General features: G+C 34.3%; 3 protein-coding genes across 3 annotated transcripts; all 3 read left to right on the top strand.

Annotated features, from left to right (window-relative positions):
* The first annotated feature begins 25,407 nt into the window (after window positions 1-25,407).
* Window positions 25,408-31,414, top strand: LOC142231147 (uncharacterized). Its single transcript, XM_075301766.1, has 2 exons — window positions 25,408-30,489; window positions 30,557-31,414. The coding sequence occupies exons 1-2, from the start codon at window positions 25,408-25,410 to the stop codon at window positions 30,581-30,583; spliced, it is 5,109 nt and encodes a 1,702-aa protein (XP_075157881.1). The 3' UTR covers window positions 30,584-31,414.
* Window positions 31,415-32,088: 674 nt separating this feature from the next.
* LOC142228295 (uncharacterized) lies at window positions 32,089-37,766 on the top strand. Its single transcript, XM_075298690.1, has 2 exons — window positions 32,089-36,841; window positions 36,909-37,766. The coding sequence occupies exons 1-2, from the start codon at window positions 32,186-32,188 to the stop codon at window positions 36,933-36,935; spliced, it is 4,683 nt and encodes a 1,560-aa protein (XP_075154805.1). The 5' UTR covers window positions 32,089-32,185; the 3' UTR covers window positions 36,936-37,766.
* A 345-nt stretch (window positions 37,767-38,111) lies between these two features.
* Window positions 38,112-44,118, top strand: LOC142231148 (uncharacterized). The gene is made up of 2 exons (XM_075301767.1): window positions 38,112-43,193; window positions 43,261-44,118. The coding sequence occupies exons 1-2, from the start codon at window positions 38,112-38,114 to the stop codon at window positions 43,285-43,287; spliced, it is 5,109 nt and encodes a 1,702-aa protein (XP_075157882.1). The 3' UTR covers window positions 43,288-44,118.
* Window positions 44,119-71,542: the final 27,424 nt, after the last annotated feature.

Below are 71,542 nucleotides of genomic sequence, written 5' to 3' on the forward strand. Positions count from 1 at the left end.
GCATGTGCTCTAGGTCTAGCCGGTATGTCTTTCTTCTCGACTAACTCTAGAGCAGCTCCTTCCCAAACTTCACCAATTAGTATCAGAGCAGCTTTAAAACATTCTATAGACCTCTGGTCCTCAAATGCGACTAGCTTAAATCGTCCTTGATACCAACCAGCCTCTTGGTGTCGAGGATCTGGGCCGGGAAACTTTTCCAGCACCTGTGAGTAGACGACAGACAGAGCATTCTCAATTTCCCCCCATTTTTGCTTTGGAACCATACCGTCCAATGCTCCTTTATTAATGATAGCCATCACAAGGCTATCTTTAGCAACTGAGGCAAACGATCTTTGATCCCTTTTGGAGGATGGCAGCTCATCCGGCGATCGTTCCCTTTTTCCAGTCTCAAGAATTCCTTGAGCCCATTTTAAGGAATCGCTTTGTTTAGCCGACAGCGTACTTGGGTCGACTGATCCTAACTTCTTTAGGATAAACAAAGCATTTCTGCGTTCCTTGAATCTCTTTCGTGAGGGATTACCTCCTTTTGATGTTGTTACCTTAGAAAAAGTTCGACTTGTCAGAGTGTCGCCACCTGTCGACCCGTCTACAGGTCGACTAATTGGGCCTAACTCTTGGTCATTGCCCAGATTTATAACTCCAGTCGATACCCGTCCACTGGGTCCTGAAGTTAGCAACCCAGTGGATGACTTGGAATTTCGCTGCATGGTGGCTTAATATCCCACCACACTTGAAATTCGTAGTAGGTACCTATTACGATGAGTTTATCCGCTATTGAAAAACACGTCCGTTCCGTTCGACGGTTGAATAGAGAATGTTTTTCGCTCTAGGACGCATATTTAAGGAGATATGGGCAAAAGAAGTTTTTCATATAAAAATTTCAATTGTTTTAGGTTTTGGGTGGATTTTTCAATTTTTTGGGGGTGGTCACGAATTAAAGTCCTTTTCGCTCTAGGACGCATATTTAAGGAGATATGGGCAAAAGAAGTTTTTCGTATAAAAATTTAAATTTTTTTTAGGTTTTGGGTGGATTTTTCAATTTTTTGGGTGTGGTCACGACTTAAAGTCCTTTTCGCTCTAGGACGCATATTTAACCCTGGACAGTCATCCTTCGTCAAAATGACGACGCGTAATTTCTTTTTCAATTTAAAGTGCTTTTTGGTCGATTGGGAAATGTTAAATTTGAGTTATACCATTACATCCATTTTATGAATTTTTGTGTTATACTAATTAAAAACACATTGAATAAGGAAATAAACTCAATTTTGGTTCTCATTTTTGCTCACGATGCAAATTATAGCGTCATCAAATAAGCCGTAGTCAAAATGACGAAGGATGACGTTTGTGTACAAAAAATAAGGATGACTTTCCAGGGTTAAGGAGATATGGGCAAAAGAAGTTTTTCAATTAAAAATTTCAATTTTTTTAGGTTTTGGGTGGATTTTTCAATTTTTTGGGGTGGTCACGAATTATAGTCTTTTTCGCTCTAGGACGCTTAGTTTAGGAGATATGGGCAAAAGAAGTTTTTCATATAAAAATTTAAATTTTTTTAGGTTTTGGGTGGATTTTTCAATTTTTTGGGGGTGGTCACGAATTAAAGTCCTTTTCGCTCTAGGACGCTTAGTTTAGGAGATATGGGCAAAAGAAGTTTTTCATATAAAAACTTCAATTTTTTTAGGTTTTGGGTGGATTTTTCAATTTTTTGGGGTGGTCACGAATTATAGTCCTTTTCGCTCTAGGACGCTTAGTTTAGGAGATATGGGCAAAAGAAGTTTTTCATATAAAAATTTCAATTTTGTTAGGTTTTGGGTGGATTTTTCAATTTTTTGGGGGTGGTCACGAATTAAAGTCCTTTTCGCTATAAGACGCATATTTAAGGAGATATGGGCAAAAGAAGGTTTTCATATAAAAATTTCAATTTTTTTAAGTTTTTGGTGGATTTTTCAATTTTTTGGGGGTGGTCACGAATTAAAGTCCTTTTCGCTCTAGGACGCATATTTAAGGAGATATGGGCAAAAGAAGTTTTTCATATAAAAATTTCAATTTTTTTAGGTTTTGGGTGGATTTTTCAATTTTTTGGGGGTGGTCACGAATTAAAGTCCTTTTCGCTCTAGGACGCATATTTAAGGAGATATGGGCAAAAGAAGTTTTTCATATAAAAATTTAAATTTTTTTCGGTTTTGGGTGGATTTTTCAATTTTTTGAGGGTGGTCACGAATTAAAGTCCTTTTCGCTCTAGGACGCATATTTAAGGAGATATGGGCAAAAAAAATTTTTCATATAAAAAATTTCAATTTTTTTAGGTTTTGGGTGGATTTTTCAATTGTTTGAGGGTGGTCACGAATTAAAGTCCTTTTCGCTCTAGGACGCATATTTAAGGAGATATGGGCAAAAGAAGTTTTTCATATAAAAATTTCAATTTTTTTAGGTTTTGGGTGGATTTTTCAATTTTTTGGGGGTGGTCACGAATTAAAGTCCTTTTCGCTCTAGGACGCATATTTAAGGAGATATGGGCAAAAGAAGTTTTTCATATAAAAATTTCAATTTTTTTAGGTTTTGGGTGGATTTTTCAATTTTTTGGGGGTGGTCACGAATTAAAGTCCTTTTCGCTCTGGGACGCATATTTAAGGAGATATGGGCAAAAGAAGTTTTTCATATAAAAATTTCAATTTTTTTAGGTTTTGGGTGGATTTTTCAATTTTTTGGGGGTGGTCACGAATTAAAGTCCTTTTCGCTCTGGGACGCATATTTAAGGAGATATGGGCAAAAGAAGTTTTCCATATAAAAATTTCAATTTTTTTAGGTTTTGGGTGGATTTTTCAATTTTTTGGGGGTGGTCACGAATTAAAGTCCTTTTCGCTCTAGGACGCATATTTAAGGAGATATGGGCAAAAGAAGTTTTTCATATAAAAATTTCAATTTTTTTAGGTTTTGGGTGGATTTTTCAATTTTTTGGGGGTGGTCACGAATTAAAGTCCTTTTCGCTCTAGGACGCATATTTAAGGAGATATGGGCAAAAGAAGTTTTTCATATAAAAATTTCAATTTTTTTAGGTGTTGGGTGGATTTTTCAATTTTTTGGGAGTGGTCACGAATTAAAGTCCTTTTCGCTCTAGGACGCATATTTAAGGAGATATGGGCAAAAGAAGTTTTTCATATAAAAATTTCAATTTTTTTTAGGTTTTGGGTGGATTTTTCAATTGTTTGAAGGTGGTCACGAATTAAAGTCCTTTTCGCTCTAGGACGCTTAGTTTAGGAGATATGGGCAAAAGAAGTTTTTCATATAAAAATTTCAATTTTTTTAGGTTTTGGGTGGATTTTTCAAATTTTTGGGGGTGGTCACGAATTAAAGTCCTTTTCGCTATAAGACGCATATTTAAGGAGATATAGGCAAAAGAAGTTTTTCATATAAAAATTTCAATTTTTTTAGGTTTTGGGTGGATTTTTCAATTTTTTGGGGGTGGTAACGACTTAAAGTCCTTTTCGCTCTAGGACGCATATTTAAGGAGATATGGGCAAAAGAAGTTTTTCATATAAAAATTTCAATTTTTTTAGGTTTTGGGTGGATTTTTCAATTTTTTGGGGGTGGTCACGAATTAAAGTCCTTTTCGCACTAGGACGCATATTTAAGGAGATATGGGCAAAAGAAGTTTTTCATATAAAAATTTCAATTTTTTTAGGTTTTGGGTGGATTTTTCAATTTTTTGGGGGTGGTCACGAATTAAAGTCCTTTTCGCTCTAGGACGCATATTTAAGGAGATATGGGCAAAAGAAGGTTCTCATATAAAAATTTCAATTTTTTTAGGTTTTGGGTGGATTTTTCAATTTTTTGGGGGTGGTCACGAATTAAAGTCCTTTTCGCTCAAGGACGCATATTTAAGGAGATATGGGCAAAAGAAGTTTTTCATATAAAAATTTCAATTTTTTTAGGTTTTGGGTGGATTTTTCAATTTTTTGGGGGTGGTCACGAATTAAAGTCCTTTTCGCTCTAGGACGCATATTTAAGGAGATATGGGCAAAAGAAGGTGTTCATATAAAAATTTCAATTTTTTTAGGTTTTGGGTGGATTTTTCAATTTTTTGGGGGTGGTCACGAATTAAAGTCCTTTTCGCTCTAGGACGCATATTTAAGGAGATATGGACAAAAGAAGTTTTTCATATAAAAATTTCAATTTTTTTAGGTTTTGGGTGGATTTTTCAATTTTTTGGGGTGGTCGCGAATTAAAGTCCTTTTCGCTCTAGGACGCATATTTAAGGAGATATGGGCAAAAGAAGTTTTTCATATAAAAATTTCAATTTTTTTTAGGTTTTGGGTGGATTTTTCAATTTTTTGGGGGGTGGTCACGAATTAAAGTCCTTTTCGCTCTAGGACGCATATTTAAGGAGGTATGGGCAAAAGAAGTTTTTCATATAAAAATTTCAATTTTTTTAGGTTTTGGGTGGATTTTTCAATTTTTTGGGGGTGGTCACGAATTAAAGTCCTTTTCGCTCTAGGACGCATATTTAAGGAGATATGGGCAAAAGAAGGTTTTCATATAAAAATTTCAATTTTTTTAGGTTTTGGGTGGATTTTTCAATTTTTTGGGGGTGGTCACGATTTAAAGTCCTTTTCGCTCTAGGACGCATATTTAAGGAGATATGGGCAAAAGAAGTTTTTCATATAAAAATTTCAATTTTTTTAGGTTTTGGGTGGATTTTTCAGTTGTTTGAGGGTGGTCACGAATTAAAGTCCTTTTCGCTCTAGGACGCATATTTAAGGAGATATGGGCAAAAGAAGTTTTTCATATAAAAAAGAAGGGTTTCATATAAAAATTTCAATTTTTTTAGGTTTTGGGTGGATTTTTCAATTTTTTGGGGGTGGTCACGAATTAAAGTCCTTTTCGCTCTAGGACGCATATTTAGGGAGATATGGGCAAAAGAAGTTTTTCATATAAAAATTTCAATTTTTTTAGGTTTTGGGTGGATTTTTCAATTGTTTGAGGGTGGTCACGAATTAAAGTCCTTTTCGCTCTAGGACGCATATTTAAGGAGATATGGGCAAAAGAAGTTTTTCATTTTGGGTGGATTTTTAAATTGTTTGAGGGTGGTCACGAATTAAAGTCCTTTTCGCTCTAGGACGCATATTTAAGGAGATATGGGCAAAAGAAGGTTCTCATATAAAAATTTCAATTTTATTAGGTTTTGGGTGGATTTTTCAATTTTTTGGGGGTGGTCACGAATTAAAGTCCTTTTCGCTCTAGGACGCATATTTAAGGAGATATGGGCAAAAGAAGTTTTTCATATAAAAATTTCAATTTTTTTAGGTTTTGGGTGGATTTTTCAATTTTTTGGGGTGGTCACGAATTAAAGTCCTTTTCGCTCTAGGACGCATATTTAAGGAGATATGGGCAAACGAAGTTTTTCATATACAAATTTCAATTTTTTTAGGTTTTGGGTGGATTTTTCAATTTTTTGGGGGTGGTCACGAATTAAAGTCCTTTTCGCTCTAGGACGCATATTTAAGGAGATATGGGCAAAAGAAGTTTTTCATATAAAAATTTAAATTTTTTTAGGTTTTGGGTGGATTTTTAAATTTTTTGGGTGTGGTCACGAATTATAGTCCTTTTCGCTCTAGGACGCATATTTAAGGAGATATGGGCAAAAGAAGTTTTTCATATAAAAATTTCAATTTTTTTAGGTTTTGGGTGGATTTTTCAATTTTTTGGGGGTGGTCACGAATTAAAGTCCTTTTCGCTCTAGGACGCATATTTAAGGAGATATGGGCAAAAGAAGTTTTTCATATAAAAATTTCAATTTTTTTAGGTTTTGGGTGGATTTTTCAATTTTTTGGGGGTGGTCACGAATTAAAGTCCTTTTCGCTCTAGGACGCATATTTAAGGAGATATGGGCAAAAGAAGTTTTTCATATAAAAATTTCAATTTTTTTAGGTTTTGGGTGGATTTTTCAATTTTTTGGGGGTGGTCACGACTTAAAGTCCTTTTCGCTATAAGACGCATATTTAAGGAGATATGGGCAAAAGAAATTTTTCATATAAAAGTTTCAATTTTTTTAGGTTTTGGGTGGATTTTTCAATTTTTTGGGGGTGGTCACGACTTAAAGTCCTTTTCGCTCTAGGACGCATATTTAAGGAGATATGGGCAAAAGAAGTTTTTCATATAAAAATTTCAATTTTTTTAGGTTTTGGGTGGATTTTTCAATTTTTTGGGGGTGGTCACGAATTAAAGTCCTTTTCGCTCTAGGACGCATATTTAAGGAGATATGGGCAAAAGAAGTTTTTCATATAAAAATTTCAATTTTTTTAGGTTTTGGGTGGATTTTTCAATTGTTTGAGGGTGGTCACGAATTAAAGTCCTTTTCGCTCTAGGACGCATATTTAAGGAGATATGGGCAAAAGAAGGTTCTCATATAAAAATTTCAATTTTATTAGGTTTTGGGTGGATTTTTCAATTTTTTGGGGGTGGTCACGAATTAAAGTCCTTTTCGCTCTAGGACGCATATTTAAGGAGATATGGGCAAAAGAAGTTTTTCATATAAAAATTTCAATTTTTTTAGGTTTTGGGTGGATTTTTCAATTTTTTGGGGTGGTCACGAATTAAAGTCCTTTTCGCTCTAGGACGCATATTTAAGGAGATATGGGCAAAAGAAGGTTTTCATATAAAAATTTCAATTTTTTTAGGTTTTGGGTGGATTTTTCAATTTTTTGGGGTGGTCACGAATTAAAGTCCTTTTCGCTCTAGGACGCATATTTAAGGAGATATGGGCAAAAGAAGTTTTTCATATAAAAATTTCAATTTTTTTAGGTTTTGGGTGGATTTTTCAATTTTTTGGGGGTGGTCACGAATTAAAGTCCTTTTCGCTCTAGGACGCATATTTAAGGAGATATGGGCAAAAGAAGTTTTTCATATAAAAATTTCAATTTTTTTAGGTTTTGGGTGGATTTTTCAATTTTTTGGGGGTGGTCACGAATTAAAGTCCTTTTCGCTCTAGGACGCATATTTAAGGAGATATGGGCAAAAGAAGTTTTTCATATAAAAATTTCAATTTTTTTTAGGTTTTGGGTGGATTTTTCAATTTTTTGGGGGTGGTCACGAATTAAAGTCCTTTTCGCTCTAGGACGCATATTTAAGGAGATATGGGCAAAAGAAGTTTTCCATATAAAAATTTCAATTTTTTTAGGTTTTGGGTGGATTTTTCAATTTTTTGGGGGTGGTCACGAATTAAAGTCCTTTTCGCTCTAGGACGCTTAGGTTAGGAGATATGGGCAAAAGATGTTTTTCATATAAAAATTTCAATTTTTTAGGTTTTGGGTGGATTTTTCAATTTTTTGGGGTGGTCACGAATTATAGTCCTTTTCGCTCTAGGACGCTTAGTTTAGGAGATATGGGCAAAAGAAGTTTTTCATATAAAAATTTCAATTTTTTTAGGTTTTGGGTGGATTTTTCAATTTTTTGGGGGTGGTCACGAATTAAAGTCCTTTTCGCTCTAGGACGCATATTTAAGGAGATATGGGCAAAAGACGGTTCTCATATAAAAATTTCAATTTTTTTTGGTTTTGGGTGGATTTTTCAATTGTTTGAGGGTGGTCACGAATTAAAGTCCTTTTCGCTCTAGGACGCATATTTAAGGAGATATGGGCAAAAGAAGTTTTTCATATAAAAATTTCAATTTTTTTAGGTTTTGGGTGGATTTTTCAATTTTTTGGGGGTGGTCACGAATTAAAGTCCTTTTCGCTCTAGGACGCATATTTAAGGAGATATGGGCAAAAGAAGTTTTCCATATAAAAATTTCAATTTTTTTAGGTTTTGGGTGGATTTTCCAATTTTTTGGGGGTGGTCACGAATTAAAGTCCTTTTCGCTCTAGGACGCATATTTAATGAGATATGGGCAAAAGAAGTTTTTCATATAAAAATTTCAATTTTTTTTAGGTTTTGGGTGGATTTTTCAATTTTTTGGGGGTGGTCACGAATTAAAGTCCTTTTCGCTCTAGGACGCTTAGTTTAGGAGATATGGGCAAAAGAAGTTTTTCGTATAAAAATTTCAATTTTTTTCGGTTTTGGGTGGATTTTTCAATTGTTTGAGGGTGGTCACGAATTAAAGTCCTTTTCGCTCTAGGACGCATATTTAAGGAGATATGGGCAAAAGAAGTTTTTCATATAAAAATTTAATTTTTTTTCGGTTTTGGGTGGATTTTTCAATTTTTTGGGGGTGGTCACGAATTAAAGTCCTTTTCGCTCTAGGACGCATATTTAAGGAGATATGGGCAAAAGAAGGTGTTCATATAAAAATTTCAATTTTTTTAGGTTTTGGGTGGATTTTTCAATTTTTTGGGGGTGGTCACGAATTAAAGTCCTTTTCGCTCTAGGACGCATATTTAAGGAGATATGGGCAAAAGAAGTTTTTCATATAAAAATTTCAATTTTTTTAGGTTTTGGGTGTATTTTTCAATTTTTTGGGGGTGGTCACGAATTAAAGTCCTTTTCGCTCTAGGACGCATATTTAAGGAGATATGGGCAAAAGAAGTTTTTCATATAAAAATTTCAATTTTTTTAGGTTTTGGGTGGATTTTTCAATTTTTTGGGGGTGGTCACGAATTAAAGTCCTTTTCGCTCTAGGACGCATATTTAAGGAGATATGGGCAAAAGAAGTTTTCCATATAAAAATTTCAATTTTTTTAGGTTTTGGGTGGAGTTTCCAATTTTTTGGGGGTGGTCACGAATTAAAGTCCTTTTCGCTCTAGGACGCATATTTAATGAGATATGGGCAAAAGAAGTTTTTCATATAAAAATTTCAATTTTTTTAGGTTTTGGGTGGATTTTTCAATTTTTTGGGGGTGGTCACGAATTAAAGTCCTTTTCGCTCTAGGACGCTTAGTTTAGGAGATATGGGCAAAAGAAGTTTTTCGTATAAAAATTTCAATTTTTTTCGGTTTTGGGTGGATTTTTCAATTGTTTGAGGGTGGTCACGAATTAAAGTCCTTTTCGCTCTAGGACGCATATTTAAGGAGATATGGGCAAAAGAAGTTTTTCATATAAAAATTTAATTTTTTTTCGGTTTTGGGTGGATTTTTCAATTTTTTGGGGGTGGTCACGAATTAAAGTCCTTTTCGCTCTAGGACGCATATTTAAGGAGATATGGGCAAAAGAAGTTTTTCATATAAAAATTTCAATTTTTTTAGGTTTTGGGTGTATTTTTCAATTTTTTGGGGGTGGTCACGAATTAAAGTCCTTTTCGCTCTAGGACGCATATTTAAGGAGATATGGGCAAAAGAAGTTTTTCATATAAAAATTTAAATTTTTTTCGGTTTTGGGTGGATTTTTCAATTTTTTGGGGGTGGTCACGAATTAAAGTCCTTTTCGCTCTAGGACGCATATTTAAGGAGATATGGGCAAAAGAAGTTTTTCATATAAAAATTTCAATTTTTTTAGGTTTTGGGTGGATTTTTCAATTTTTTGGGGGTGGTCACGAATTAAAGTCCTTTTCGCTCTAGGACGCATATTTAAGGAGATATGGGCAAAAGAAGGTTTTCATATAAAAATTTCAATTTTTTTAGATTTTGGGTGGATTTTTCAATTTTTTGGGGGTGGTCACGAATTAAAGTCCTTTTCGCTATAAGACGCATATTTAAGGAGATATGGGCAAAAGAAGGTTTTCATATAAAAATTTCAATTTTTTTAAGTTTTTGGTGGATTTTTCAATTTTTTGGGGGTGGTCACGAATTAAAGTCCTTTTCGCTCTAGGACGCATATTTAAGGAGATATGGGCAAAAGAAGTTTTTCATATAAAAATTTCAATTTTTTTAGGTTTTGGGTGGATTTTTCAATTTTTTGGGGGTGGTCACGAATTAAAGTCCTTTTCGCTCTAGGACGCATATTTAAGGAGATATGGGCAAAAGAAGTTTTTCATATAAAAATTTAAATTTTTTTCGGTTTTGGGTGGATTTTTCAATTTTTTGAGGGTGGTCACGAATTAAAGTCCTTTTCGCTCTAGGACGCATATTTAAGGAGATATGGGCAAAAAAAATTTTTCATATAAAAAATTTCAATTTTTTTAGGTTTTGGGTGGATTTTTCAATTGTTTGAGGGTGGTCACGAATTAAAGTCCTTTTCGCTCTAGGACGCATATTTAAGGAGATATGGGCAAAAGAAGTTTTTCATATAAAAATTTCAATTTTTTTAGGTTTTGGGTGGATTTTTCAATTTTTTGGGGGTGGTCACGAATTAAAGTCCTTTTCGCTCTAGGACGCATATTTAAGGAGATATGGGCAAAAGAAGTTTTTCATATAAAAATTTCAATTTTTTTAGGTTTTGGGTGGATTTTTCAATTTTTTGGGGGTGGTCACGAATTAAAGTCCTTTTCGCTCTGGGACGCATATTTAAGGAGATATGGGCAAAAGAAGTTTTTCATATAAAAATTTCAATTTTTTTAGGTTTTGGGTGGATTTTTCAATTTTTTGGGGGTGGTCACGAATTAAAGTCCTTTTCGCTCTGGGACGCATATTTAAGGAGATATGGGCAAAAGAAGTTTTCCATATAAAAATTTCAATTTTTTTAGGTTTTGGGTGGATTTTTCAATTTTTTGGGGGTGGTCACGAATTAAAGTCCTTTTCGCTCTAGGACGCATATTTAAGGAGATATGGGCAAAAGAAGTTTTTCATATAAAAATTTCAATTTTTTTAGGTTTTGGGTGGATTTTTCAATTTTTTGGGGGTGGTCACGAATTAAAGTCCTTTTCGCTCTAGGACGCATATTTAAGGAGATATGGGCAAAAGAAGTTTTTCATATAAAAATTTCAATTTTTTTAGGTGTTGGGTGGATTTTTCAATTTTTTGGGAGTGGTCACGAATTAAAGTCCTTTTCGCTCTAGGACGCATATTTAAGGAGATATGGGCAAAAGAAGTTTTTCATATAAAAATTTCAATTTTTTTTAGGTTTTGGGTGGATTTTTCAATTGTTTGAAGGTGGTCACGAATTAAAGTCCTTTTCGCTCTAGGACGCTTAGTTTAGGAGATATGGGCAAAAGAAGTTTTTCATATAAAAATTTCAATTTTTTTAGGTTTTGGGTGGATTTTTCAAATTTTTGGGGGTGGTCACGAATTAAAGTCCTTTTCGCTATAAGACGCATATTTAAGGAGATATAGGCAAAAGAAGTTTTTCATATAAAAATTTCAATTTTTTTAGGTTTTGGGTGGATTTTTCAATTTTTTGGGGGTGGTAACGACTTAAAGTCCTTTTCGCTCTAGGACGCATATTTAAGGAGATATGGGCAAAAGAAGTTTTTCATATAAAAATTTCAATTTTTTTAGGTTTTGGGTGGATTTTTCAATTTTTTGGGGGTGGTCACGAATTAAAGTCCTTTTCGCACTAGGACGCATATTTAAGGAGATATGGGCAAAAGAAGTTTTTCATATAAAAATTTCAATTTTTTTAGGTTTTGGGTGGATTTTTCAATTTTTTGGGGGTGGTCACGAATTAAAGTCCTTTTCGCTCTAGGACGCATATTTAAGGAGATATGGGCAAAAGAAGGTTCTCATATAAAAATTTCAATTTTTTTAGGTTTTGGGTGGATTTTTCAATTTTTTGGGGGTGGTCACGAATTAAAGTCCTTTTCGCTCAAGGACGCATATTTAAGGAGATATGGGCAAAAGAAGTTTTTCATATAAAAATTTCAATTTTTTTAGGTTTTGGGTGGATTTTTCAATTTTTTGGGGGTGGTCACGAATTAAAGTCCTTTTCGCTCTAGGACGCATATTTAAGGAGATATGGGCAAAAGAAGGTGTTCATATAAAAATTTCAATTTTTTTAGGTTTTGGGTGGATTTTTCAATTTTTTGGGGGTGGTCACGAATTAAAGTCCTTTTCGCTCTAGGACGCATATTTAAGGAGATATGGACAAAAGAAGTTTTTCATATAAAAATTTCAATTTTTTTAGGTTTTGGGTGGATTTTTCAATTTTTTGGGGTGGTCGCGAATTAAAGTCCTTTTCGCTCTAGGACGCATATTTAAGGAGATATGGGCAAAAGAAGTTTTTCATATAAAAATTTCAATTTTTTTTAGGTTTTGGGTGGATTTTTCAATTTTTTGGGGGGTGGTCACGAATTAAAGTCCTTTTCGCTCTAGGACGCATATTTAAGGAGGTATGGGCAAAAGAAGTTTTTCATATAAAAATTTCAATTTTTTTAGGTTTTGGGTGGATTTTTCAATTTTTTGGGGGTGGTCACGAATTAAAGTCCTTTTCGCTCTAGGACGCATATTTAAGGAGATATGGGCAAAAGAAGGTTTTCATATAAAAATTTCAATTTTTTTAGGTTTTGGGTGGATTTTTCAATTTTTTGGGGGTGGTCACGATTTAAAGTCCTTTTCGCTCTAGGACGCATATTTAAGGAGATATGGGCAAAAGAAGTTTTTCATATAAAAATTTCAATTTTTTTAGGTTTTGGGTGGATTTTTCAGTTGTTTGAGGGTGGTCACGAATTAAAGTCCTTTTCGCTCTAGGACGCATATTTAAGGAGATATGGGCAAAAGAAGTTTTTCATATAAAAAAGAAGGGTTTCATATAAAAATTTCAATTTTTTTAGGTTTTGGGTGGATTTTTCAATTTTTTGGGGGTGGTCACGAATTAAAGTCCTTTTCGCTCTAGGACGCATATTTAGGGAGATATGGGCAAAAGAAGTTTTTCATATAAAAATTTCAATTTTTTTAGGTTTTGGGTGGATTTTTCAATTGTTTGAGGGTGGTCACGAATTAAAGTCCTTTTCGCTCTAGGACGCATATTTAAGGAGATATGGGCAAAAGAAGTTTTTCATTTTGGGTGGATTTTTAAATTGTTTGAGGGTGGTCACGAATTAAAGTCCTTTTCGCTCTAGGACGCATATTTAAGGAGATATGGGCAAAAGAAGGTTCTCATATAAAAATTTCAATTTTATTAGGTTTTGGGTGGATTTTTCAATTTTTTGGGGGTGGTCACGAATTAAAGTCCTTTTCGCTCTAGGACGCATATTTAAGGAGATATGGGCAAAAGAAGTTTTTCATATAAAAATTTCAATTTTTTTAGGTTTTGGGTGGATTTTTCAATTTTTTGGGGTGGTCACGAATTAAAGTCCTTTTCGCTCTAGGACGCATATTTAAGGAGATATGGGCAAACGAAGTTTTTCATATACAAATTTCAATTTTTTTAGGTTTTGGGTGGATTTTTCAATTTTTTGGGGGTGGTCACGAATTAAAGTCCTTTTCGCTCTAGGACGCATATTTAAGGAGATATGGGCAAAAGAAGTTTTTCATATAAAAATTTAAATTTTTTTAGGTTTTGGGTGGATTTTTAAATTTTTTGGGTGTGGTCACGAATTATAGTCCTTTTCGCTCTAGGACGCATATTTAAGGAGATATGGGCAAAAGAAGTTTTTCATATAAAAATTTCAATTTTTTTAGGTTTTGGGTGGATTTTTCAATTTTTTGGGGGTGGTCACGAATTAAAGTCCTTTTCGCTCTAGGACGCATATTTAAGGAGATATGGGCAAAAGAAGTTTTTCATATAAAAATTTCAATTTTTTTAGGTTTTGGGTGGATTTTTCAATTTTTTGGGGGTGGTCACGAATTAAAGTCCTTTTCGCTCTAGGACGCATATTTAAGGAGATATGGGCAAAAGAAGTTTTTCATATAAAAATTTCAATTTTTTTAGGTTTTGGGTGGATTTTTCAATTTTTTGGGGGTGGTCACGACTTAAAGTCCTTTTCGCTATAAGACGCATATTTAAGGAGATATGGGCAAAAGAAATTTTTCATATAAAAGTTTCAATTTTTTTAGGTTTTGGGTGGATTTTTCAATTTTTTGGGGGTGGTCACGACTTAAAGTCCTTTTCGCTCTAGGACGCATATTTAAGGAGATATGGGCAAAAGAAGTTTTTCATATAAAAATTTCAATTTTTTTAGGTTTTGGGTGGATTTTTCAATTTTTTGGGGGTGGTCACGAATTAAAGTCCTTTTCGCTCTAGGACGCATATTTAAGGAGATATGGGCAAAAGAAGTTTTTCATATAAAAATTTCAATTTTTTTAGGTTTTGGGTGGATTTTTCAATTGTTTGAGGGTGGTCACGAATTAAAGTCCTTTTCGCTCTAGGACGCATATTTAAGGAGATATGGGCAAAAGAAGGTTCTCATATAAAAATTTCAATTTTATTAGGTTTTGGGTGGATTTTTCAATTTTTTGGGGGTGGTCACGAATTAAAGTCCTTTTCGCTCTAGGACGCATATTTAAGGAGATATGGGCAAAAGAAGTTTTTCATATAAAAATTTCAATTTTTTTAGGTTTTGGGTGGATTTTTCAATTTTTTGGGGTGGTCACGAATTAAAGTCCTTTTCGCTCTAGGACGCATATTTAAGGAGATATGGGCAAAAGAAGGTTTTCATATAAAAATTTCAATTTTTTTAGGTTTTGGGTGGATTTTTCAATTTTTTGGGGTGGTCACGAATTAAAGTCCTTTTCGCTCTAGGACGCATATTTAAGGAGATATGGGCAAAAGAAGTTTTTCATATAAAAATTTCAATTTTTTTAGGTTTTGGGTGGATTTTTCAATTTTTTGGGGGTGGTCACGAATTAAAGTCCTTTTCGCTCTAGGACGCATATTTAAGGAGATATGGGCAAAAGAAGTTTTTCATATAAAAATTTCAATTTTTTTAGGTTTTGGGTGGATTTTTCAATTTTTTGGGGGTGGTCACGAATTAAAGTCCTTTTCGCTCTAGGACGCATATTTAAGGAGATATGGGCAAAAGAAGTTTTTCATATAAAAATTTCAATTTTTTTTAGGTTTTGGGTGGATTTTTCAATTTTTTGGGGGTGGTCACGAATTAAAGTCCTTTTCGCTCTAGGACGCATATTTAAGGAGATATGGGCAAAAGAAGTTTTCCATATAAAAATTTCAATTTTTTTAGGTTTTGGGTGGATTTTTCAATTTTTTGGGGGTGGTCACGAATTAAAGTCCTTTTCGCTCTAGGACGCTTAGGTTAGGAGATATGGGCAAAAGATGTTTTTCATATAAAAATTTCAATTTTTTAGGTTTTGGGTGGATTTTTCAATTTTTTGGGGTGGTCACGAATTATAGTCCTTTTCGCTCTAGGACGCTTAGTTTAGGAGATATGGGCAAAAGAAGTTTTTCATATAAAAATTTCAATTTTTTTAGGTTTTGGGTGGATTTTTCAATTTTTTGGGGGTGGTCACGAATTAAAGTCCTTTTCGCTCTAGGACGCATATTTAAGGAGATATGGGCAAAAGACGGTTCTCATATAAAAATTTCAATTTTTTTTGGTTTTGGGTGGATTTTTCAATTGTTTGAGGGTGGTCACGAATTAAAGTCCTTTTCGCTCTAGGACGCATATTTAAGGAGATATGGGCAAAAGAAGTTTTTCATATAAAAATTTCAATTTTTTTAGGTTTTGGGTGGATTTTTCAATTTTTTGGGGGTGGTCACGAATTAAAGTCCTTTTCGCTCTAGGACGCATATTTAAGGAGATATGGGCAAAAGAAGTTTTCCATATAAAAATTTCAATTTTTTTAGGTTTTGGGTGGATTTTCCAATTTTTTGGGGGTGGTCACGAATTAAAGTCCTTTTCGCTCTAGGACGCATATTTAATGAGATATGGGCAAAAGAAGTTTTTCATATAAAAATTTCAATTTTTTTTAGGTTTTGGGTGGATTTTTCAATTTTTTGGGGGTGGTCACGAATTAAAGTCCTTTTCGCTCTAGGACGCTTAGTTTAGGAGATATGGGCAAAAGAAGTTTTTCGTATAAAAATTTCAATTTTTTTCGGTTTTGGGTGGATTTTTCAATTGTTTGAGGGTGGTCACGAATTAAAGTCCTTTTCGCTCTAGGACGCATATTTAAGGAGATATGGGCAAAAGAAGTTTTTCATATAAAAATTTAATTTTTTTTCGGTTTTGGGTGGATTTTTCAATTTTTTGGGGGTGGTCACGAATTAAAGTCCTTTTCGCTCTAGGACGCATATTTAAGGAGATATGGGCAAAAGAAGGTGTTCATATAAAAATTTCAATTTTTTTAGGTTTTGGGTGGATTTTTCAATTTTTTGGGGGTGGTCACGAATTAAAGTCCTTTTCGCTCTAGGACGCATATTTAAGGAGATATGGGCAAAAGAAGTTTTTCATATAAAAATTTCAATTTTTTTAGGTTTTGGGTGTATTTTTCAATTTTTTGGGGGTGGTCACGAATTAAAGTCCTTTTCGCTCTAGGACGCATATTTAAGGAGATATGGGCAAAAGAAGTTTTTCATATAAAAATTTCAATTTTTTTAGGTTTTGGGTGGATTTTTCAATTTTTTGGGGGTGGTCACGAATTAAAGTCCTTTTCGCTCTAGGACGCATATTTAAGGAGATATGGGCAAAAGAAGTTTTCCATATAAAAATTTCAATTTTTTTAGGTTTTGGGTGGATTTTCCAATTTTTTGGGGGTGGTCACGAATTAAAGTCCTTTTCGCTCTAGGACGCATATTTAATGAGATATGGGCAAAAGAAGTTTTTCATATAAAAATTTCAATTTTTTTAGGTTTTGGGTGGATTTTTCAATTTTTTGGGGGTGGTCACGAATTAAAGTCCTTTTCGCTCTAGGACGCTTAGTTTAGGAGATATGGGCAAAAGAAGTTTTTCGTATAAAAATTTCAATTTTTTTCGGTTTTGGGTGGATTTTTCAATTGTTTGAGGGTGGTCACGAATTAAAGTCCTTTTCGCTCTAGGACGCATATTTAAGGAGATATGGGCAAAAGAAGTTTTTCATATAAAAATTTAATTTTTTTTCGGTTTTGGGTGGATTTTTCAATTTTTTGGGGGTGGTCACGAATTAAAGTCCTTTTCGCTCTAGGACGCATATTTAAGGAGATATGGGCAAAAGAAGTTTTTCATATAAAAATTTCAATTTTTTTAGGTTTTGGGTGTATTTTTCAATTTTTTGGGGGTGGTCACGAATTAAAGTCCTTTTCGCTCTAGGACGCATATTTAAGGAGATATGGGCAAAAGAAGTTTTTCATATAAAAATTTAAATTTTTTTCGGTTTTGGGTGGATTTTTCAATTTTTTGGGGGTGGTCACGAATTAAAGTCCTTTTCGCTCTAGGACGCATATTTAAGGAGATATGGGCAAAAGAAGTTTTTCATATAAAAATTTCAATTTTTTTAGGTTTTGGGTGGATTTTTCAATTTTTTGGGGGTGGTCACGAATTAAAGTCCTTTTCGCTCTAGGACGCATATTTAAGGAGATATGGGCAAAAGAAGTTTTTCATATAAAAATTTCAATTTTTTTAGGTTTTGGGTGGATTTTTCAATTTTTTGGGGGTGGTCACGAATTAAAGTCCTTTTCGCTATAAGACACATATTTAAGGAGATATGGGCAAAAGAAGTTTTTCGTATGTCACGAATTAAAGTCCTTTTCGCTCTAGGACGCATATTTAAGGAGATATGGGCAAAAGAAGTTTTTCATATAAAAATTTAAATTTTTTTAGGTTTTGGGTGGATTTTTCAATTTTTTGGGGGTGGTCACGAATTAAAGTCCTTTTCGCTCTAGGACGCATATTTAAGGAGATATGGGCAAAAGGAGTTTTTCATATAAAAACTTCAATTTTTTTAGGTTTTGGGTGGATTTTTCAATTTTTTGGGGTGGTCACGAATTATAGTCCTTTTCGCTCTAGGACGCTTAATTTAGGAGATATGGGCAAAAGAAGTTTTTCATATAAAAATTTCAATTTTTTTAGGTTTTGGGTGGATTTTTCAATTTTTTGGGGGTGGTCACGAATTAAAGTCCTTTTCGCTCTAGGACGCATATTTAAGGAGATATGGGCAAAAGAAGGTGTTCATATAAAAATTTCAATTTTTTTTAGGTTTTGGGTGGATTTTTCAATTTTTTGAGGGTGGTCACGAATTAAAGTCCTTTTCGCTCTAGGACGCATATTTAAGGAGATATGGGCAAAAGAAGTTTTTCATATAAAAATTTCAATTTTTTTAGGTTTTGGGTGGATTTTTCAATTTTTTGGGGTGGTCACGAATTAAAGTCCTTTTCGCTCTAGGACGCATATTTAAGGAGATATGGGCAAAAGAAGTTTTTCATATAAAAATTTCAATTTTTTTAGGTTTTGGGTGGATTTTTCAATTTTTTTGGGGGTGGTCACGAATTAAAGTCCTTTTCGCTCTAGGACGCATATTTAAGGAGATATGGGCAAAAGAAGTTTTTCATATAAAAACTTCAATTTTTTTAGGTTTTGGGTGGATTTTTCAATTTTTTGGGGTGGTCACGAATTATAGTCCTTTTCGCTCTAGGACGCTTAGTTTAGGAGATATGGGCAAAAGAAGTTTTTCATATAAAAATTTCAATTTTTTTAGGTTTTGGGTGGATTTTTCAATTTTTTGGGGGTGGTCACGAATTAAAGTCCTTTTCGCTCTAGGACGCATATTTAAGGAGATATGGGCAAAAGAAGTTTTTCATATAAAAATTTCAATTTTTTTAGGTTTTGGGTGGATCTTTCAACTTTTTGGGGTGGTCACGAATTATAGTCCTTTTCGCTCTAGGACGCTTAGTTTAGGAGATATGGGCAAAAGAAGTTTTTCATATAAAAATTTCAATTTTTTTAGGTTTTGGGTGGATTTTTCAATTTTTTGGGGGTGGTCACGAATTAAAGTCCTTTTCGCTCTAGGACGCATATTTAAGGAGATATGGGCAAAAGAAGGTTTTCATATAAAAATTTCAATTTTTTTAGGTTTTGGGTGGATTTTTCAATTTTTTGGGGTGGTCACGAATTAAAGTCCTTTTCGCTCTAGGACGCATATTTAAGGAGATATGGGCAAAAGAAGTTTTTCATATAAAAATTTAAATTTTTTTAGGTTTTGGGTGGATTTTTCAATTTTTTGGGGGTGGTCACGAATTAAAGTCCTTTTCGCTATAAGACGCATATTTAAGGAGATATGGGCAAAAGAAGTTTTTCGTATAAAAATTTCAATTTTTTTAGGTTTTGGGTGGATTTTTCAATTTTTTGGGGGTGGTCACGAATTAAAGTCCTTTTCGCTCTAGGACGCTTAGTTTAGGAGATATGGGCAAAAGAAGTTTTTCATATAAAAATTTCAATTTTTTTAGGTTTTGGGTGGATTTTTCAATTTTTTGGGGGTGGTCACGAATTAAAGTCCTTTTCGCTCTAGGACGCATATTTAAGGAGATATGGGCAAAAGAAGTTTTTCATATAAAAATTTAAATTTTTTTAGGTTTTGGGTGGATTTTTCAATTTTTTGGGGTGGTCACGAATTAAAGTCCTTTTCGCTCTAGGACGCATATTTAAGGAGATATGGGCAAAAGAAGTTTTTCATATAAAAATTTCAATTTTTTTAGGTTTTGGGTGGATTTTTCAATTTTTTGGGGGTGGTCACGAATTAAAGTCCTTTTCGCTCTAGGACGCATATTTAAGGAGATATGGGCAAAAGAAGTTTTTCGTATAAAAATTTAAATTTTTTTAGGTTTTGGGTGGATTTTTCAATTGTTTGAGGGTGGTCACGAATTAAAGTCCTTTTCGCTCTAGGACGCATATTTAAGGAGATATGGGCAAAAGAAGGTTCTCATATAAAAATTTCATTTTTTTTAGGTTTTGGGTGGATTTTTCAATTTTTTGGGGTGGTCACGAATTAAAGTCCTTTTCGCTCTAGGACGCATATTTAAGGAGATATGGGCAAAAGAAGTTTTTCATATAAAAATTTCAATTTTTTTAGGTTTTGGGTGGATTTTTCAATTTTTTGGGGGTGGTCACGAATTAAAGTCCTTTTCGCTCTAGGACGCATATTTAAGGAGATATGGGCAAAAGAAGTTTTTCATATAAAAACTTCAATTTTTTTAGGTTTTGGGTGGATTTTTAAATTTTTTGGGGTGGTCACGAATTATAGTCCTTTTCGCTCTAGGACGCTTAGTTTAGGAGATATGGGCAAAAGAAGTTTTTCATATAAAAATTTCAATTTTTTTAGGTTTTGGGTGGATTTTTCAATTTTTTGGGGGTGGTCACGAATTAAAGTCCTTTTCGCTCTAGGACGCATATTTAAGGAGATATGGGCAAAATAAGTTTTTCATATAAAAATTTCAATTTTTTTAGGTTTTGGGTGGATTTTTCAATTTTTTGGGGGTGGTCACGAATTAAAGTCCTTTTCGCTCTAGGACGCATATTTAAGGAGATATGGGCAAAAGAAGGTTCTCATATAAAAATTTCAATTTTTTTAGGTTTTGGGTGGATTTTTCAATTTTTTGGGGTGGTCACGAATTAAAGTCCTTTTCGCTCTAGGACGCATATTTAAGGAGATATGGGCAAAAGAAGTTTTTCATATAAAAACTTCAATTTTTTTAGGTTTTGGGTGGATTTTTCAATTTTTTGGTGGTGGTCTCGAATAAAAGTCCTTTTCGCTCTAGGACGCATATTTAAGGAGATATGGGCAAAAGAAGTTTTTCATATAAAAATTTCAATTTTTTTAGGTTTTGGGTGGATTTTTCAATTTTTTGGGGGTGGTCACGAATTAAAGTCCTTTTCGCTCTAGGACGCATATTTAAGGAGATATGGGCAAAAGAAGTTTTTCATATAAAAATTTCAATTTTTTTAAGTTTTGGGTGGATTTTTCAATTTTTTGGGGGTGGTCACGAATTAAAGTCCTTTTCGCTCTAGGACGCTTAGTTTAGGAGATATGGGCAAAAGAAGTTTTTCATATAAAAATTTCAATTTTTTTAGGTTTTGGGTGGATTTTTCAATTTTTTGGGGGTGGTCACGAATTAAAGTCCTTTTCGCTCTAGGACGCATATTTAAAGAGATATGGGCAAAAGAAGTTTTTCATATAAAAATTTCAATTTTTTTAGGTTTTGGGTGGATTTTTCAAATTTTTGGGGGTGGTCACGAATTAAAGTCCTTTTCGCTCTAGGACGCATATTTAAGGAGATATGGGCAAAAGAAGTTTTTCATATAAAAATTTCAATTTTTTTAGGTTTTGGGTGGATTTTTCAATTTTTTGGGGGTGGTCACGAATTAAAGTCCTTTTCGCTCTAGGACGCATATTTAAGGAGATATGGGCAAAAGAAGTTTTTCATATAAAAACTTCAATTTTTTTAGGTTTTGGGTGGATTTTTCAATTTTTTGGGGGTGGTCACGAATTATAGTCCTTTTCGCTCTAGGACGCATATTTAAGGAGATATGGGCAAAAGAAGTTTTTCATATAAAAATTTCAATTTTTTTAGGTTTTGGGTGGATTTTTCAATTGTTTGAGGGTGGTCACGAATTAAAGTCCTTTTCGCTCTAGGACGCATATTTAAGGAGATATGGGCAAAAGAAGGTTTTCATATAAAAATTTCAATTTTTTAGGATTTGGGTGGATTTTTCATATAAAAACTTCAATTTTTTTAGGTTTTGGGTGGATTTTTCAATTTTTTGGGGTGGTCACGAATTATAGTCCTTTTCGCTCTAGGACGCTTAGTTTAGGAGATATGGGCAAAAGAAGTTTTTCATATAAAAATTTCAATTTTTTTAGGTTTTGGGTGGATTTTTCAATTGTTTGAGGGTGGTCACGAATTAAAGTCCTTTTCGCTCTAGGACGCATATTTAAGGAGATATGGGCAAAAGAAGGTTTTCATATAAAAATTTCAATTTTTTTAGGTTTTGGGTGGATTTTTCAATTTTTTGGGGTGGTCACGAATTATAGTCCTTTTCGCTCTAGGACGCTTAGTTTAGGAGATATGGGCAAACGAAGTTTTTCATATAAAAATTTCAATTTTTTTAGGTTTTGGGTGGATTTTTCAATTTTTTGGGGGTGGTCACGACTTAAAGTCCTTTTCGCTCTAGGACGCATATTTAAGGAGATATGGGCAAAAGAAGTTTTTCATATAAAAATTTCAATTTTTTTAGGTTTTGGGTGGAATTTTCAATTTTTTGGGGTGGTCACGAATTAAAGTCCTTTTCGCTCTAGGACGCATATTTAAGGAGATATGGGCAAAAGAAGTTTTTCATATAAAAATTTCAATTTTTTTAGGTTTTGGGTGGATTTTTCAATTTTTTGGGGGTGGTCACGAATTAAAGTCCTTTTCGCTCGAGGACGCATATTTTAGGAGATATGGGCAAAAGAAGTTTTTCATATAAAAATTTCAATTTTTTTAGGTTTTGGGTGGATTTTTCAATTTTTTGGGGGTGGTCACGAATTAAAGTCCTTTTCGCTCTAGGACGCGTATTTAAGGAGATATGGGCAAAAGAAGTTTTTCATATAAAAATTTCAATTTTTTTAGGTTTTGGGTGGATTTTTCAATTTTTTGGGGTGGTCACGAATTAAAGTCCTTTTCGCTCTAGGACGCATATTTAAGGAGATATGGGCAAAAGAAGTTTTTCATATAAAAATTTCAATTTTTTTAGGTTTTGGGTGGATTTTTCAATTTTTAGTTTAGGAGATATGGGCAAAAGAAGTTTTTCATATAAAAATTTCAATTTTTTTAGGTTTTGGGTGGATTTTTCAATTTTTTGGGGGTGGTCACGAATTAAAGTCCTTTTCGCTCTAGGACGCATATTTAAGGAGATATGGGCAAAAGAAGGTTCTCATATAAAAATTTCAATTTTTTTAGGTTTTGGGTGGATTTTTCAAATTTTTGGTGGTGGTCACGAATTAAAGTCCTTTTCGCTCTAGGACGCATATTTAAGGAGATATGGGCAAAAGAAGGTTTTCATATAAAAATTTCAATTTTTTTAGGTTTTGGGAGGATTTTTCAATTTTTTGGTGGTGGTCTCGAATTAAAGTCCTTTTCGCTCTAGGACGCATATTTAAGGAGATATGGGCAAAAGAAGTTTTTCATATAAAAATTTCAATTTTTTTTTAGGTTTTGGGTGGATTTTTCAATTGTTTGAGGGTGGTCACGAATTAAAGTCCTTTTCGCTCTAGGACGCATATTTAAGGAGATATGGGCAAAAGAAGGTTTTCATATAAAAATTTCAATTTTTTTAGGTTTTGGGTGGATTTTTAAATTTTTTGGGGTGGTCACGAATTATAGTCCTTTTCGCTCTAGGACGCTTAGTTTAGGAGATATGGGCAAACGAAGTTTTTCATATAAAAATTTCAATTTTTTTAGGTTTTGGGTGGATTTTTCAATTTTTTGGGGGTGGTCACGACTTAAAGTCCTTTTCGCTCTAGGACGCATATTTAAGGAGATATGGGCAAAAGAAGTTTTTCATATAAAAATTTCAATTTTTTTAGGTTTTGGGTGGATTTTTCAATTTTTTGGGGTGGTCACGAATTAAAGTCCTTTTCGCTCTAGGACGCATATTTAAGGAGATATGGGCAAAAGAAGTTTTTCATATAAAAATTTCAATTTTTTTAGGTTTTGGGTGGATTTTTCAATTTTTTCAATTTTTAGTTTAGGAGATATGGGCAAAAGAAGTTTTTCATATAAAAATTTCAATTTTTTTAGGTTTTGGGTGGATTTTTCAATTTTTTGGGGGTGGTCACGAATTAAAGTCCTTTTCGCTCTAGGACGCATATTTAAGGAGATATGGGCAAAAGAAGGTTCTCATATAAAAATTTCAATTTTTTTAGGTTTTGGGTGGATTTTTCAATTTTTTGGTGGTGGTCACGAATTAAAGTCCTTTTCGCTCTAGGACGCATATTTAAGGAGATATGGGCAAAAGAAGGTTTTCATATAAAAATTTCAATTTTTTTAGGTTTTGGGAGGATTTTTCAATTTTTTGGTGGTGGTCTCGAATTAAAGTCCTTTTCGCTCTAGGACGCATATTTAAGGAGATATGGGCAAAAGAAGTTTTTCATATAAAAATTTCAATTTTTTTTTAGGTTTTGGGTGGATTTTTCAATTGTTTGAGGGTGGTCACGAATTAAAGTCCTTTTCGCTCTAGGACGCATATTTAAGGAGATATGGGCAAAAGAAGGTTTTCATATAAAAATTTCAATTTTTTTAGGTTTTGGGTGGATTTTTAAATTTTTTGGGGTGGTCACGAATTATAGTCCTTTTCGCTCTAGGACGCTTAGTTTAGGAGATATGGGCAAACGAAGTTTTTCATATAAAAATTTCAATTTTTTTAGGTTTTGGGTGGATTTTTCAATTTTTTGGGGGTGGTCAGACTTAAAGTCCTTTTCGCTCTAGGACGCATATTTAAGGAGATATGGGCAAAAGAAGTTTTTCATATAAAAATTTCAATTTTTTTAGGTTTTGGGTGGATTTTTCAATTTTTTGGGGTGGTCACGAATTAAAGTCCTTTTCGCTCTAGGACGCATATTTAAGGAGATATGGGCAAAAGAAGTTTTTCATATAAAAACTTCAATTTTTTTAGGTTTTGGGTGGATTTTTCAATTTTTTGAGGTGGTCACGAATTATAGTCCTTTTCGCTCTAGGACGCTTAGTTTAGGAGATATGGGCAAAAGAAGTTTTTCATATAAAAATTTCAATTTTTTTAGGTTTTGGGTGGTGTTGGCAAAACCGCCAACACACCATATACTTTTATTTAATGTTTTTAAAATTGTGTTAAAATTAAAATTATTTTTATGATAAGTGTACATATCCAACATACATTTATTTTTTATTTATATTCATATTAAATTACCATTTTCCCCTTTACATTGTGTTAAATACATTTTAACATATTTAATATGATTTAGATAAATATTTAAACTTATTTGCATTATGTTGAATATGTACTTATGCTATACATCAATAGTGTAGTTATCATCAATGAATTTACATTTAACATTGCTCGTTGCTCATTTCATTCATATCAATCGTTTCATTGATAAAATATTCTCATTGATAAAAAGTTTCTCATTCTCTTTCTCTCAGTATGTTTATGCTTTGATTGAGTGATATGCAACAAATAACTGATCTTTAGCTTATTGTTGTTGTTCACTGATCAATGCATTACAACAGCACATCATTATCAATGAATGAGTGGTTTTTATCAATGAAAGCTTTATATTGAATGAAATTGAAGCATCAGCACTTTTGAATTAACAATTTATGGAGAGAAGTCACTCAATTCAAATTTTAAATCGAATTATAGTAACTCAAGTGGATTTTAAAATCAATTGATTCTTTCTTTTCCATTTGGACCACTGAGCAGACAACATTATAAGTATCTCTACTAATTACATTAACTTGTAAAATTTTCTATTTTTTTTTTCAGCAAATAAATTGAATTTGATTTTGTACATTTTTTCTATTGAAAATAATTCGGTCTCCTTTTTTTTGGGTTTAATTAAATTTGGAAAATTTGTAAACGATCTTTAACGTAACATTTTTGGTGCCGAAACCCGGGAATATTTCGCGTATTTTTTCGGTTTTTTTATTGATTTTATTTTTGTGGAAATACTAAGTGAATCACGTGTTGATTATTTGGTTTAAGGCAAATCACGTGTATTTGATATCGGAATGGCGGATTTAGATGGAATAATACAAATGCAAAGAGATTCATTAGAATTGCTGAGGAAATATGAGCAGAGGTTTGATTCTAAACCAAATTCTCAAAAAACTTCGGGTTTTTTGTCCTCATTGGGACAACGAATTGATGATGTTTTCAACGTTTTTGAGAGCCAACATCAGGAGATTTTACAAAGGGTCCACGATGAAGCCTTGAATGCCTCTGATGTTCCCTATTTAGCGGACGATCTATATTTTGATTTCTCTGATTTGTACTTTACATTTAGGGGTAAAATTATTGATTCTTTGCCTCAGCAATCGGCATCTCATTATCCATTTGCTAGCACATTCGCAGTTCCAAATAATCGTTCTGATACGACTATAGGGGTTGACGCAAGGCTTCCTAAAATTTCATTGCCATCATTTTCAGGTGAGTATATGGAATGGATTTCTTTCCGTGACATATATTCATCCCTTGTTCACAATAACGAGTCACTTACTAAAATACAGAAATTTTACTATTTGAGGGGTACTCTTAGTGGTGAGGCCGCGAGTTTAATTAGGAGTATTTCTGCTACTGAAGCTAACTATGATTCCGCGTGGAAAATTCTGGAATCAAGGTACCACAACAAAAGAATAATAGTTAGCAATTTAGTTGGCAGACTTTATGGTTTAGATAAGTCTGATGGTGGATTTCAGTCCATCAAAAGGCTTCTTGATTCTGCCAGAGAATGTTTGTCTTCTCTAGATAATTTGGGAGTAGACACCGGAAGCTGGGATCCGTTATTGATTCATTTGCTATCCCAAAAACTTGATCTTCTAACCAGGAAAGATTGGGAGCAATCGTTAAGGTCTTCCACTGAAATTCCATCTCGCAGGGAGATGTTTGATTTCCTTGAGCGGACATTCAGAACCCTTGAATCTTTAAATAACGATTTTCACACTTCGGGGAATAATTCTAAGATAAAAAAGACTTCCTGCCATTCGGGCAAATTATTGAAGGCAAAGGTGAATTCGTGCGCACATTGTGGTAGACCCCATTTGATATCGAAATGTTTTAAGTTTTTGGCATTACCTTTGGCTATGAGATATGAATTTATATCACAGAGGAAACTTTGCCGTAATTGTCTTAGTACGGGACATAGTCATGATAACTGCCCCTCGCCTTTCCGTTGCATTTCATGCAAAGAATTGCATCACTCTATATTGCATTCGGATGGAGTGGAGAACTTGAATCAAGCTTTGACACAGTCTCCATCTTCATCGAATGATAATAGCATTGTTCCGAATCCGGTCACATCTCATACGACCAGCGCTTTTCGAGCAGTTTTGCTATATACGATACGTCTTGTTGTCAATGCTAACAGTGGTCGCTTTCAATTGAGAGCACTCTTGGACCCTGGTTCACAGGGCAGCCTTATATCTGAATCTGCGGTACAGTTAATAGGACTTAGAAAGGTTAGATCTCATCATCGAGTAATTGGCATTGGAGAAGGTAATTCGACTTTGTCCAAGTTTTTTGTGAACGTCGAATTGTTTTCCCGTACGAACAAGCCAGTCATGAATTGTAGGGCTTTAGTTTTGTCTAATCTCTCATCATACACCCCAGATCCATCGTCAAGACACATAACGATGCCCAATATCGAAATGGACAGTCTTGCCGATCCTCTTTTTTATAATTCCGATAGAATTGACATGATTTTAGGTTCTGATGTTATTTCCAGGATTCAGATACCCACTGAATCATTTGTCCATGGAAATTTATTTTTCCAAAATACGCATTTTGGATGGGTTTTTACGGGTTCTGACGAATCTGTGTCAATTAATGGTATTCATATACACAATTTGGGTCTTGAGACTATACTCCGATCCTTTTGGGAGCAGGAGGAGGTAACCATGAATCGGCATTTAACGGAAGAAGAGACTTCTTGCGATGCATACTTTCGAGCCACTACAAAACGAAGTTCGTCCGGTCGATACATGGTTTATTTACCATTTAAATCATTATGTCATGGCAATATATTTCCTGTTGTTGATAACAATCATTTCAATGCGCTGAAGCGTTTTAGGCAGTTGGAAATTTCTTTTTCGAAGCGTCCTCAGTATAGTGTAGGTTATAAGGAGTTTATGAAGGAATATGAGTTATTGGGACATATGTCCAAAGTGGGAGTTTACCCCAAAGATATTCGTCATAACTCCTATTTTTTACCCCATCATGGTGTGTTCAAAGAGGATAGCACTACCACAAAATTGCGAGTAGTTTTTGATGGCAGCAGTCATCATAACAATAAGGAATCTCTCAATGATTTGTTATCTCCAGGTCCTGCTCTACAAAATGACCTCCCCACAGTTTTGACGCATTGGAGAGGGCATAAGATAGCATTCTGTGCGGATATCGAGAAAATGTTCCGGCAGATAGATGTCTATCCGGAACATCGCAGATTCCAACAGATACTTTGGCGTTATGACCCTCTCGATGATATTAGTATTTACGAACTCAACACGGTTACATATGGAACCACTTCAGCTCCATATTTGGCCATAAGGGTGTTGAAAAAACTGGCGGAGGATTTTGAATCTGAATTTCCTGAGGCATCTCGAATATTGGTAGAAGATTCATATGTCGATGACATTTTGTCTGGTGCTGATTCATTTGAAAATGCCACCAGATTGCAAAGGGATTTGTGCTCCCTATTGAGAAATGGGGGATGCAATCTGAGAAAATGGATTACAAATTCAAAGGATCTTTTGGAGACTATTCCTGTGGAGCACAGGGATCCGTCTCTAACATTGGATTTTGATCAAAGTCATATTGTCAAGACCCTTGGTATTCAGTGGAATACGTGCGACGACTGTTTTTTCTTTAAATCCCAATTGACTGAGCCTGTGCTAGCCACGAAACGATCGATTCTTTCGGAGGCTGCACGACTTTATGACCCACTTGGTTGGCTAACCCCGACAACTGTTATCGCTAAGTCCATTTTTAAGAGCTTATGGGAGCATGGGATCGACTGGGATTCTGAAATCCCAGATATAATCCAGTCCCAGTGGTGTTCATATAGAGAATCGCTACCAAAACTTGCCAATCTAAAAATTCCTAGATGGATTGGGCTGTGTCCTGGAACGAAAATTGAATTTCATTGCTTTTGTGACGCCTCGTCTATTGCATATGCAGCTGTTGTATATGCTAGAGTGGTGGCAGCGGATGGCACTCACGTCAATATTATTCAGGCTAAGTCGAAAATTTCACCAATAAAGACCATTACAATTCCTCGTTTGGAATTGTGTGCGGCCTCATTATTGGTTAAACTGACACGAAAAGTTATGGGCTCTTTCAGGAGCACAGATGTTTCCAGTATTTATTATTGGAGTGACAGTTCGACTGTTCTTAGTTGGCTAAGGAAATCTCCATCGAACTGGAACGTTTTTGTGGCTAATAGAGTCGCTGATATTCAACGGTTTACAAATCCACTTGATTGGAGATATGTACCATCCACATTAAATCCAGCAGATATAGCCTCTCGTGGGATTTTACCAGGGGACTTAGTTGAAAACAAGACGTGGTGGAATGGTCCACAATTTCTTTATGATCCACCTGCTTTCTGGCCTGAAAATCTTTCCAATTTATACACTTCCGATGAAGAAAGAAAGAAAAAAATTGTCGCTCACACATCGGAGACATCAACGTACCCGGAGCTCCTTTTGAAATTTTCTAGTCTCCCGAAGTTACTTCGGGTGACTTCATTATGTCTACGTTTTGCACATAATTGCATATACAAGGAGAAGAGAAAATATGGTATTCTATCATTTTCTGAAACTTGGCACTCATTGCTTGTTTTAGTGAAGATTTCTCAAAAGACTGATTTCCCTTCTGAAATCAAACTTTTATCTTCAAAGCGACAAATTGGCCATGGCCCAATTCTGAAACTTATGCCATTTCTTGATAATGAAGGTATTTTGAGAGTTGGAGGACGACTCCAAAACTCGAACTTTTCATTTGATAGGAAACATCCCATTTTATTATCGAAATCGAATCCACTATCCACATTAATTATTTCGGACGCTCATGAGCGAACACTTCATGGTGGCTTATCCTTAACTATGTCTTATGTGTCTAGAAAATTTTGGATTATATCTGGGAATCAACTTTGTAAAACAATCATTCACAAATGTATTGTTTGTTTTAGACACTCAGCAAAGTCGGCGCAACAAATAATGGGCAATTTGCCAAGTGTACGATTGAAACCAGTTCGTCCATTTAAGCACAGCGGTGTTGATTATGCTGGCCCTATAACGATAAAAGCTTCGTCGGTAAGATCTTCCGCCACTTCGAAAGGTTATATTTGTTTATTTGTGTGTATGGTCACAAAAGCCATACATTTGGAAGCAGTGTCAGACCTTACCACGAATGCCTTTCTAGCGGCTTTTAGGCGTTTCATTTCACGTAGAGGCGCTTGTACTGACCTATATTCTGATTGTGGCACAAATTTCATAGGTGCCTCAAAAGAACTTAAGGTAATTTATAATAAGAATGAAAAAGCTATGCCAAAGGATTTGTTGCAAGCCCTTAGCCAAAACGAGACGAACTGGCATTTCAATCCTCCAGCATCACCAAACTTTGGCGGCCTCTGGGAAGCAGGCGTAAAATCTGCCAAATTTCACTTAAAACGTATCATGGGTGATAGAGTTTTGAATTTTGAAGAGTTAACGACTTTGCTTTGTCAGATTGAAAGTTGTCTTAACTCTCGGCCACTGGCACCTCTATCAGCTGATCCATCTGATTTTGATTTCCTTACTCCAGCTCATTTTTTAATCGGAGAACCGACCAACTGTATACAAGAACCATCTTTGTTGGACACCAATATCAATCATCTTTCTAGATGGAAATGCGTGGAAAAACTCAAACAACATTTTTGGAAGAGGTGGCACGGTGACTACCTAAATCGACTTCAAGCTCGACCCAAATGGTTAAAACCCAGAGCGGAAGCCAAAGTTGGTGATCTGGTTCTCGTATCCGACGAAAAAAGTGGTCCTGGGCAATGGAATGTTGGCCGTATTCAAGAGATTTTTCCTGGTCAAGACGGACATACAAGGGTAGTATCAATCCTTTCAAAAAATAAAGTTTATAAAAGGCCTATTTCTAAAATTTGTTTTTTTCCAGAAATTTCACACAACTGGTCAACATTAGCATCACCAAAAGAGTAAACCTATTCATGATCACAACAACAATCTCTAAACCATCACTCAACATCATCTTCATCCATTCTCAATCAAAAAGGATAAACCAGTTCTCAATCGCTGTGAGTCGGAGCATAGCGGAGCTTAAGGCTCGACTAAAATACTCCCAACGACTGGTAATCCTGTACAACCTCATCTGGAAAAACTTTCGTTCTTCAGGGGGGAGAATGTTGGCAAAACCGCCAACACACCATATACTTTTATTTAATGTTTTTAAAATTGTGTTAAAATTAAAATTATTTTTATGATAAGTGTACATATCCAACATACATTTATTTTTTATTTATATTCATATTAAATTACCATTTTCCCCTTTACATTGTGTTAAATACATTTTAACATATTTAATATGATTTAGATAAATATTTAAACTTATTTGCATTATGTTGAATATGTACTTATGCTATACATCAATAGTGTAGTTATCATCAATGAATTTACATTTAACATTGCTCGTTGCTCATTTCATTCATATCAATCGTTTCATTGATAAAATATTCTCATTGATAAAAAGTTTCTCATTCTCTTTCTCTCAGTATGTTTATGCTTTGATTGAGTGATATGCAACAAATAACTGATCTTTAGCTTATTGTTGTTGTTCACTGATCAATGCATTACAACAGCACATCATTATCAATGAATGAGTGGTTTTTATCAATGAAAGCTTTATATTGAATGAAATTGAAGCATCAGCACTTTTGAATTAACAATTTATGGAGAGAAGTCACTCAATTCAAATTTTAAATCGAATTATAGTAACTCAAGTGGATTTTAAAATCAATTGATTCTTTCTTTTCCATTTGGACCACTGAGCAGACAACATTATAAGTATCTCTACTAATTACATTAACTTGTAAAATTTTCTATTTTTTTTTTTCAGCAAATAAATTGAATTTGATTTTGTACATTTTTTCTATTGAAAATAATTCGGTCTCCTTTTTTTTTGGGTTTAATTAAATTTGGAAAATTTGTAAACGATCTTTAACGTAACATTTTTGGTGCCGAAACCCGGGAATATTTCGCGTATTTTTTCGGTTTTTTTATTGATTTTATTTTTGTGGAAATACTAAGTGAATCACGTGTTGATTATTTGGTTTAAGGCAAATCACGTGTATTTGATATCGGAATGGCGGATTTAGATGGAATAATACAAATGCAAAGAGATTCATTAGAATTGCTGAGGAAATATGAGCAGAGGTTTGATTCTAAACCAAATTCTCAAAAAACTTCGGGTTTTTTGTCCTCATTGGGACAACGAATTGATGATGTTTTCAACGTTTTTGAGAGCCAACATCAGGAGATTTTACAAAGGGTCCACGATGAAGCCTTGAATGCCTCTGATGTTCCCTATTTAGCGGACGATCTATATTTTGATTTCTCTGATTTGTACTTTACATTTAGGGGTAAAATTATTGATTCTTTGCCTCAGCAATCGGCATCTCATTATCCATTTGCTAGCACATTCGCAGTTCCAAATAATCGTTCTGATACGACTATAGGGGTTGACGCAAGGCTTCCTAAAATTTCATTGCCATCATTTTCAGGTGAGTATATGGAATGGATTTCTTTCCGTGACATATATTCATCCCTTGTTCACAATAACGAGTCACTTACTAAAATACAGAAATTTTACTATTTGAGGGGTACTCTTAGTGGTGAGGCCGCGAGTTTAATTAGGAGTATTTCTGCTACTGAAGCTAACTATGATTCCGCGTGGAAAATTCTGGAATCAAGGTACCACAACAAAAGAATAATAGTTAGCAATTTAGTTGGCAGACTTTATGGTTTAGATAAGTCTGATGGTGGATTTCAGTCCATCAAAAGGCTTCTTGATTCTGCCAGAGAATGTTTGTCTTCTCTAGATAATTTGGGAGTAGACACCGGAAGCTGGGATCCGTTATTGATTCATTTGCTATCCCAAAAACTTGATCTTCTAACCAGGAAAGATTGGGAGCAATCGTTAAGGTCTTCCACTGAAATTCCATCTCGCAGGGAGATGTTTGATTTCCTTGAGCGGACATTCAGAACCCTTGAATCTTTAAATAACGATTTTCACACTTCGGGGAATAATTCTAAGATAAAAAAGACTTCCTGCCATTCGGGCAAATTATTGAAGGCAAAGGTGAATTCGTGCGCACATTGTGGTAAACCCCATTTGATATCGAAATGTTTTAAGTTTTTGGCATTACCTTTGGCTATGAGATATGAATTTATATCACAGAGGAAACTTTGCCGTAATTGTCTTAGTACGGGACATAGTCATGATAACTGCCCCTCGCCTTTCCGTTGCATTTCATGCAAAGAATTGCATCACTCTATATTGCATTCGGATGGAGTGGAGAACTTGAATCAAGCTTTGACACAGTCTCCATCTTCATCGAATGATAATAGCATTGTTCCGAATCCGGTCACATCTCATACGACCAGCGCTTTTCGAGCAGTTTTGCTATATACGATACGTCTTGTTGTCAATGCTAACAGTGGTCGCTTTCAATTGAGAGCACTCTTGGACCCTGGTTCACAGGGCAGCCTTATATCTGAATCTGCGGTACAGTTAATAGGACTTAGAAAGGTTAGATCTCATCATCGAGTAATTGGCATTGGAGAAGGTAATTCGACTTTGTCCAAGTTTTTTGTGAACGTCGAATTGTTTTCCCGTACGAACAAGCCAGTCATGAATTGTAGGGCTTTAGTTTTGTCTAATCTCTCATCATACACCCCAGATCCATCGTCAAGACACATAACGATGCCCAATATCGAAATGGACAGTCTTGCCGATCCTCTTTTTTATAATTCCGATAGAATTGACATGATTTTAGGTTCTGATGTTATTTCCAGGATTCAGATACCCACTGAATCATTTGTCCATGGAAATTTATTTTTCCAAAATACGCATTTTGGATGGGTTTTTACGGGTTCTGACGAATCTGTGTCAATTAATGGTATTCATATACACAATTTGGGTCTTGAGACTATACTCCGATCCTTTTGGGAGCAGGAGGAGGTAACCATGAATCGGCATTTAACGGAAGAAGAGACTTCTTGCGATGCATACTTTCGAGCCACTACAAAACGAAGTTCGTCCGGTCGATACATGGTTTATTTACCATTTAAATCATTATGTCATGGCAATATATTTCCTGTTGTTGATAACAATCATTTCAATGCGCTGAAGCGTTTTAGGCAGTTGGAAATTTCTTTTTCGAAGCGTCCTCAGTATAGTGTAGGTTATAAGGAGTTTATGAAGGAATATGAGTTATTGGGACATATGTCCAAAGTGGGAGTTTACCCCAAAGATATTCGTCATAACTCCTATTTTTTACCCCATCATGGTGTGTTCAAAGAGGATAGCACTACCACAAAATTGCGAGTAGTTTTTGATGGCAGCAGTCATCATAACAATAAGGAATCTCTCAATGATTTGTTATCTCCAGGTCCTGCTCTACAAAATGACCTCCCCACAGTTTTGACGCATTGGAGAGGGCATAAGATAGCATTCTGTGCGGATATCGAGAAAATGTTCCGGCAGATAGATGTCTATCCGGAACATCGCAGATTCCAACAGATACTTTGGCGTTATGACCCTCTCGATGATATTAGTATTTACGAACTCAACACGGTTACATATGGAACCACTTCAGCTCCATATTTGGCCATAAGGGTGTTGAAAAAACTGGCGGAGGATTTTGAATCTGAATTTCCTGAGGCATCTCGAATATTGGTAGAAGATTCATATGTCGATGACATTTTGTCTGGTGCTGATTCATTTGAAAATGCCACCAGATTGCAAAGGGATTTGTGCTCCCTATTGAGAAATGGGGGATGCAATCTGAGAAAATGGATTACAAATTCAAAGGATCTTTTGGAGACTATTCCTGTGGAGCACAGGGATCCGTCTCTAACATTGGATTTTGATCAAAGTCATATTGTCAAGACCCTTGGTATTCAGTGGAATACGTGCGACGACTGTTTTTTCTTTAAATCCCAATTGACTGAGCCTGTGCTAGCCACGAAACGATCGATTCTTTCGGAGGCTGCACGACTTTATGACCCACTTGGTTGGCTAACCCCGACAACTGTTATCGCTAAGTCCATTTTTAAGAGCTTATGGGAGCATGGGATCGACTGGGATTCTGAAATCCCAGATATAATCCAGTCCCAGTGGTGTTCATATAGAGAATCGCTACCAAAACTTGCCAATCTAAAAATTCCTAGATGGATTGGGCTGTGTCCTGGAACGAAAATTGAATTTCATTGCTTTTGTGACGCCTCGTCTATTGCATATGCAGCTGTTGTATATGCTAGAGTGGTGGCAGCGGATGGCACTCACGTCAATATTATTCAGGCTAAGTCGAAAATTTCACCAATAAAGACCATTACAATTCCTCGTTTGGAATTGTGTGCGGCCTCATTATTGGTTAAACTGACACGAAAAGTTATGGGCTCTTTCAGGAGCACAGATGTTTCCAGTATTTATTATTGGAGTGACAGTTCGACTGTTCTTAGTTGGCTAAGGAAATCTCCATCGAACTGGAACGTTTTTGTGGCTAATAGAGTCGCTGATATTCAACGGTTTACAAATCCACTTGATTGGAGATATGTACCATCCACATTAAATCCAGCAGATATAGCCTCTCGTGGGATTTTACCAGGGGACTTAGTTGAAAACAAGACGTGGTGGAATGGTCCACAATTTCTTTATGATCCACCTGCTTTCTGGCCTGAAAATCTTTCCAATTTATACACTTCCGATGAAGAAAGAAAGAAAAAAATTGTCGCTCACACATCGGAGACATCAACGTACCCGGAGCTCCTTTTGAAATTTTCTAGTCTCCCGAAGTTACTTCGGGTGACTTCATTATGTCTACGTTTTGCACATAATTGCATATACAAGGAGAAGAGAAAATATGGTATTCTATCATTTTCTGAAACTTGGCACTCATTGCTTGTTTTAGTGAAGATTTCTCAAAAGACTGATTTCCCTTCTGAAATCAAACTTTTATCTTCAAAGCGACAAATTGGCCATGGCCCAATTCTGAAACTTATGCCATTTCTTGATAATGAAGGTATTTTGAGAGTTGGAGGACGACTCCAAAACTCGAACTTTTCATTTGATAGGAAACATCCCATTTTATTATCGAAATCGAATCCACTATCCACATTAATTATTTCGGACGCTCATGAGCGAACACTTCATGGTGGCTTATCCTTAACTATGTCTTATGTGTCTAGAAAATTTTGGATTATATCTGGGAATCAACTTTGTAAAACAATCATTCACAAATGTATTGTTTGTTTTAGACACTCAGCAAAGTCGGCGCAACAAATAATGGGCAATTTGCCAAGTGTACGATTGAAACCAGTTCGTCCATTTAAGCACAGCGGTGTTGATTATGCTGGCCCTATAACGATAAAAGCTTCGTCGGTAAGATCTTCCGCCACTTCGAAAGGTTATATTTGTTTATTTGTGTGTATGGTCACAAAAGCCATACATTTGGAAGCAGTGTCAGACCTTACCACGAATGCCTTTCTAGCGGCTTTTAGGCGTTTCATTTCACGTAGAGGCGCTTGTACTGACCTATATTCTGATTGTGGCACAAATTTCATAGGTGCCTCAAAAGAACTTAAGGTAATTTATAATAAGAATGAAAAAGCTATGCCAAAGGATTTGTTGCAAGCCCTTAGCCAAAACGAGACGAACTGGCATTTCAATCCTCCAGCATCACCAAACTTTGGCGGCCTCTGGGAAGCAGGCGTAAAATCTGCCAAATTTCACTTAAAACGTATCATGGGTGATAGAGTTTTGAATTTTGAAGAGTTAACGACTTTGCTTTGTCAGATTGAAAGTTGTCTTAACTCTCGGCCACTGGCACCTCTATCAGCTGATCCATCTGATTTTGATTTCCTTACTCCAGCTCATTTTTTAATCGGAGAACCGACCAACTGTATACAAGAACCATCTTTGTTGGACACCAATATCAATCATCTTTCTAGATGGAAATGCGTGGAAAAACTCAAACAACATTTTTGGAAGAGGTGGCACGGTGACTACCTAAATCGACTTCAAGCTCGACCCAAATGGTTAAAACCCAGAGCGGAAGCCAAAGTTGGTGATCTGGTTCTCGTATCCGACGAAAAAAGTGGTCCTGGGCAATGGAATGTTGGCCGTATTCAAGAGATTTTTCCTGGTCAAGACGGACATACAAGGGTAGTATCAATCCTTTCAAAAAATAAAGTTTATAAAAGGCCTATTTCTAAAATTTGTTTTTTTCCAGAAATTTCACACAACTGGTCAACATTAGCATCACCAAAAGAGTAAACCTATTCATGATCACAACAACAATCTCTAAACCATCACTCAACATCATCTTCATCCATTCTCAATCAAAAAGGATAAACCAGTTCTCAATCGCTGTGAGTCGGAGCATAGCGGAGCTTAAGGCTCGACTAAAATACTCCCAACGACTGGTAATCCTGTACAACCTCATCTGGAAAAACTTTCGTTCTTCAGGGGGGAGAATGTTGGCAAAACCGCCAACACACCATATACTTTTATTTAATGTTTTTAAAATTGTGTTAAAATTAAAATTATTTTTATGATAAGTGTACATATCCAACATACATTTATTTTTTATTTATATTCATATTAAATTACCATTTTCCCCTTTACATTGTGTTAAATACATTTTAACATATTTAATATGATTTAGATAAATATTTAAACTTATTTGCATTATGTTGAATATGTACTTATGCTATACATCAATAGTGTAGTTATCATCAATGAATTTACATTTAACATTGCTCGTTGCTCATTTCATTCATATCAATCGTTTCATTGATAAAATATTCTCATTGATAAAAAGTTTCTCATTCTCTTTCTCTCAGTATGTTTATGCTTTGATTGAGTGATATGCAACAAATAACTGATCTTTAGCTTATTGTTGTTGTTCACTGATCAATGCATTACAACAGCACATCATTATCAATGAATGAGTGGTTTTTATCAATGAAAGCTTTATATTGAATGAAATTGAAGCATCAGCACTTTTGAATTAACAATTTATGGAGAGAAGTCACTCAATTCAAATTTTAAATCGAATTATAGTAACTCAAGTGGATTTTAAAATCAATTGATTCTTTCTTTTCCATTTGGACCACTGAGCAGACAACATTATAAGTATCTCTACTAATTACATTAACTTGTAAAATTTTCTATTTTTTTTTTTCAGCAAATAAATTGAATTTGATTTTGTACATTTTTTCTATTGAAAATAATTCGGTCTCCTTTTTTTTTGGGTTTAATTAAATTTGGAAAATTTGTAAACGATCTTTAACGTAACATTTTTGGTGCCGAAACCCGGGAATATTTCGCGTATTTTTTCGGTTTTTTTATTGATTTTATTTTTGTGGAAATACTAAGTGAATCACGTGTTGATTATTTGGTTTAAGGCAAATCACGTGTATTTGATATCGGAATGGCGGATTTAGATGGAATAATACAAATGCAAAGAGATTCATTAGAATTGCTGAGGAAATATGAGCAGAGGTTTGATTCTAAACCAAATTCTCAAAAAACTTCGGGTTTTTTGTCCTCATTGGGACAACGAATTGATGATGTTTTCAACGTTTTTGAGAGCCAACATCAGGAGATTTTACAAAGGGTCCACGATGAAGCCTTGAATGCCTCTGATGTTCCCTATTTAGCGGACGATCTATATTTTGATTTCTCTGATTTGTACTTTACATTTAGGGGTAAAATTATTGATTCTTTGCCTCAGCAATCGGCATCTCATTATCCATTTGCTAGCACATTCGCAGTTCCAAATAATCGTTCTGATACGACTATAGGGGTTGACGCAAGGCTTCCTAAAATTTCATTGCCATCATTTTCAGGTGAGTATATGGAATGGATTTCTTTCCGTGACATATATTCATCCCTTGTTCACAATAACGAGTCACTTACTAAAATACAGAAATTTTACTATTTGAGGGGTACTCTTAGTGGTGAGGCCGCGAGTTTAATTAGGAGTATTTCTGCTACTGAAGCTAACTATGATTCCGCGTGGAAAATTCTGGAATCAAGGTACCACAACAAAAGAATAATAGTTAGCAATTTAGTTGGCAGACTTTATGGTTTAGATAAGTCTGATGGTGGATTTCAGTCCATCAAAAGGCTTCTTGATTCTGCCAGAGAATGTTTGTCTTCTCTAGATAATTTGGGAGTAGACACCGGAAGCTGGGATCCGTTATTGATTCATTTGCTATCCCAAAAACTTGATCTTCTAACCAGGAAAGATTGGGAGCAATCGTTAAGGTCTTCCACTGAAATTCCATCTCGCAGGGAGATGTTTGATTTCCTTGAGCGGACATTCAGAACCCTTGAATCTTTAAATAACGATTTTCACACTTCGGGGAATAATTCTAAGATAAAAAAGACTTCCTGCCATTCGGGCAAATTATTGAAGGCAAAGGTGAATTCGTGCGCACATTGTGGTAAACCCCATTTGATATCGAAATGTTTTAAGTTTTTGGCATTACCTTTGGCTATGAGATATGAATTTATATCACAGAGGAAACTTTGCCGTAATTGTCTTAGTACGGGACATAGTCATGATAACTGCCCCTCGCCTTTCCGTTGCATTTCATGCAAAGAATTGCATCACTCTATATTGCATTCGGATGGAGTGGAGAACTTGAATCAAGCTTTGACACAGTCTCCATCTTCATCGAATGATAATAGCATTGTTCCGAATCCGGTCACATCTCATACGACCAGCGCTTTTCGAGCAGTTTTGCTATATACGATACGTCTTGTTGTCAATGCTAACAGTGGTCGCTTTCAATTGAGAGCACTCTTGGACCCTGGTTCACAGGGCAGCCTTATATCTGAATCTGCGGTACAGTTAATAGGACTTAGAAAGGTTAGATCTCATCATCGAGTAATTGGCATTGGAGAAGGTAATTCGACTTTGTCCAAGTTTTTTGTGAACGTCGAATTGTTTTCCCGTACGAACAAGCCAGTCATGAATTGTAGGGCTTTAGTTTTGTCTAATCTCTCATCATACACCCCAGATCCATCGTCAAGACACATAACGATGCCCAATATCGAAATGGACAGTCTTGCCGATCCTCTTTTTTATAATTCCGATAGAATTGACATGATTTTAGGTTCTGATGTTATTTCCAGGATTCAGATACCCACTGAATCATTTGTCCATGGAAATTTATTTTTCCAAAATACGCATTTTGGATGGGTTTTTACGGGTTCTGACGAATCTGTGTCAATTAATGGTATTCATATACACAATTTGGGTCTTGAGACTATACTCCGATCCTTTTGGGAGCAGGAGGAGGTAACCATGAATCGGCATTTAACGGAAGAAGAGACTTCTTGCGATGCATACTTTCGAGCCACTACAAAACGAAGTTCGTCCGGTCGATACATGGTTTATTTACCATTTAAATCATTATGTCATGGCAATATATTTCCTGTTGTTGATAACAATCATTTCAATGCGCTGAAGCGTTTTAGGCAGTTGGAAATTTCTTTTTCGAAGCGTCCTCAGTATAGTGTAGGTTATAAGGAGTTTATGAAGGAATATGAGTTATTGGGACATATGTCCAAAGTGGGAGTTTACCCCAAAGATATTCGTCATAACTCCTATTTTTTACCCCATCATGGTGTGTTCAAAGAGGATAGCACTACCACAAAATTGCGAGTAGTTTTTGATGGCAGCAGTCATCATAACAATAAGGAATCTCTCAATGATTTGTTATCTCCAGGTCCTGCTCTACAAAATGACCTCCCCACAGTTTTGACGCATTGGAGAGGGCATAAGATAGCATTCTGTGCGGATATCGAGAAAATGTTCCGGCAGATAGATGTCTATCCGGAACATCGCAGATTCCAACAGATACTTTGGCGTTATGACCCTCTCGATGATATTAGTATTTACAAACTCAACACGGTTACATATGGAACCACTTCAGCTCCATATTTGGCCATAAGGGTGTTGAAAAAACTGGCGGAGGATTTTGAATCTGAATTTCCTGAGGCATCTCGAATATTGGTAGAAGATTCATATGTCGATGACATTTTGTCTGGTGCTGATTCATTTGAAAATGCCACCAGATTGCAAAGGGATTTGTGCTCCCTATTGAGAAATGGGGGATGCAATCTGAGAAAATGGATTACAAATTCAAAGGATCTTTTGGAGACTATTCCTGTGGAGCACAGGCATCCGTCTCTAACATTGGATTTTGATCAAAGTCATATTGTCAAGACCCTTGGTATTCAGTGGAATACGTGCGACGACTGTTTTTTCTTTAAATCCCAATTGACTGAGCCTGTGCTAGCCACGAAACGATCGATTCTTTCGGAGGCTGCACGACTTTATGACCCACTTGGTTGGCTAACCCCGACAACTGTTATCGCTAAGTCCATTTTTAAGAGCTTATGGGAGCATGGGATCGACTGGGATTCTGAAATCCCAGATATAATCCAGTCCCAGTGGTGTTCATATAGAGAATCGCTACCAAAACTTGCCAATCTAAAAATTCCTAGATGGATTGGGCTGTGTCCTGGAACGAAAATTGAATTTCATTGCTTTTGTGACGCCTCGTCTATTGCATATGCAGCTGTTGTATATGCTAGAGTGGTGGCAGCGGATGGCACTCACGTCAATATTATTCAGGCTAAGTCGAAAATTTCACCAATAAAGACCATTACAATTCCTCGTTTGGAATTGTGTGCGGCCTCATTATTGGTTAAACTGACACGAAAAGTTATGGGCTCTTTCAGGAGCACAGATGTTTCCAGTATTTATTATTGGAGTGACAGTTCGACTGTTCTTAGTTGGCTAAGGAAATCTCCATCGAACTGGAACGTTTTTGTGGCTAATAGAGTCGCTGATATTCAACGGTTTACAAATCCACTTGATTGGAGATATGTACCATCCACATTAAATCCAGCAGATATAGCCTCTCGTGGGATTTTACCAGGGGACTTAGTTGAAAACAAGACGTGGTGGAATGGTCCACAATTTCTTTATGATCCACCTGCTTTCTGGCCTGAAAATCTTTCCAATTTATACACTTCCGATGAAGAAAGAAAGAAAAAAATTGTCGCTCACACATCGGAGACATCAACGTACCCGGAGCTCCTTTTGAAATTTTCTAGTCTCCCGAAGTTACTTCGGGTGACTTCATTATGTCTACGTTTTGCACATAATTGCATATACAAGGAGAAGAGAAAATATGGTATTCTATCATTTTCTGAAACTTGGCACTCATTGCTTGTTTTAGTGAAGCTTTCTCAAAAGACTGATTTCCCTTCTGAAATCAAACTTTTATCTTCAAAGCGACAAATTGGCCATGGCCCAATTCTGAAACTTATGCCATTTCTTGATAATGAAGGTATTTTGAGAGTTGGAGGACGACTCCAAAACTCGAACTTTTCATTTGATAGGAAACATCCCATTTTATTATCGAAATCGAATCCACTATCCACATTAATTATTTCGGACGCTCATGAGCGAACACTTCATGGTGGCTTATCCTTAACTATGTCTTATGTGTCTAGAAAATTTTGGATTATATCTGGGAATCAACTTTGTAAAACAATCATTCACAAATGTATTGTTTGTTTTAGACACTCAGCAAAGTCGGCGCAACAAATAATGGGCAATTTGCCAAGTGTACGATTGAAACCAGTTCGTCCATTTAAGCACAGCGGTGTTGATTATGCTGGCCCTATAACGATAAAAGCTTCGTCGGTAAGATCTTCCGCCACTTCGAAAGGTTATATTTGTTTATTTGTGTGTATGGTCACAAAAGCCATACATTTGGAAGCAGTGTCAGACCTTACCACGAATGCCTTTCTAGCGGCTTTTAGGCGTTTCATTTCACGTAGAGGCGCTTGTACTGACCTATATTCTGATTGTGGCACAAATTTCATAGGTGCCTCAAAAGAACTTAAGGTAATTTATAATAAGAATGAAAAAGCTATGCCAAAGGATTTGTTGCAAGCCCTTAGCCAAAACGAGACGAACTGGCATTTCAATCCTCCAGCATCACCAAACTTTGGCGGCCTCTGGGAAGCAGGCGTAAAATCTGCCAAATTTCACTTAAAACGTATCATGGGTGATAGAGTTTTGAATTTTGAAGAGTTAACGACTTTGCTTTGTCAGATTGAAAGTTGTCTTAACTCTCGGCCACTGGCACCTCTATCAGCTGATCCATCTGATTTTGATTTCCTTACTCCAGCTCATTTTTTAATCGGAGAACCGACCAACTGTATACAAGAACCATCTTTGTTGGACACCAATATCAATCATCTTTCTAGATGGAAATGCGTGGAAAAACTCAAACAACATTTTTGGAAGAGGTGGCACGGTGACTACCTAAATCGACTTCAAGCTCGACCCAAATGGTTAAAACCCAGAGCGGAAGCCAAAGTTGGTGATCTGGTTCTCGTATCCGACGAAAAAAGTGGTCCTGGGCAATGGAATGTTGGCCGTATTCAAGAGATTTTTCCTGGTCAAGACGGACATACAAGGGTAGTATCAATCCTTTCAAAAAATAAAGTTTATAAAAGGCCTATTTCTAAAATTTGTTTTTTTCCAGAAATTTCACACAACTGGTCAACATTAGCATCACCAAAAGAGTAAACCTATTCATGATCACAACAACAATCTCTAAACCATCACTCAACATCATCTTCATCCATTCTCAATCAAAAAGGATAAACCAGTTCTCAATCGCTGTGAGTCGGAGCATAGCGGAGCTTAAGGCTCGACTAAAATACTCCCAACGACTGGTAATCCTGTACAACCTCATCTGGAAAAACTTTCGTTCTTCAGGGGGGAGAATGTTGGCAAAACCGCCAACACACCATATACTTTTATTTAATGTTTTTAAAATTGTGTTAAAATTAAAATTATTTTTATGATAAGTGTACATATCCAACATACATTTATTTTTTATTTATATTCATATTAAATTACCATTTTCCCCTTTACATTGTGTTAAATACATTTTAACATATTTAATATGATTTAGATAAATATTTAAACTTATTTGCATTATGTTGAATATGTACTTATGCTATACATCAATAGTGTAGTTATCATCAATGAATTTACATTTAACATTGCTCGTTGCTCATTTCATTCATATCAATCGTTTCATTGATAAAATATTCTCATTGATAAAAAGTTTCTCATTCTCTTTCTCTCAGTATGTTTATGCTTTGATTGAGTGATATGCAACAAATAACTGATCTTTAGCTTATTGTTGTTGTTCACTGATCAATGCATTACAACAGCACATCATTATCAATGAATGAGTGGTTTTTATCAATGAAAGCTTTATATTGAATGAAATTGAAGCATCAGCACTTTTGAATTAACAATTTATGGAGAGAAGTCACTCAATTCAAATTTTAAATCGAATTATAGTAACTCAAGTGGATTTTAAAATCAATTGATTCTTTCTTTTCCATTTGGACCACTGAGCAGACAACATTATAAGTATCTCTACTAATTACATTAACTTGTAAAATTTTCTATTTTTTTTTCAGCAAATAAATTGAATTTGATTTTGTACATTTTTTCTATTGAAAATAATTCGGTCTCCTTTTTTTTGGGGTTTAATTAAATTTGGAAAATTTGTAAACGATCTTTAACGTAACAGGTGGATTTTTCAATTTTTTGGGGGTGGTCACGAATTAAAGTCCTTTTCGCTCTAGGACGCATATTTAAGGAGATATGGGCAAAAGAAGTTTTTCATATAAAAATTTCAATTTTTTTAGGTTTTGGGTGGATTTTTCAATTGTTTGAGGGTGGTCACGAATTAAAGTCCTTTTCGCTCTAGGACGCATATTTAAGGAGATATGGGCAAAAGAAGGTTTTCATATAAAAATTTCAATTTTTTAGGTTTTGGGTGGATTTTTCATATAAAAACTTCAATTTTTTTAGGTTTTGGGTGGATTTTTCAATTTTTTGGGGTGGTCACGAATTATAGTCCTTTTCGCTCTAGGACGCTTAGTTTAGGAGATATGGGCAAAAGAAGATTTTCATATAAAAATTTCAATTTTTTTAGGTTTTGGGTGGATTTTTCAAAATTTTGGGGGTGGTCACGAATTAAAGTCCTTTTCGCTCTAGGACGCATATTTAAGGAGATATGGGCAAAAGAAGTTTTTCATATAAAAACTTAAATTTTTTTAGGTTTTGGGTGGATTTTTCAATTTTTTGGGGGTGGTCACGAATTAAAGTCCTTTTCGCTCTAGGACGCATATTTAAGGAGATATGGGCAAAAGAAGTTTTTCATATAAAAATTTAAAATTTTTTTCGGTTTTGGGTGGATTTTTCAATTTTTTGGGGGTGGTCACGAATTAAAGTCCTTTTCGCTCTAGGACGCATATTTAAGGAGATATGGGCAAAAGAAGTTTTTCATATAAAAATATAAATTTTTTTTAGGTTTTGGGTGGATTTTTCAATTTTTTGGGGGTGGTCACGAATTAAAGTCCTTTTCGCTCTAGGACGCATATTTAAGGAGATATGGGCAAAAGAAGTTTTTCATATAAAAATTTAAATTTTTTTAGGTTTTGGGTGGATTTTTCAATTTTTTGGGGGTGGTCACGAATTAAAGTCCTTTTCGCTCTAGGACGCATATTTAAGGAGATATGGGCAAAAGAAGTTTTCCATATAAAAATTTCAATTTTTTTAGGTTTTGGGTGGATTTTTCAATTTTTTGGGGGTGGTCACGAATTAAAGTCCTTTTCGCTCTAGGGCGCATATTTAAGGAGATATGGGCAAAAGAAGTTTTTCATATAAAAACTTAAATTTTTTTAGGTTTTGGGTGGATTTTTCAATTTTTTGGGGGTGGTCACGAATTAAAGTCCTTTTCGCTCTAGGACGCATATTTAAGGAGATATGGGCAAAAGAAGTTTTTCATATAAAAATTTAAATTTTTTTCGGTTTTGGGTGGATTTTTCAATTTTTTGGGGGTGGTCACGAATTAAAGTCCTTTTCGCTCTAGGACGCATATTTAAGGAGATATGGGCAAAAGAAGTTTTTCATATAAAAATTTCAATTTTTTTTAGGTTTTGGGTGGATTTTTCAATTGTTTGAGGGTGGTCACGAATTAAAGTCCTTTTCGCTCTAGGACGCATATTTAAGGAGATATGGGCAAAAGAAGGTTTTCATAAAAAAATTTCAATTTTTTTAGGTTTTGGGTGGATTTTTCAATTTTTGGGGGGGGGGGTCACGAATTAAAGTCCTTTTCGCTCTAGGACGCATATTTAAGGAGATATGGGCAAAAGAAGTTTTTCATATAAAAATTTCAATTTTTTTAGGTTTTGGGTGGATTTTTCAATTTTTTGGGGTGGTCACGAATTAAAGTCCTTTTCGCTCTTGGACGCATATTTAAGGAGATATGGGAAAAAGAAGTTTTTCATATAAAAATTTCAATTTTTTTAGGTTTTGGGTGGATTTTTCAATTTTTTGGGGGTGGTCACGAATTAAAGTCCTTTTCGCTCTAGGACGCATATTTAAGGAGATATGGGCAAAAGAAGTTTTTCATATAAAAATTTCAATTTTTTTAGGTTTTGGGTGGATTTTTCAATTTTTTGGGGTGTTCACGAATTAAAGTCCTTTTCGCTCTAGGACGCATATTTAAGGAGATATGGGCAAAAGAAGTTTTTCATATAAAAACTTCAATTTTTTTAGGTTTTGGGTGGATTTTTCAATTTTTTGAGGTGGTCACGAATTATAGTCCTTTTCGCTCTAGGACGCTTAGTTTAGGAGATATGGGCAAAAAAAGTTTTTCATATAAAAATTTCAATTTTTTTAGGTTTTGGGTGGATTTTTCAATTTTTTGGGGGTGGTCACGAATTAAAGTCCTTTTCGCTCTAGGACGCATATTTAAGGAGATATGGGCAAAAGAAGTTTTTCATATAAAAATTTCAATATTTTTAGGTTTTGGGTGGATTTTTCAATTGTTTGAGGGTGGTCACGAATTAAAGTCCTTTTCGCTCTAGGACGCATATTTAAGGAGATATGGGCAAAAGAAGGTTTTCATATAAAAATTTCAATTTTTTAGGTTTTGGGTGGATTTTTCATATAAAAACTTCAATTTTTTTAGGTTTTGGGTGGATTTTTCAATTTTTTGGGGTGGTCACGAATTATAGTCCTTTTCGCTCTAGGACGCTTAGTTTAGGAGATATGGGCAAAAGAAGTTTTTCATATAAAAATTTCAATTTTTTTAGGTTTTGGGTGGATTTTTCAAAATTTTGGGGGTGGTCACGAATTAAAGTCCTTTTCGCTCTAGGACGCATATTTAAGGAGATATGGGCAAAAGAAGTTTTTCATATAAAAACTTAAATTTTTTTAGGTTTTGGGTGGATTTTTCAATTTTTTTGGGGTGGTCACGAATTATAGTCCTTTTCGCTCTAGGACGCATATTTAAGGAGATATGGGCAAAAGAAGGTTTTCATATAAAAATTTCAATTTTTTTAGGTTTTGGGTGGATTTTTCAATTTTTTGGGGGTGGTCACGAATTAAAGTCCTTTTCGCTCTAGGACGCATATTTAAGGAGATATGGGCAAAAGAAGTTTTTCATATAAAAATTTCATTTTTTTAGGTTTTGGGTGGATTTTTCAATTTTTTGGGGGTGGTCACGAATTAAAGTCCTTTTCGCTCTAGGACGCATATTTAAGGAGATATGGGCAAAAGAAGGTTCTCATATAAAAATTTCAATTTTTTTAGGTTTTGGGTGGATTTTTCAATTTTTTGGGGGTGGTCACGAATTAAAGTCCTTTTCGCTCTAGGACGCACATTTAAGGAGATATGGGCAAAAGAAGGTTTTCATATAAAAATTTCAATTTTTTTAGGTTTTGGGTGGATTTTTCAATTTTTTGGGGGTGGTCACGAATTAAAGTCCTTTTCGCTCTAGGACGCATATTTAAGGAGATATGGGCAAAAGAAGGTTCTCATATAAAAATTTCAATTTTTTTAGGTTTTGGGTGGATTTTTCAATTTTTTGGGGTGGTCACGAATTAAAGTCCTTTTCGCTCTAGGACGCATATTTAAGGAGATATGGGCAAAAGAAGTTTTTCGTATAAAAATTTCAATTTTTTTAGGTTTTGGGTGGATTTTTCAATTGTTTGAGGGTGGTCACGAATTAAAGTCCTTTTCGCTCTAGGACGCATATTTAAGGAGATATGGGCAAAAGAAGTTTTTCATATAAAAATTTCAATTTTTTTAGGTTTTGGGTGGATTTTTCAATTTTTTGGGGTGGTCACGAATTAAAGTCCTTTTCGCTCTAGGACGCATATTTAAGGAGATATGGGCAAAAGAAGTTTTTCATATAAAAATTTCAATTTTTTTTAGGTTTTGGGTGGATTTTTCAATTGTTTGAGGGTGGTCACGAATTAAAGTCCTTTTCGCTCTAGGACGCATATTTAAGGAGATATGGGCAAAAGAAGGTTTTCATAAAAAAATTTCAATTTTTTTAGGTTTTGGGTGGATTTTTCAATTTTTTGGGGGGGGGGGGTCACGAATTAAAGTCCTTTTCGCTCTAGGACGCATATTTAAGGAGATATGGGCAAAAGAAGTTTTTCATATAAAAATTTCAATTTTTTTAGGTTTTGGGTGGATTTTTCAATTTTTTTGGGGTGGTCACGAATTATAGTCCTTTTCGCTCTAGGACGCATATTTAAGGAGATATGGGCAAAAGAAGGTTTTCATATAAAAATTTCAATTTTTTTAGGTTTTGGGTGGATTTTTCAATTTTTTGGGGGTGGTCACGAATTAAAGTCCTTTTCGCTCTAGGACGCATATTTAAGGAGATATGGGCAAAAGAAGTTTTTCATATAAAAATTTCATTTTTTTAGGTTTTGGGTGGATTTTTCAATTTTTTGGGGGTGGTCACGAATTAAAGTCCTTTTCGCTCTAGGACGCATATTTAAGGAGATATGGGCAAAAGAAGGTTCTCATATAAAAATTTCAATTTTTTTAGGTTTTGGGTGGATTTTTCAATTTTTTGGGGGTGGTCACGAATTAAAGTCCTTTTCGCTCTAGGACGCACATTTAAGGAGATATGGGCAAAAGAAGGTTTTCATATAAAAATTTCAATTTTTTTAGGTTTTGGGTGGATTTTTCAATTTTTTGGGGGTGGTCACGAATTAAAGTCCTTTTCGCTCTAGGACGCATATTTAAGGAGATATGGGCAAAAGAAGGTTCTCATATAAAAATTTCAATTTTTTTAGGTTTTGGGTGGATTTTTCAATTTTTTGGGGTGGTCACGAATTAAAGTCCTTTTCGCTCTAGGACGCATATTTAAGGAGATATGGGCAAAAGAAGTTTTTCATATAAAAATTTCAATTTTTTTAGTTTTTGGGTGGATTTTTCAATTTTTTGGGGGTGGTCACGAATTAAAGTCATTTTCGCTATAAGACGCATATTTAAGGAGATATGGGCAAAAGAAGTTTTTCATATAAAAATTTCAATTTTTTTAGGTTTTGGGTGGATTTTTCAATTTTTTGGGGTGGTCACGAATTAAAGTCCTTTTCGCTCTAGGACGCATATTTAAGGAGATATGGGCAAAAGAAGTTTTTCATATAAAAATTTCAATTTTTTTAGGTTTTGGGTGGATTTTTCAATTTTTTGGGGTGGTCACGAATTAAAGTCCTTTTCGCTCTAGGACGCATATTTAAGGAGATATGGGCAAAAGAAGTTTTTCATATAAAAATTTCAATTTTTTTTAGGTTTTGGGTGGATTTTTCAATTGTTTGAGGGTGGTCACGAATTAAAGTCCTTTTCGCTCTAGGACGCATATTTAAGGAGATATGGGCAAAAGAAGGTTTTCATAAAAAAATTTCAATTTTTTTAGGTTTTGGGTGGATTTTTCAATTTTTTGGGGGGGGTGTCACGAATTAAAGTCCTTTTCGCTCTAGGACGCATATTTAAGGAGATATGGGCAAAAGAAGTTTTTCATATAAAAATTTCAATTTTTTTAGGTTTTGGGTGGATTTTTCAATTTTTTGGGGGTGGTCACGAATTAAAGTCCTTTTCGCTCTAGGACGCATATTTAAGGAGATATGGGCAAAAGAAGGTTTTCATATAAAAATTTCAATTTTTTTAGGTTTTGGGTGGATTTTTCAATTTTTTGGGGGTGGTCACGAATTAAAGTCCTTTTCGCTCTAGGACGCATATTTAAGGAGATATGGGCAAAAGAAGTTTTTCATATAAAAATTTCATTTTTTTAGGTTTTGGGTGGATTTTTCAATTTTTTGGGGGTGGTCACGAATTAAAGTCCTTTTCGCTCTAGGACGCATATTTAAGGAGATATGGGCAAAAGAAGGTTCTCATATAAAAATTTCAATTTTTTTAGGTTTTGGGTGGATTTTTCAATTTTTTGGGGGTGGTCACGAATTAAAGTCCTTTTCGCTCTAGGACGCACATTTAAGGAGATATGGGCAAAAGAAGGTTTTCATATAAAAATTTCAATTTTTTTAGGTTTTGGGTGGATTTTTCAATTTTTTGGGGGTGGTCACGAATTAAAGTCCTTTTCGCTCTAGGACGCATATTTAAGGAGATATGGGCAAAAGAAGGTTCTCATATAAAAATTTCAATTTTTTTAGGTTTTGGGTGGATTTTTCAATTTTTTGGGGTGGTCACGAATTAAAGTCCTTTTCGCTCTAGGACGCATATTTAAGGAGATATGGGCAAAAGAAGTTTTTCGTATAAAAATTTCAATTTTTTTAGGTTTTGGGTGGATTTTTCAATTGTTTGAGGGTGGTCACGAATTAAAGTCCTTTTCGCTCTAGGACGCATATTTAAGGAGATATGGGCAAAAGAAGTTTTTCATATAAAAATTTCATTTTTTTTAGGTTTTGGGTGGATTTTTCAATTTTTTGGGGTGGTCACGAATTATAGTCCTTTTCGCTCTAGGACGCATATTTAAGGAGATATGGGCAAAATAAGTTTTTCATATAAAAACTTCAATTTTTTTAGGTTTTGGGTGGATTTTTCAATTTTTTGGGGGTGGTCACGAATTATAGTCCTTTTCGCTCTAGGACGCTTAGTTTAGGAGATATGGGCAAAAGAAGTTTTTCATATAAAAATTTCAATTTTTTTAGGTTTTGGGTGGATTTTTCAATTTTTTGGGGGTGGTCACGAATTAAAGTCCTTTTCGCTCTAGGACGCATATTTAAGGAGATATGGGCAAAAGAAGGTTTTCATATAAAAATTTCAATTTTTTTAGGTTTTGGATGGATTTTTCAATTTTTTGGGGGTGGTCACGACTTAAAGTCCTTTTCGCTCTAGGACGCATATTTAAGGAGATATGGGCAAAAGAAGTTTTTCGTATAAAAATTTCAATTTTTTTAGGTTTTGGGTGGATTTTTCAATTTTTTGGGGGTGGTCACGAATTAAAGTCCTTTTCGCTCTAGGACGCATATTTAAGGAGATATGGGCAAAAGAAGTTTTTCATATAAAAATTTCAATTTTTTTAGGTTTTGGGTGGATTTTTCAATTTTTTGGGGGTGGTCACGAATTAAAGTCCTTTTCGCTATAAGACGCATATTTAAGGAGATATGGGCAAAAGAAGTTTTTCATATAAAAATTTCAATTTTTTTAGGTTTTGGGTGGATTTTTCAATTTTTTGGGGGTGGTCACGAATTAAAGTCCTTTTCGCTCTAGGACGCATATTTAAGGAGATATGGGCAAAAGAAGGTTTTCATATAAAAATTTCAATTTTTTTAGGTTTTGGGTGGATTTTTCAATTTTTTGGGGGTGGTCACGAATTAAAGTCCTTTTCGCTCTAGGACGCATATTTAAGAAGATATGGGCAAAAGAAGGTTCTCATATAAAAATTTCATTTTTTTAGGTTTTGGGTGGATTTTTCAATTTTTTGGGGTTGTCACGAATTAAAGTCCTTTTCGCTCTAGGACGCATATTTAAGGAGATATGGGCAAAAGAAGTTTTTCATATAAAAATTTCAATTTTTTTAGGTTTTGGGTGGATTTTTCAACTTTTTGGGGGTGGTCACGAATTAAAGTCCTTTTGGCTCTAGGACGCATATTTAAGGAGATATGGGCAAAAGAAGTTTTTCGTATAAAAATTTCAATTTTTTTAGGTTTTGGGTGGATTTTTCAATTGTTTGAGGGTGGTCACGAATTAAAGTCCTTTTCGCTCTAGGACGCATATTTAAGGAGATATGGGCAAAAGAAGTTTTTCATATAAAAATTTCAATTTTTTTAGGTTTTGGGTGGATTTTTTAATTTTTTGGGGTGGTCACGAATTAAAGTCCTTTTCGCTCTAGGACGCATATTTAAGGAGATATGGGCAAAAGAAGTTTTTCATGTAAAAATTTCAATTTTTTTAGGTTTTGGGTGGATTTTTCAATTTTTTGGGGGTGGTCACGAATTAAAGTCCTTTTCGCTCTAGGACGCATATTTAAGGAGATATGGGCAAAAGAAGTTTTTCATATAAAAACTTCAATTTTTTTAGGTTTTGGGTGGATTTTTCAATTTTTTGGGGTGGTCACGAATTATAGTCCTTTTCGCTCTAGGACGCTTAGTTTAGGAGATATGGGCAAAAGAAGTTTTTCATATAAAAATTTCAATTTTTTTAGGTTTTGGGTGGATTTTTCAATTTTTTGGGGGTGGTCACGAATTAAAGTCCTTTTCGCTCTAGGACGCATATTTAAGGAGATATGGGCAAAAGAAGTTTTTCATATAAAAATTTCAATTTTTTAGGTTTTGGGTGGATTTTTCAATTTTTTGGGGGCGGTCACGAATTAAAGTCCTTTTCGCTATAAGACGCTTAGTTTAGGAGATATTGGCAAAAGAAGTTTTTCATATAAAATTTTTAAATTTTTTTAGGTTTTGGGTGGATTTTTCAATTTTTTGGGGTGGTCACGAATTAAAGTCCTTTTCGCTATAAGACGCATATTTAAGGAGATATGGGCAAAAGAAGTTTTTCATATAAAAATTTCAATTTTTTTAGGTTTTGGGTGGATTTTTCAATTTTTTGGGGGTGGTCACGAATTAAAGTCCTTTTCGCTCTAGGACGCATATTTAAGGAGATATGGGCAAAAGAAGGTTTTCATATAAAAATTTCAATTTTTTTAGGTTTTGGGTGGATTTTTCAATTTTTTGGGGTGGTCACGAATTAAAGTCCTTTTCGCTCTAGGACGCATATTTAAGGAGATATGGGCAAAAGAAGTTTTCCATATAAAAATTTCAATTTTTTTAGGTTTTGGGTGGATTTTTCAATTTTTTGGGGGTGGTCACGAATTAAAGTCCTTTTCGCTCTAGGACGCATATTTAAGGAGATATGGGCAAAAGAAGTTTTTCGTATAAAAATTTCAATTTTTTTAGGTTTTGGGTGGATTTTTCAATTGTTTGAGGGTGGTCACGAATTAAAGACCTTTTCGCTCTAGGACGCATATTTAAGGAGATATGGGCAAAAGAAGTTTTTCATATAAAAATTTCAATTTTTTTAGGTTTTGGGTGGATTTTTCAATTTTTTGGGGGTGGTCACGAATTAAAGTCCTTTTCGCTCTAGGACGCATATTTAAGGAGATATGGGCAAAAGAAGTTTTTCATATAAAAACTTCAATTTTTTTAGGTTTTGGGTGGATTTTTCAATTTTTTGGGGTGGTCACGAATTATAGTCCTTTTCGCTCTAGGACGCTTAGTTTAGGAGATATGGGCAAAAGAAGTTTTTCATATAAAAATTTCAATTTTTTTAGGTTTTGGGTGGATTTTTCAATTTTTTGGGGGTGGTCACGAATTAAAGTTCTTTTCGCTCTAGGACGCATATTTAAGGAGATATGGGCAAAAGAAGTTTTTCATATAAAAATTTCAATTTTTTTTAGGTTTTGGGTGGATTTTTCAATTTTTTGGGGTGGTCACGAATTATAGTCCTTTTCGCTCTAGGACGCTTAGTTTAGGAGATATGGGCAAAAGAAGGTTTTCATATAAAAATTTCAATTTTTTTAGGTTTTGGGTGGATTTTTCAATTTTTTGGTGGTGGTCACGAATTAAAGTCCTTTTCGCTCTAGGACGCATATTTAAGGAGATATGGGCAAAAGAAGGTTCTCATATAAAAATTTCAATTTTTTTAGGTTTTGGGTGGATTTTTCAATTTTTTGGGGGTGGTCACGAATTAAAGTCCTTTTCGCTCTAGGACGCATATTTAAGGAGATATGGGCAAAAGAAGGTTTTCATATAAAAATTTCAATTTTTTTAGGTTTTGGGTGGATTTTTCAATTTTTTGGGGGGGTCACGAATTATAGTCCTTTTCGCTCTAGGACGCTTAGTTTAGGAGATATGGGCAAAAGAAGTTTTTCATATAAAAATTTCAATTTTTTTAGGTTTTGGGTGGATTTTTCAATTTTTTGGGGGTGGTCACGACTTAAAGTCCTTTTCGCTCTAGGACGCATATTTAAGGAGATATGGGCAAAAGAAGTTTTTCATATAAAAATTTCAATTTTTTTTGGGTGGTCACGAATTAAAGTCCTTTTCGCTCTAGGACGCATATTTAAGGAGATATGGGCAAAAGAAGTTTTTCATATAAAAATTTCAATTTTTTTTAGGTTTTGGGTGGATTTTTCAATTTTTTGGGGGTGGTCACGAATTAAAGTCCTTTTCGCTCTAGGACGCATATTTAAGGAGATATGGGCAAAAGAAGTTTTTCATATAAAAATTTCAATTTTTTTAGGTTTTGGGTGGATTTTTCAATTTTTTGGGGGTGGTCACGAATTAAAGTCCTTTTCGCTCTAGGACGCATATTTAAGGAGATATGGGCAAAAGAAATTTTTCATATAAAAACTTCAAATTTTTTAGGTTTTGGGTGGATTTTTCAATTTTTTGGGGTGGTCACGAATTATAGTCCTTTTCGCTCTAGGACGCTTAGTTTAGGAGATATGGGCAAAAGAAGTTTTTCATATAAAAATTTCAATTTTTTTAGGTTTTGGGTGGATTTTTCAATTTTTTGGGGGTGGTCACGAATTAAAGCCCTTTTCGCTCTAGGACGCATATTTAAGGAGATATGGGCAAAAGAAGTTTTTCATATAAAAATTTCAATTTTTTTAGGTTTTGGGTGGATTTTTCACTTGTTTGAGGGTGGTCACGAATTAAAGTCCTTTTCGCTCTAGGACGCATATTTAAGGAGATATGGGCAAAAGAAGGTTTTCATATAAAAATTTCAATTTTTTTAGGTTTTGGGTGGATTTTTCATATAAAAACTTCAATTTTTTTAGGTTTTGGGTGGATTTTTCACTTGTTTGAGGGTGGTCACGAATTAAAGTCCTTTTCGCTCTAGGACGCATATTTAAGGAGATATGGGCAAAAGAAGTTTTTCATATAAAAATTTCAATTTTTTTAGGTTTTGGGTGGATTTTTCAATTTTTTGGGGGTGGTCACGAATTATAGTCCTTTTCGCTCTAGGACGCTTAGTTTAGGAGATATGGGCAAAAGAAGTTTTTCATATAAAAATTTCAATTTTTTTAGGTTTTGGGTGGATTTTTCAATTTTTTGGGGGTGGTCACGACTTAAAGTCCTTTTCGCTCTAGGACGCTTAGTTTAGGAGATATGGGCAAAAGAAGTTTTTCATATAAAAATTTCAATTTGTTTAGGTTTTGGGTGGATTTTTCAATTTTTTGGGATGGTCACGAATTATAGTCCTTTTCGCTCTAGGACGCTTAGTTTAGGAGATATGGGCAAAAGAAGTTTTTCATATAAAAATTTCAATTTTTTTAGGTTTTGGGTGGATTTTTCAAATTTTTGGGCGTGGTCACGAATTAAAGTCCTTTTCGCTCTAGGACGCATATTTAAGGAGATATGGGCAAAAGAAGTTTTTCATATAAAAAGTTAAATTTTTTTAGGTTTTGGGTGGATTTTTCAATTTTTTGGGGGGTGGTCACGAATTAAAGTCCTTTTCGCTCTAGGACGCATATTTAAGGAGATATGGGCAAAAGAAGTTTTTCATATAAAAATTTCAATTTTTTCCGGTTTTGGGTGGATTTTTCAATTTTTTGGGGGTGGTCACGAATTAAAGTCCTTTTCGCTCTAGGACGCATATTTAAGGAGATATGGGCAAAAGAAGTTTTTCATATAAAAATTTCAATTTTTTTTAGGTTTTGGGTGGATTTTTCAATTGTTTGAGGGTGGTCACGAATTAAAGTCCTTTTCGCTCTAGGACGCATATTTAAGGAGATATGGGCAAAAGAAGGTTTTCATATAAAAATTTCAATTTTTTTAGGTTTTGGGTGGATTTTTCAATTTTTTGGGGTGGTCACGAATTAAAGTCCTTTTCGCTCTAGGACGCATATTTAAGGAGATATGGGCAAAAGAAGTTTTTCATATAAAAATTTCAATTTTTTTAGGTTTTGGGTGGATTTTTCAATTTTTTGGGGGTGGTCACGAATTAAAGTCCTTTTCGCTCTAGGACGCATATTTAAGGAGATATGGGCAAAAGAAGTTTTTCATATAAAAATTTCAATTTTTTTAGGTTTTGGGTGGATTTTTCAATTTTTTGGGGGTGGTCACGAATTAAAGTCCTTTTCGCTCTAGGACGCATATTTAAGGAGATATGGGCAAAAGAAGTTTTTCATATAAAAATTTCAATTTTTTTAGGTTTTGGGTGGATTTTTCAATTTTTTGGGGGTGGTCACGAATTAAAGTCCTTTTCGCTCTAGGACGCATATTTAAGGAGATATGGGCAAAAGAAGGTTCTCATATAAAAATTTAAATTTTTTTAGGTTTTGGGTGGATTTTTCAATTTTTTGGGGATGGTCACGAATTAAAGTCCTTTTCGCTCTAGGACGCATATTTAAGGAGATATGGGCAAAAGAAGTTTTTCATATAAAAACTTCAAATTTTTTAGGTTTTGGGTGGATTTTTCAATTTTTTGGGGTGGTCACGAATTATAATCCTTTTCACTCTAGGACGCTTAGTTTAGGAGATATGGGCAAAAGAAGTTTTTCATATAAAAATTTCAATTTTTTTAGGTTTTGGGTGGATTTTTCAATTTTTTGGGGGTGGTCACGAATTAAAGTCCTTTTCGATCTAGGACGCATATTTAAGGAGATATGGGCAAAAGAAGTTTTTCATATAAAAATTTCAATTTTTTTAGGTTTTGGGTGGATTTTTCAATTGTTTGAGGGTGGTCACGAATTAAAGTCCTTTTCGCTCTAGGACGCATATTTAAGGAGATATGGGCAAAAGAAGGTATTCATATAAAAATTTCAATTTTTTTAGGTTTTGGGTGGATTTTTCATATAAAACCTTCAATTTTTTTAGGTTTTGGGTGGATTTTTCAATTTTTTGGGGTGGTCACGAATTATAGTCCTTTTCGCTCTAGGACGCTTAGTTTAGGAGATATGGGCAAAAGAAGTTTTTCATATAAAAATTTCAATTTTTTTTGGTTTTGGGTGGATTTTTCAATTTTTTGGGGGTGGTCACGAATTAAAGTCCTTTTCGCTCTAGGACGCATATTTAAGGAGATATGGGCAAAAGAAGTTTTTCATATAAAAATTTCAATTTTTTTAGGTTTTGGGTGGATTTTCAAATTTTTGGGCGTGGTCACGAATTAAAGTCCTTTTCGCTCTAGGACGCATATTTAAGGAGATATGGGCAAAAGAAGTTTTTCATATAAAAATTTCAATTTTTTTAGGTTTTGGGTGGATTTTTCAATTTTTTGGGGTGGTCACGAATTAAAGTCCTTTTCGCTCTAGGACGCATATTTAAGGAGATATGGGCAAAAGAAGTTTTTCATATAAAAATTTAAATTTTTTTCGGTTTTGGGTGGATTTTTCAATTTTTTGGGGGTGGTCACGAATTAAAGTCCTTTTCGCTCTAGGACGCATATTTAAGGAGATATGGGCAAAAGAAGTTTTTCATATAAAAATTTCATTTTTTTTTAGGTTTTGGGTGGATTTTTCAATTGTTTGAGGGTGGTCACGAATTAAAGTCCTTTTCGCTCTAGGACGCATATTTAAGGAGATATGGGCAAAAGAAGTTTTTCATATAAAAATTTCAATTTTTTTAGGTTTTGGGTGGATTTTTCAATTTTTTGGGGTGGTCACGAATTAAAGTCCTTTTCGCTCTAGGACGCATATTTAAGGAGATATGGGCAAAAGAAGTTTTTCATATAAAAATTTAAATTTTTTTCGGTTTTGGGTGGATTTTTCAATTTTTTGGGGGTGGTCACGAATTAAAGTCCTTTTCGCTCTAGGACGCATATTTAAGGAGATATGGGCAAAAGAAGTTTTTCATATAAAAATTTCAATTTTTTTTAGGTTTTGGGTGGATTTTTCAATTGTTTGAGGGTGGTCACGAATTAAAGTCCTTTTCGCTCTAGGACGCATATTTAAGGAGATATGGGCAAAAGAAGGTTTTCATATAAAAATTTCAATTTTTTTAGGTTTTGGGTGGATTTTTCAATTTTTTTGGGGGGTCACGAATTAAAGTCCTTTTCGCTCTAGGACGCATATTTAAGGAGATATGGGCAAAAGAAGTTTTTCATATAAAAATTTCAATTTTTTTTAGGTTTTGGGTGGATTTTTCAATTTTTTGGGGGTGGTCACGAATTATAGTCCTTTTCGCTCTAGGACGCATATTTAAGGAGATATGGGCAAAAGAAGTTTTTCATATAAAAATTTCAATTTTTTTAGGTTTTGGGTGGATTTTTCAATTTTTTGGGGGTGGTCACGAATTATAGTCCTTTTCGCTCTAGGACGCATATTTATGGAGATATGGGCAAAAGAAGTTTTTCATATAAGAACTTCAAATTTTTTAGGTTTTGGGTGGATTTTTCAATTTTTTGGGGTGGTCACGAATTATAGTCCTTTTCGCTCTAGGACGCTTAGTTTAGGAGATATGGGCAAAAGAAGTTTTTCATATAAAAATTTCAATTTTTTTAGGTTTTGGGTGGATTTTCAAATTTTTGGGCGTGGTCACGAATTAAAGTCCTTTTCGCTCTAGGACGCATATTTAAGGAGATATGGGCAAAAGAAGTTTTTCATATAAAAATTTCAATTTTTTTAGGTTTTGGGTGGATTTTTCACTTGTTTGAGGGTGGTCACGAATTAAAGTCCTTTTCGCTCTAGGACGCATATTTAAGGAGATATGGGCAAAAGAAGGTTTTCATATAAAAATTTCAATTTTTTTAGGTTTTGGGTGGATTTTTCATATAAAAACTTCAATTTTTTTAGGTTTTGGGTGGATTTTTCAATTTTTTGGGGTGGTCACGAATTATAGTCCTTTTCGCTCTAGGACGCTTAGTTTAGGAGATATGGGCAAAAGAAGTTTTTCATATAAAAATTTCAATTTTTTTAGGTTTTGGGTGGATTTTTCAAATTTTTGGGCGTGGTCACGAATTAAAGTCCTTTTCGCTCTAGGACGCATATTTAAGGAGATATGGGCAAAAGAAGTTGTTCATATAAAAAGTTAAATTTTTTTAGGTTTTGGGTGGATTTTTCAATTTTTTGGGGGGTGGTCACGAATTAAAGTCCTTTTCGCTCTAGGACGCATATTTAAGGAGATATGGGCAAAAGAAGTTTTTCATATAAAAATTTCAATTTTTTCCGGTTTTGGGTGGATTTTTCAATTTTTTGGGGGTGGTCACGAATTAAAGTCCTTTTCGCTCTAGGACGCATATTTAAGGAGATATGGGCAAAAGAAGTTTTTCATATAAAAATTTCAATTTTTTTTAGGTTTTGGGTGGATTTTTCAATTGTTTGAGGGTGGTCACGAATTAAAGTCCTTTTCGCTCTAGGACGCATATTTAAGGAGATATGGGCAAAAGAAGGTTTTCATATAAAAATTTCAATTTTTTTAGGTTTTGGGTGGATTTTTCAATTTTTTGGGGGGGTCACGAATTAAAGTCCTTTTCGCTCTAGGACGTATATTTAAGGAGATATGGGCAAAAGAAGTTTTTCATATAAAAATTTCAATTTTTTTAGGTTTTGGGTGGATTTTTCAATTTTTTGGGGGTGGTCACGAATTAAAGTCCTTTTCGCTCTAGGACGCATATTTAAGGAGATATGGGCAAAAGAAGTTTTTCATATAAAAATTTCAATTTTTTTAGGTTTTGGGTGGATTTTTCAATTTTTTGGGGGTGGTCACGAATTAAAGTCCTTTTCGCTCTAGGACGCATATTTAAGGAGATATGGGCAAAAGAAGTTTTTCATATAAAAATTTCAATTTTTTTAGGTTTTGGGTGGATTTTTCAATTTTTTGGGGGTGGTCACGAATTAAAGTCCTTTTCGCTCTAGGACGCATATTTAAGGAGATATGGGCAAAAGAAGGTTCTCATATAAAAATTTAAATTTTTTTAGGTTTTGGGTGGATTTTTCAATTTTTTGGGGATGGTCACGAATTAAAGTCCTTTTCGCTCTAGGACGCATATTTAAGGAGATATGGGCAAAAGAAGTTTTTCATATAAAAACTTCAAATTTTTTAGGTTTTGGGTGGATTTTTCAATTTTTTGGGGTGGTCACGAATTATAATCCTTTTCGCTCTAGGACGCTTAGTTTAGGAGATATGGGCAAAAGAAGTTTTTCATATAAAAATTTCAATTTTTTTAGGTTTTGGGTGGATTTTTCAATTTTTTGGGGGTGGTCACGAATTAAAGTCCTTTTCGATCTAGGACGCATATTTAAGGAGATATGGGCAAAAGAAGTTTTTCATATAAAAATTTCAATTTTTTTAGGTTTTGGGTGGATTTTTCAATTGTTTGAGGGTGGTCACGAATTAAAGTCCTTTTCGCTCTAGGACGCATATTTAAGGAGATATGGGCAAAATAAGGTATTCATATAAAAATTTCAATTTTTTTAGGTTTTGGGTGGATTTTTCATATAAAACCTTCAATTTTTTTAGGTTTTGGATGGATTTTTCAATTTTTTGGGGTGGTCACGAATTATAGTCCTTTTCGCTCTAGGACGCTTAGTTTAGGAGATATGGGCAAAAGAAGTTTTTCATATAAAAATTTCAATTTTTTTAGGTTTTGGGTGGATTTTTCAATTTTTTGGGGGTGGTCACGAATTAAAGTCCTTTTCGCTCTAGGACGCATATTTAAGGAGATATGGGCAAAAGAAGTTTTTCATATAAAAATTTCAATTTTTTTAGATTTTGGGTGGATTTTTCAATTTTTTGGGGGTGGTCACGAATTAAAGTCCTTTTCGCTCTAGGACGCATATTTAAGGAGATATGGGCAAAAGAAGTTTTTCATATAAAAATTTCAATTTTTTTAGGTTTTGGGTGGATTTTTCAATTTTTTGGGGTGGTCACGAATTAAAGTCCTTTTCGCTCTAGGACGCATATTTAAGGAGATATGGGCAAAAGAAGTTTTTCATATAAAAATTTAAATTTTTTTCGGTTTTGGGTGGATTTTTCAATTTTTTGGGGGTGGTCACGAATTAAAGTCCTTTTCGCTCTAGGACGCATATTTAAGGAGATATGGGCAAAAGAAGTTTTTCATATAAAAATTTCAATTTTTTTTAGGTTTTGGGTGGATTTTTCAATTGTTTGAGGGTGGTCACGAATTAAAGTCCTTTTCGCTCTAGGACGCATATTTAAGGAGATATGGGCAAAAGAAGTTTTTCATATAAAAATTTCAATTTTTTTAGGTTTTGGGTGGATTTTTCAATTTTTTGGGGTGGTCACGAATTAAAGTCCTTTTCGCTCTAGGACGCATATTTAAGGAGATATGGGCAAAAGAAGTTTTTCATATAAAAATTTAATTTTTTTTCGGTTTTGGGTGGATTTTTCAATTTTTTGGGGGTGGTCACGAATTAAAGTCCTTTTCGCTCTAGGACGCATATTTAAGGAGATATGGGCAAAAGAAGTTTTTCATATAAAAATTTCAATTTTTTTTAGGTTTTGGGTGGATTTTTCAATTGTTTGAGGGTGGTCACGAATTAAAGTCCTTTTCGCTCTAGGACGCATATTTAAGGAGATATGGGCAAAAGAAGGTTTTCATATAAAAATTTCAATTTTTTTAGGTTTTGGGTGGATTTTTCAATTTTTTGGGGGGGTCACGAATTAAAGTCCTTTTCGCTCTAGGACGCATATTTAAGGAGATATGGGCAAAAGAAGTTTTTCATATAAAAATTTCAATTTTTTTAGGTTTTGGGTGGATTTTTCAATTTTTTTGGGGTGGTCACGAATTAAAGTCCTTTTCGCTCTAGGACGCATATTTAAGGAGATATGGGCAAAAGAAGTTTTTCATATAAAAATTTAATTTTTTTTCGGTTTTGGGTGGATTTTTCAATTTTTTGGGGGTGGTCACGAATTAAAGTCCTTTTCGCTCTAGGACGCATATTTAAGGAGATATGGGCAAAAGAAGTTTTTCATATAAAAAGATAAATTTTTTTAGGTTTTGGGTGGATTTTTCAATTTTTTGGGGGGTGGTCACGAATTAAAGTCCTTTTCGCTCTAGGACGCATATTTAAGGAGATATGGGCAAAAGAAGTTTTTCATATAAAAATTTCAATTTTTTCCGGTTTTGGGTGGATTTTTCAATTTTTTGGGGGTGGTCACGAATTAAAGTCCTTTTCGCTCTAGGACGCATATTTAAAGAGATATGGGCAAAAGAAGTTTTTCATATAAAAATTTCAATTTTTTTTAGGTTTTGGGTGGATTTTTCAATTGTTTGAGGGTGGTCACGAATTAAAGTCCTTTTCGCTCTAGGACGCATATTTAAGGAGATATGGGCAAAAGAAGGTTTTCATATAAAAATTTCAATTTTTTTAGGTTTTGGGTGGATTTTTCAATTTTTTGGGGTGGTCACGAATTATAATCCTTTTCGCTCTAGGACGCTTAGTTTAGGAGATATGGGCAAAAGAAGTTTTTCATATAAAAATTTCAATTTTTTTAGGTTTTGGGTGGATTTTTCAATTTTTTGGGGGTGGTCACGAATTAAAGTCCTTTTCGATCTAGGACGCATATTTAAGGAGATATGGGCAAAAGAAGTTTTTCATATAAAAATTTCATTTTTTTTAGGTTTTGGGTGGATTTTTCAATTGTTTGAGGGTGGTCACGAATTAAAGTCCTTTTCGCTCTAGGACGCATATTTAAGGAGATATGGGCAAAAGAAGTTTTTCATATAAAAATTTCAATTTTTTTTAGGTTTTGGGTGGATTTTTCAATTGTTTGAGGGTGGTCACGAATTAAAGTCCTTTTCGCTCTAGGACGCATATTTAAGGAGATATGGGCAAAAGAAGTTTTTCATATAAAAATTTCAATTTTTTTAGGTTTTGGGTGGATTTTTCAATTTTTTGGGGTGGTCACGAATTAAAGTCCTTTTCGCTCTAGGACGCATATTTAAGGAGATATGGGCAAAAGAAGTTTTTCATATAAAAATTTAATTTTTTTTCGGTTTTGGGTGGATTTTTCAATTTTTTGGGGGTGGTCACGAATTAAAGTCCTTTTCGCTCTAGGACGCATATTTAAGGAGATATGGGCAAAAGAAGTTTTTCATATAAAAATTTCAATTTTTTTAGGTTTTGGGTGGATTTTTCAATTGTTTGAGGGTGGTCACGAATTAAAGTCCTTTTCGCTCTAGGACGCATATTTAAGGAGATATGGGCAAAAGAAGGTTTTCATATAAAAATTTCAATTTTTTTAGGTTTTGGGTGGATTTTTCAATTTTTTGGGGGGGTCACGAATTAAAGTCCTTTTCGCTCTAGGACGCATATTTAAGGAGATATGGGCAAAAGAAGTTTTTCATATAAAAATTTAAATTTTTTTTAGGTTTTGGGTGGATTTTTCAATTTTTTGGGGGTGGTCACGAATTATAGTCCTTTTCGCTCTAGGACGCATATTTAAGGAGATATGGGCAAAAGAAGGTTTTCATATAAAAATTTCAATTTTTTTAGGTTTTGGGTGGATTTTTCAATTTTTTGGGGTGGTCACGAATTATAGTCCTTTTCGCTCTAGCACGCATATTTAAGGAGATATGGGCAAAAGAAGTTTTTCATATAAAAATTTCAATTTTTTTAGGTTTTGGGTGGATTTTTCAATTTTTTGGGGGTGGTCACGAATTAAAGTCCTTTTCGCTCTAGGACGCATATTTAAGGAGATATGGGCAAAAGAAGTTTTTCATATAAAAATTTCAATTTTTTTAGGTTTTGGGTGGAATTTTCAATTTTTTGGGGGTGGTCACGAATTAAAGTCCTTTTCGCTCTAGGACGCATATTTAAGGAGATATGGGCAAAAGAAGGTTCTCATATAAAAATTTCAATTTTTTTAGGTTTTGGGTGGATTTTTCAATTTTTTGGGGGTGGTCACGAATTAAAGTCATTTTCGCTCTAGGACGCATATTTAAGGAGATATGGGCAAAAGAAGTTTTTTCATATAAAAATTTCAATTTTTTTAGGTTTTGGGTGGATTTTTCAATTTTTTGGGGTGGTCACGAATTAAAGTCCTTTTCGCTCTAGGACGCATATTTAAGGAGATATGGGCAAAAGAAGTTTTTCATATAAAAATTTCAATTTTTTTAGGTTTTGGGTGGATTTTTCAATTTTTTGGGGGTGGTCACGAATTAAAGTCCTTTTCGCTCTAGGACGCATATTTAAGGAGATATGGGCAAAAGAAGTTTTTCATATAAAAACTTAAATTTTTTTAGGTTTTGGGTGGATTTTTCAATTTTTTGGGGGTGGTCACGAATTAAAGTCCTTTTCGCTCTAGGGCGCATATTTAAGGAGATATGGGCAAAAGAAGTTTTTCATATAAAAATTTCAATTTTTTTTAGGTTTTGGATGGATTTTTCAATTGTTTGAGGGTGGTCACGAATTAAAGTCCTTTTCGCTCTAGGACGCATATTTAAGGAGATATGGGCAAAAGAAAGTTTTCATATAAAAATTTCAATTTTTTTAGGTTTTGGGTGGATTTTTCAATTTTTTGGGGTGGTCACGAATTAAAGTCCTTTTCGCTCTAGGACGCATATTTAAGGAGATATGGGCAAAAGAAGTTTTTCATATAAAAACTTCAATTTTTTTAGGTTTTGGGTGGATTTTTCAATTTTTTGGGGTGGTCACGAATTATAGTCCTTTTCGCTCTAGGACGCTTAGTTTAGGAGATATGGGCAAAAGAAGTTTTTCATATAAAAATTTCAATTTTTTTAGGTTTTGGGTGGATTTTTCAATTTTTTGGGGGTGGTCACGAATTAAAGTCCTTTTCGCTCTAGGACGCATATTTAAGGAGGTATGGGCAAAAGAAGTTTTTCATATAAAAACTTCAATTTTTTTAGGTTTTGGGTGGATTTTTCAATTTTTTGGGGTGGTCACGAATTATAGTCCTTTTCGCTCTAGGACGCTTAGTTTAGGAGATATGGGCAAAAGAAGTTTTTCATATAAAAATTTCAATTTTTTTAGGTTTTGGGTGGATTTTTCAATTTTTTGGGGTGGTCACGAATTATAGTCCTTTTCGCTCTAGGACGCTTAGTTTAGGAGATATGGGCAAAAGAAGTTTTTCATATAAAAATTTCAATTTTTTTAGGTTTTGGGTGGATTTTTAAATTTTTTGGGGGTGGTCACGAATTAAAGTCCTTTTCGCTCTAGGACGCATATTTAAGGAGATATGGGCAAAAGAAGTTTTTCGTATAAAAATTTCAATTTTTTTAGGTTTTGGGTGGATTTTTCAATTTTTTGAGGGTGGTCACGAATTAAAGTCCTTTTCGCTCTAGGACGCATATTTAAGGAGATATGGGCAAAAGAAGGTTCTCATATAAAAATTTCAATTTTTTTAGGTTTTGGGTGGATTTTTCAATTTTTGGGGTGGTCACGAATTAAAGTCCTTTTCGCTCTAGGACGCATATTTAAGGAGATATGGGCAAAAGAAGTTTTTCATATAAAAATTTCAATTTTTTTAGGTTTTGGGTGGATTTTTCAATTTTTTGGGGGTGGTCACGAATTAAAGTCCTTTTCGCTCTAGGACGCATATTTAAGGAGATATGGGCAAAAGAAGTTTTTCATATAAAAATTTCAATTTTTTTAGGTTTTGGGTGGATTTTTCAATTTTTTGGGGTGGTCACGAATTATAGTCCTTTTCGCTCTAGGACGCTTAGTTTAGGAGATATGGGCAAAAGAAGTTTTTCATATAAAAATTTCAATTTTTTAGGTTTTGGGTGGATTTTTCAATTTTTGGGGGTGGTCACGAATTAAAGTCCTTTTCGCTCTAGGACGCATATTTAAGGAGATATGGGCAAAAGAAGTTTTTCATATAAAAATTTCAATTTTTTTAGGTTTTGGGTGGATTTTTCAATTTTTTGGGGGTGGTCACGAATTAAAGTCCTTTTCGCTCTAGGACGCATATTTAAGGAGATATGGGCAAAAGAAGTTTTTCGTATAAAAATTTCAATTTTCTTAGGTTTTGGGTGGATTTTTCAATTGTTTGAGGGTGGTCACGAATTAAAGTCCTTTTCGCTCTAGGACGCATATTTAAGGAGATATGGGCAAAAGAAGTTTTTCATATAAAAATTTCAATTTTTTTAGGTTTTGGGTGGATTTTTCAATTTTTTGGGGGTGGTCACGAATTAAAGTCCTTTTCGCTCTAGGACGCATATTTAAGGAGATATGGGCAAAAGAAGTTTTTCATATAAAAATTTAAATTTTTTTAGGTTTTGGGTGGATTTTTCAATTTTTTGGGGGTGGTCACGAATTAAAGTCCTTTTCGCTCTAGGACGCATATTTAAGGAGATATGGGCAAAAGAAGTTTTTCATATAAAAACTTCAATTTTTTTAGGTTTTGGGTGGATTTTTCAATTTTTTGGGGTGGTCACGAATTATAGTCCTTTTCGCTCTAGGACGTTTAGTTTAGGAGATATGGGCAAAAGAAGTTTTTCATATAAAAATTTCAATTTTTTTAGGTTTTGGGTGGATTTTTCAATTTTTTGGGGGTGGTCACGAATTAAAGTCCTTTTCGCTCTAGGACGCATATTTAAGGAGATATGGGCAAAAGAAGTTTTTCATATAAAAATTTCAATTTTTTTTAGGTTTGGGGTGGTCACGAATTAAAGTCCTTTTCGCTCTAGGACGCATATTTAAGGAGATATGGGCAAAAGAAGTTTTTCATATAAAAACTTCAATTTTTTTAGGTTTTGGGTGGATTTTTCAATTTTTTGGGGTGGTCACGAATTATAGTCTTTTTCGCTCTAGGACGCTTAGTTTAGGAGATATGGGCAAAAGAAGTTTTTCATATAAAAATTTCAATTTTTTTTAGGTTTTGGGTGGATTTTTCAATTTTTTGGGGGTGGTCACGAATTAAAGTCCTTTTCGCTCTAGGACGCATATTTAAGGAGATATGGGCAAAAGAAGGTTTTCATATAAAAATTTCAATTTTTTTAGGTTTTGGGTGGATTTTTCAATTTTTTGGGGAGGTCACGAATTAAAGTCCTTTTCGCTCTAGGACGCATATTTAAGGAGATATGGGCAAAAGAAGTTTTTCATATAAAAATTTCAATTTTTTTAGGTTTTGGGTGGATTTTTCAATTTTTTGGGGTGGTCACGAATTAAAGTCCTTTTCGCTCTAGGACGCATATTTAAGGAGATATGGGCAAAAGAAGTTTTTCATATAAAAATTTAAATTTTTTTCGGTTTTGGGTGGATTTTTCAATTTTTTGGGGGTGGTCACGAATTAAAGTCCTTTTCGCTCTAGGACGCATATTTAAGGAGATATGGGCAAAAGAAGTTTTTCATATAAAAATTTCAATTTTTTTTAGGTTTTGGGTGGATTTTTCAATTGTTTGAGGGTGGTCACGAATTAAAGTCCTTTTCGCTCTAGGACGCATATTTAAGGAGATATGGGCAAAAGAAGGTTTTCATATAAAAATTTCAATTTTTTTAGGTTTTGGGTGGATTTTTCAATTTTTTGGGGGGGTCACGAATTAAAGTCCTTTTCGCTATAAGACGCATATTTAAGGAGATATGGGCAAAAGAAGTTTTTCATATAAAAATTTCAATTTTTTTTAGGTTTTGGGTGGATTTTTCAATTTTTTGGGGGTGGTCACGAATTAAAGTCCTTTTCGCTCTAGGACGCATATTTAAGGAGATATGGGCAAAAGAAGGTTTTCATATAAAAATTTCAATTTTTTTAGGTTTTGGGTGGATTTTTCAATTTTTTGGGGTGGTCACGAATTATAGTCCTTTTCGCTCTAGCACGCATATTTAAGGAGATATGGGCAAAAGAAGTTTTTCATATAAAAATTTCAATTTTTTTAGGTTTTGGGTGGATTTTTCAATTTTTTGGGGGTGGTCACGAATTAAAGTCCTTTTCGCTCTAGGACGCATATTTAAGGAGATATGGGCAAAAGAAGTTTTTCATATAAAAATTTCATTTTTTTAGGTTTTGGGTGGATTTTTCAATTTTTTGGGGGTGCTCACGAATTAAAGTCCTTTTCGCTCTAGGACGCATATTTAAGGAGATATGGGCAAAAGAAGTTTTTCATATAAAAATTTCAATTTTTTTAGGTTTTGGGTGGAATTTTCAATTTTTTGGGGGTGGTCACGAATTAAAGTCCTTTTCGCTCTAGGACGCATATTTAAGGAGATATGGGCAAAAGAAGGTTCTCATATAAAAATTTCAATTTTTTTAGGTTTTGGGTGGATTTTTCAATTTTTTGGGGGTGGTCACGAATTAAAGTCATTTTCGCTCTAGGACGCATATTTAAGGAGATATGGGCAAAAGAAGTTTTTTCATATAAAAATTTCAATTTTTTTAGGTTTTGGGTGGATTTTTCAATTTTTTGGGGTGGTCACGAATTAAAGTCCTTTTCGCTCTAGGACGCATATTTAAGGAGATATGGGCAAAAGAAGTTTTTCATATAAAAATTTCAATTTTTTTAGGTTTTGGGTGGATTTTTCAATTTTTTGGGGGTGGTCACGAATTAAAGTCCTTTTCGCTCTAGGACGCATATTTAAGGAGATATGGGCAAAAGAAGTTTTTCATATAAAAATTTCAATTTTTTTAGGTTTTGGGTGGATTTTTCAAATTTTTGGGGGTGTTCACGAATTAAAGTCCTTTTCGCTCTAGGACGCATATTTAAGGAGATATGGGCAAAAGAAGTTTTTCATATAAAAACTTAAATTTTTTTAGGTTTTGGGTGGATTTTTCAATTTTTTGGGGGTGGTCACGAATTAAAGTCCTTTTCGCTCTAGGGCGCATATTTAAGGAGATATGGGCAAAAGAAGTTTTTCATATAAAAATTTCAATTTTTTTAGGTTTTGGGTGGATTTTTCAATTTTTTGGGGTGGTCACGAATTAAAGTCCTTTTCGCTCTAGGACGCATATTTAAGGAGATATGGGCAAAAGAAGTTTTTCATATAAAAATTTAAATTTTTTTCGGTTTTGGGTGGATTTTTCAATTTTTTGGGGGTGGTCACGAATTAAAGTCCTTTTCGCTCTAGGACGCATATTTAAGGAGATATGGGCAAAAGAAGTTTTTCATATAAAAATTTCAATTTTTTTTAGGTTTTGGGTGGATTTTTCAATTGTTTGAGGGTGGTCACGAATTAAAGTCCTTTTCGCTCTAGGACGCATATTTAAGGAGATATGGGCAAAAGAAGGTTTTCATATAAAAATTTCAATTTTTTTAGGTTTTGGGTGGATTTTTCAATTTTTTGGGGGGGTCACGAATTAAAGTCCTTTTCGCTCTAGGACGCATATTTAAGGAGATATGGGCAAAAGAAGTTTTTCATATAAAAATTTCAATTTTTTTTAGGTTTTGGGTGGATTTTTCAATTTTTTGGGGGTGGTCACGAATTAAAGTCCTTTTCGCTCTAGGACGCATATTTAAGGAGATATGGGCAATAGAAGGTTTTCATATAAAAATTTCAATTTTTTTAGGTTTTGGGTGGATTTTTCAATTTTTTGGGGTGGTCACGAATTATAGTCCTTTTCGCTCTAGCACGCATATTTAAGGAGATATGGGCAAAAGAAGTTTTTCATATAAAAATTTCAATTTTTTTAGGTTTTGGGTGGATTTTTCAATTTTTTGGGGGTGGTCACGAATTAAAGTCCTTTTCGCTCTAGGACGCATATTTAAGGAGATATGGGCAAAAGAAGTTTTTCATATAAAAATTTCAATTTTTTTAGGTTTTGGGTGGATTTTTCAAATTTTTGGGGGTGTTCACGAATTAAAGTCCTTTTCGCTCTAGGACGCATATTTAAGGAGATATGGGCAAAAGAAGTTTTTCATATAAAAACTTAAATTTTTTTAGGTTTTGGGTGGATTTTTCAATTTTTTGGGGGTGGTCACGAATTAAAGTCCTTTTCGCTCTAGGGCGCATATTTAAGGAGATATGGGCAAAAGAAGTTTTTCATATAAAAATTTAAAATTTTTTCGGTTTTGGGTGGATTTTTCAATTTTTTGGGGGTGGTCACGAATTAAAGTCCTTTTCGCTCTAGGACGCATATTTAAGGAGATATGGGCAAAAGAAGTTTTTCATATAAAAATTTCAATTTTTTTTAGGTTTTGGATGGATTTTTCAATTGTTTGAGGGTGGTCACGAATTAAAGTCCTTTTCGCTCTAGGACGCATATTTAAGGAGATATGGGCAAAAGAAGGTTTTCATATAAAAATTTCAATTTTTTTAGGTTTTGGGTGGATTTTTCAATTTTTTGGGGGTGGTCACGAATTAAAGTCCTTTTCGCTCTAGGACGCATATTTAAGGAGATATGGGCAAAAGAAGGTTTTCATATAAAAATTTCAATTTTTTTAGGTTTTGGGTGGATTTTTCAATTTTTTGGGGTGGTCACGAATTAAAGTCCTTTTCGCTCTAGGACGCATATTTAAGGAGATATGGGCAAAAGAAGTTTTTCATATAAAAACTTCAATTTTTTTAGGTTTTGGGTGGATTTTTCAATTTTTTGGGGTGGTCACGAATTATAGTCCTTTTCGCTCTAGGACGCTTAGTTTAGGAGATATGGGCAAAAGAAGTTTTTCATATAAAAATTTCAATTTTTTTAGGTTTTGGGTGGATTTTTCAATTTTTTGGGGGTGGTCACGAATTAAAGTCCTTTTCGCTCTAGGACGCATATTTAAGGAGGTATGGGCAAAAGAAGTTTTTCATATAAAAACTTCAATTTTTTTAGGTTTTGGGTGGATTTTTCAATTTTTTGGGGTGGTCACGAATTATAGTCCTTTTCGCTCTAGGACGCTTAGTTTAGGAGATATGGGCAAAAGAAGTTTTTCATATAAAAATTTCAATTTTTTTAGGTTTTGGGTGGATTTTTCAATTTTTTGGGGTGGTCACGAATTATAGTCCTTTTCGCTCTAGGACGCTTAGTTTAGGAGACATGGGCAAAAGAAGTTTTTCATATAAAAATTTCAATTTTTTTAGGTTTTGGGTGGATTTTTCAATTTTTTGGGGGTGGTCACGAATTAAAGTCCTTTTCGCTCTAGGACGCATATTTAAGGAGATATGGGCAAAAGAAGTTTTTCGTATAAAAATTTCAATTTTTTTAGGTTTTGGGTGGATTTTTCAATTTTTTGAGGGTGGTCACGAATTAAAGTCCTTTTCGCTCTAGGACGCATATTTAAGGAGATATGGGCAAAAGAAGGTTCTCATATAAAAATTTCAATTTTTTTAGGTTTTGGGTGGATTTTTCAATTTTTGGGTGGTCACGAATTAAAGTCCTTTTCGCTCTAGGACGCATATTTAAGGAGATATGGGCAAAAGAAGTTTTTCATATAAAAATGTCAATTTTTTTAGGTTTTGGGTGGATTTTTCAATTTTTTGGGGGTGGTCACGAATTAAAGTCCTTTTCGCTCTAGGACGCATATTTAAGGAGATATGGGCAAAAGAAGTTTTTCATATAAAAATTTCAATTTTTTTAGGTTTTGGGTGGATTTTTCAATTTTTTGGGGTGGTCACGAATTATAGTCCTTTTCGCTCT

Source organism: Haematobia irritans, chromosome 3 (genome assembly GCF_050003625.1).
Source record: "Haematobia irritans isolate KBUSLIRL chromosome 3, ASM5000362v1, whole genome shotgun sequence".
NCBI classification, from domain to species: Eukaryota; Metazoa; Arthropoda; class Insecta; order Diptera; family Muscidae; genus Haematobia; species Haematobia irritans.

What these genes read in the sequence shown, in the direction of transcription:
- LOC142231148 (XM_075301767.1), top strand. Translation starts at nt 38,112, where the DNA reads ATGGCGGATTTAGATGGAATAATACAAATGCAAAGAGATTCATTAGAA. An exon ending in GTCAAGACGGACATACAAGG is followed by an intron (nt 43,194 to 43,260) that starts GTAGTATCAATC and finishes GTTTTTTTCCAG; the next exon opens with AAATTTCACACAACTGGTCA.
- LOC142228295 (XM_075298690.1), top strand. Translation starts at nt 32,186, where the DNA reads ATGGAATGGATTTCTTTCCGTGACATATATTCATCCCTTGTTCACAAT. An exon ending in GTCAAGACGGACATACAAGG is followed by an intron (nt 36,842 to 36,908) that starts GTAGTATCAATC and finishes GTTTTTTTCCAG; the next exon opens with AAATTTCACACAACTGGTCA.
- LOC142231147 (XM_075301766.1), top strand. Translation starts at nt 25,408, where the DNA reads ATGGCGGATTTAGATGGAATAATACAAATGCAAAGAGATTCATTAGAA. An exon ending in GTCAAGACGGACATACAAGG is followed by an intron (nt 30,490 to 30,556) that starts GTAGTATCAATC and finishes GTTTTTTTCCAG; the next exon opens with AAATTTCACACAACTGGTCA.